Consider the following 72089-nt stretch of genomic DNA (forward strand, 5'->3'; position numbering starts at 1 on the left):
GTCAAAATAGCACGAGATAAATCACCAATCGGCAGAAGAAGTATCGGCCGACCGCGCAAAAGATGGAGTGATAACCTTCCATAGAGGTATCAATCCGCCAATGAACAAGCAGAATTGCTAATAAAGAGGAAGAAGAAGAATAAGACATTTTATTACACAAAAAATAAGTGAAGGGTTTCTCAGAGGCTTCTTTCAGTGCGTCATAGTTTTTCGATTTCTTTCTAACCCATTAAGTTGGATATGACGGAAAAAGCGGTAGTTCTTGATTAAATATGAAACTTTTGCAGCATAACATAGATAAGCGGTCTATTTCTAACCTACGTTTGATTCGTTGATATTTAGTTGTCGTTCAGGTCAGTATTTGTGTACGACTTGTAGTATTTCGAGTTCAACTTCCGACATAATAATATTTGATATTTCATAGCGTTGTGCAGTTGTGTATTATTTTGCAGCTAACAAGTCAAAGAAAAAAAGTGATATTGTGACGACGTGTGCTTTTGTCCTGGGGGCGACTTTCACCCCCTCTCGGGGGTCAAAAAATATATTCCAAAATAAGTCCGGAAATCGATAAACTGACTAATTCTAAGCAACTTTTGTTTTATAGAGTTTTTTCACCAAGTCAATACTTTTCGAGTTATTTGCGCGTAAACATGTTCATTTCTCAACATAATAACCAATAATAAGCAATACTTGTATGACCAAATGTACCTGGGTAGTTATCCCGGGCCTCTGAAATACGCAGCCGCGAAGCTGCCATTCTCGTCTCTCTTTTAACTATCATCTCAATAAGAGGCAGATTAAGCATCGCCTCCATGGCTGCAATAGGAGTGGTGGGCATTGCCCTCAAAGAATACAGACAGGCCAATATCTGTACCGAGCTGGGTTTTCACCCGTGCTTGAAAGGTTTTTGTTCACCATACAGGCGCTATGAAGGTAGTGTTGGGTCTTATCACTTATCATCTTAAGATGTATCCAGTGCAGTGAGGGTTTGAGTTACCAATTTTTTCCTACTATCCGTTCTCAATATGTGAGTTCCAGGTGAGTTTACTAGCAAGGGTCACCCCTAGGTACTTCACCTGCTCTTCAAACTTTAGGACAAGCTGGGGCATTTTAGCCTTCGCCAATTTTTGCTGTTTCGTAAAATGAATGAGGATAGTCATTTTTGGGATTTACTTTTATGTTCTGGTTACGGTACCAATCCTCTGTCAGCGCGACAGGGTTTTTCATTACCTCAAGCACTGTTCAAGAAACCTGCCTGAGATAAGGACAACTATGCCATCCGCATCTCCCAGACAGCAATACCTGCTCATGTTCAAGAGAGTGTCTGTCCCTTTTTTAACAAAAATAATCTGATATTAAGAATCGTAAATAGAACAGATTATATATATTCCCATCGTTTTGAAGTCTGTACCATAGCAATTCAATTAAAGTAAAAAAGTGCTGCCATCTATTGGCAACCTTTTGAGATGAACAAATAGGACCCGTTCCCATTATTTTTATCTAATGTTATAGTTTTGCGCAATAATAGGTCTGGATTCCGCGTATTAAAAAAAAGTTGATTAATTGCAAGCTGAAAATTTGTTAATAGCTTAAGGGTGTCTAGTCGGACAAACTTTGATATATGGAAACACTGTAACAGAAGTTTTAATTGTGGAATAGGTTAAAAATTTGGAACGTCAGACCACGAAAACGTCACATGTATTTTGTCCGACAGAACTTCCAATTGATTTGTTACCCTTTCATTAAACTCTCATGCAAAAATCAGACTGCTATTTATCACCTGTCATAATTCCTGTAAATGGACATGTTCTACGTGTTCCACTCATTAAAATGCTTATTTGGTGATCAATAGCAGTCTGATTTTTGCATGAGAGTTTAATGAAAGGGTAACAAATCAATTGGAAGTTCTGTCGGACAAAATACATGTGACGTTTTCGTGGTCTGACGTTCCAAATTTTTAACCTGTTCCACAATTAAAACTTCCCCTGTTCCAGTGTTCCCATATATCAAAGTTTGTCCGACTAGACACCCTTAAACTATTAACAAATTTTCAGCTTGCTATTAATTAACTTTTTTATACGCGGAATCCAGACATATAATATGTTGTTTGATTGCTATTTTTATGATCCTGCAGCATTATTGCTAAAAACTTAAACAATAATATATTATGTCTGATGGCTGTTTCAAGATAGCGGAAAGATTACAAAAATTGATCATTTTTATATATTTTCGTGATTTTGCTGCAATATTGCTACAACCTTGTGCAACAATATATTATATTTGAATGCTGCAAGGTTGCAGCAAAACTAAAAAACGAATGATTTTTATTTATTTTTATGATATTGCAGCAATATTGCTAAAATCTTGCAGGATAACATATTATGGTATTTGAGTGTTGTAAGATTGCAGCCAGACTTAATAAATTGGTGATTTTTATATATTTACATAATCTTGCCGCAATATTGCTACAAGTCTGCGCAAGAATATATTAGATACGGTATTTGAGTACCGCAAGATTGTTGCAAGATAAAAAAATCGAGGATTTTCATGATCTTGCTACAATCTTGGGCAATAATATATTATGGTATTTGACAGCTGCAAAATTAATTCAAACAATTATTTCTTTGCTTTGCTGCAATATTGCGACAATCTCGCGCAATAAAATTAATGGTATTTTACTGCCGTAAGATAAAAAATCTATAAATTTCATATATTTTCATGATGTTGATGCAATGTTGTTAGAATCTTGTGCAATAATATATTATATTTTTGGATTGCTGCAATGTTATTGCAATCTGGTTAAGATTGTTAAAAGTTTGCATATATATTAAGTGCTATTTAAATAGCAATTTTCAATACAAAGGGCCGTGATAGAAAAAAATATTTGTTGGATAAAATCATCCTTGCTCTTTTATTGAGACGGAAGAACAACTTGATTTTTGTAGTAAAGTGATCTTTAGTGTTTACAATAAAACACCAGATATGATAAAACTAAATGTATATCCAAATATACAAAAAAATACTGTTAAAAAAATAGTCCTCATAGTTGACACTTTACAAAAACAAATGTACTCAAACTTTACAGTATATGACCATTTCTTTAAAATACTGTATTTTTCAAAAATTTGTATTTTTTTGTGATGACAATATAAATGTATACGAATGTATACAACAAAATTTCGATTTGTACAATGTCCCCAAACTTTACGTTTTACAAACATATATATATATATATATAATATATATATATATATATATATATATATATATATATATATATATATATATATATATATATATATATATATATTTGTACAAATATTTTCGACCGTACTGTGTTAAATAGTGATTTTTTGAATAACGGCAATTCGGTCAGATGAAATAAAACTATTTGTTCTAGGTCTCAATATTTCGTCACTATTTGGTGACTTCTTCAGGAGAAAACTGTAAATTTCTTAAGATTAGATATGGACAAAAGACTATATATTATTATATAAAGACTATATATAATATATTAGAAATATTGAGACCTAGAACAAATAGAGTTTTATTTCATCTGACCGAATTGCCGTTATTCAAAAAATCACTATATATATATATATATATATATATATATATATATATATATATATATATATATATATATATAAAAACAAAAGATGTAGATCTTTGAAACACACTCAGTGATCAAAAGATCCACAGGTACTGGTTTAACGACCACTCGTACGAAATATATATATATATATATATATATATATATATATTTATATATATTTATATATATATATTGATACATGTATCCATGTGACTTCCAAAGTAGATTCTCGTAATACGTTGTTACTTCATATATACCGTTATGACTTCCGATTTCGGAAGTCACAACGTTTTGCCTATACTTTTACGAATTTGGCTACTAGATGGTATCAGAAGGCTTATATTAAAAATTTCGCTGGAAGTCATATCGTATCTAACATACTCATAAGATCAGATTTTAGTTCGACGGTATATCACCAGCGCTAGTGTCGCTCCCGTGCTACTATACAGGTTATGTACACAACGCGTAGCGTCTTCCGTATACCACACCGCTCGGTGTGACTTCCGTTTTTTGGCAACCCTGTGTAACGGTTTCCAGACATTTATCTGTTGTAGATTCGCGGTCCTAATCGTACTTAGTATTTTGTGTATGAAACATGAATAATTTCATACTTTTGTGTTAACATTAATAATAGCTTTCTTTTAAATCTGCTTTACTTTTAAAGTTAGCCTTAAATGAAGCTAATTATATCTCTATAAATATATATTATCTGTACTTATTTTAGTCTATAATATTTACTTACCTATTTATTTATAGAAATTCATTTTTCTCGTGTTTTTGTTTACTTCCTTTTTTACAATGAACTTCTAATTCAATCTACACTCACCAGCACGAAAAACGGGCAACCAAAAAATTGGTAATTTTTGATGTCTCGTATCTCCTAAACCTGTTGTCCGATTTAAGTAATTTTTTAATATGTTATAGCCTTATTCTTTAACAATATCGCTATAATAATATTGTTGATAGGCATGTAAATTTTATTGTATACCAAGTGTACCCCATCAAACTGGGTTTTTTTCTCAATTTTCACAACACCCTGTGGAATATTCTAGCCTTTATAAAATATTGAAATTAAAACCCAACTATAGCCCCAGGTTTTCTTAACATTCTGTTTTTTTTTTTATTTATTCGCTTACGTTGGATAATAAAAAAGTTATTGACTTGAACAACTGGCCATGTTCTTTATCAATACAGGGTGTTTCTAAATAAGTGCGACTGACTTTAAGGGGCAATTCTGCATGAAAAAATAATGATTGTTTGGCAAAAGACTTTTATTTTTGCAATCATTATTTTTTCATGCAGAATTACCCCTTAAAGTTTGTCGCATTTATTTAGAAACACCATGTATCGATAAAGAACATGGCTAGTTGTTAAAGTAACTAACTTTTTTATTATCCAACATAAGCGAATGAATAAAAAAACAGAATGTTAAGAAAACCTGGGGCTATAGCTGGGTTTTAATTTCAATATTGTATAAAGGCTAAAATATTCCACAGTGTGCGATCTTTGATGTTAGGATCTCAAATAGGGGCTGATTCTTTGTTTTCCAAAGGAGCTCTGACACCGGTTCAATAAAAAACTCAAACATGAGCAAAAAGGGAATAGAATAATTAAATGAGGCGCAAAGAGGTCCACTTACCAATTCAATCCCTGCATTTGGTCTTCAAGAGAGCCCTCAGCTGCATTTAACACTGCACCAAGTCCATACACGAAAAAAGCCTTACCAGCTAGGCTTTTACACCGGCAGACGAGCGAGCCGTTGGTTGAGTGGCAACTTACGAGCTGTTGATTGTAGAACAACTTGCGAGCCATTGATTGTAGAGGCACTAGCTTCTCTTACTTTTGACGAACACTACTAGGCTCCAGTTTTTGCACTCATTAAAGCAAACCTCTTTTCTATCGCGATAAAAGGCAAAATAACTAGAGTTGGGACTATTTGCCTTCCTCGTGTAAACAAGTTAATTCAAATTTAAATGAAAATACAACATTCTCCCCCACCAAAATGCAGCTTTGAATGGTGCATTTTAAAACTATTACAAGCTAATAAACAAAAAAAAATAACTTAAATCATGGCACTTTGGAATAAATCCCAAAAAAAAAATTAAACAATATCATACTAATAACAAGATCAACAAAAAAACTAAGGAATTATTTAGATAGGCAGAGGACACAGCTTGACCAGGGGGCGTCGAAGAATTCCCTTTGTGGTCTTAACATCCGCAACTCTTATAATTCCATCCTGTCCCGGAAATACTTGGGATATTCGTCCCAAACGCCATTGCGACGGAGGGATATTATCATCCTTTATAAGGACCATCGTTCCTAGTTAGATATGTTTTAAATTATCGGATGAAGTCCATTTACTGCGCTGATGCAAAGTATGCAAATATTCTTTGCTCCAGCGTTCCCAAAAAGTTTTATGCATTTGATTTATTAACTTCCATCTCATCAAATGAGATGCAGGAATATACGCTCCATCAAGAGGTTCAAACACAGCCGAAAGAGGTTCTAGATTTCAAAAATGACCCGGCGTTAGAACTGACAAATCATTAGGATCAGAACTTATAGGGGTCAAGGGCCTAGAATTAAGATACGATTCAATCTGAATTACGACCGTGTTTAGTTCCTCATATGACAAGATCTGATCGCCTATAACGCGAGCTAGGTGCGTCTTTACTGACTTTATTCCCGCCTCCCATAAACCGCCAAAGTGGGCAGCAGATGCAGCATTAAAATGGAAGGAAATATTTTCATTTGAAGCAGCATTTTTCATGAGGTTAAGGTATTTAGCAGCGCCAACAAAATTACTGCCACGATCAGAATATAAATTATCAACCCTACCACGACGAGCTATGAAACGCTGCAAAGCAGAGAGAAAAGTCTCACTCGATAAATCACTAGCTAACTCTAAATGAAGAGCTTTGGTGGCCATGCAAACAAAGAGGCAAAGATACACCTTACAAGATTTAGCTCCTCGATAGCGATTCATCACAACATAAAACGGTCCACCAAAATCCATACCTGAATTCAGGAAGGGTTTAACCTGGGAAATTCTAACTAGGGGTAAGTTACCCATTGGAGGTTGGTAATTTCTAGGATTGGGCCTCCAACACTGTATACATTTTGACAAAACCGAGAGTATAGCACGCTTAGGAGACAAAATCCAAAATGACTGGGCAAGCAAAAAACTAACTGTACGCAGCCCAGCATGACAGTATCGTTTATGGTAATAATCAATCAGCAAATAAGTTAATGGACTTTCGCGAGGTAGGATGCAAGGAAATTTCTTATCAATCGAAACAGACAAATATCTAAGACGACTGCCAACCCGTAATACTCCTTGATCATCGATAAAGCAGGACAACTTTCGCAAAGGTTTGGAAAAAACATTTCCCTCGAACTCCCTTTCAAAATATCGATGTTGAGTATATTTAACTAGCATAATCAACGACTCATAAAGTTCCTTTGAACTTAAGGGACCTTCTCTCTTATCATTGGGGAATTTTGAATTCCAAGCAAACCTCAAGATCCAAGCTATAAGTCGTCGTATAAACGAGAAATCGGAAATGTCATTCAATAGATTCTCAAGAAAATTATCATCATTAACACAAGCCAAAGTTACCGCACGCTCCTCATCAAGCATTTCAGCACACTCAGAAAAGCAACAGGAAGCGTCTGGAATGGGATCGGTGTTATACAAAAACTCAGGACCTGCAAACCAATGAGATTGCTCCAACATTAGAGCAGGTAAAACACCTCTGGAAGCCAAATCAGCGGGATTCTGAGCAGAAGGAACATAAAACCAACTATTAGGAGAAAGGCGTTCCTGTATATATGAAACCCGGTTAGAAACAAAAGTTTTCCAACGATGAGGAGAGGATTTTATCCAACTTAGAGCTACCTGAGAATCGGACCAAGCTACAAATTTTGCGATTTTAAGTTTAGGATCTAATACTCTGACTACAAACTGCATGAGTTTAGATAGTAGAACTGCAGCGGACAGCTCCAAACGTGGAATGCTTACAGTTCTTATGGGAGCCACTTTTGATTTGGCGCAAACAAAAAAGACACAAACCTGACCATCTGGTAGAACAAAACGCAAATAAATAACAGCGGCATAACCCTTTTCACTACTGTCACAAAACCCATGTACCTCACAACAAATATACCTGGACACGAACATGCACCTAGGTATTTCAAGCTCTGCAAGGGATAACAGTTGTTCCTTATACTGGTACCAAACTTTACAAATTGAGTCTGGAGGAGAGTCATCCCAGTCGATTCCGGACAACCATAAACGTTGGATAAGGTGCTTCGTGAACAAAGTCATGGGAGCTAGAAACCCTACAGGATCAAACACTCGGGCCAATTCAGACATCATACTTCTCTTAGTACAAGATTTGTCCAGAGCTGTCACTTCAAAAGAAAAACAATCCAACTGTGCATTCCATACAAGTCCAAGGATTTTTAGAGGTGACGAACAACTAGTATCATCAAAAGAAATAGGTTTCTTACCAATATGCGACTCCGGTAAACCTTCTAATAATCGCATATCATTGCTCGACCACTTACGCAATTCAAACTGACCTCGAGATAACAAGGATATCAACTCATTCCGAAAATTTAGCGCAATTTCTAAGGTATCACCACCACAAACTATATCGTCAACATAAGTACTCGTACGCAAAACTTCAGCGGCAAGGGGAAACTCTCTACCTTCATCTTCACTCAGCTGCAACAGAGTCCTTAAAGCAAGAAAAGGAGCTGATGATACACCATAAGTAACTGTTAATAACCGAAATTCCTGTAACTCTTCATCAGGAGAGAATCTAAAAACAATCCTCTGATAATCACAATGACTTTTCTCAACTCGTATCTGCCTATACATCTGCTTAATATCCGTGGATAAGACATATTTATGAAGTCGAAAACCCAATAAAATAGTTAAAATATCTTGTTGTAGTTTCTTTCCAGTAAACAAGCACTGATTAAGAGAATTCTGATTTCCAATTCGAGCAGAAGCATTAAATACAACTCGCAACTTGGTAGTCAAACTATCAGGTTTTAATACAGCATGGTGAGGAATATAGTAACAAGATAATGGACGAGAAGTTTCTGACACAAGCTCCATATGATGCAAATCCAAATAATCTTTCATAAAGGTACAATATTCCTGATAAACACTAGGATTTTTCAAAAGCCTTTTTTCTAAGGAAAGAAAACGATTTACAGCTAACTCAAACATTCCTGGAAAAACAGGAGATAATTCCCTGAAAGGTAGAGCAACGGTATAACGACCAGAGCCGTCTCGACAAACATTCTCAACAAAATTTTTCTCACAAAGAATATCTTCAGGAGCTGAACATTCTACTTCAGGAACAGTTTCTAAACTCCAAAACTGCTTTACAGACTCCTCCAACGAAACCATTTGATCCACGTGACAAAACAACGAGGTGGCAGATGTCATAGGAACCGAACTACAGGGACCCATAAGGACATAGCCAAAAACGGTATTAAGAGCATCAGGCATACCTCTAGGAGTTTGAACTTTACCTTCTAATAATAACTGAGAAAAGATATCAGCTCCAAGCAATAAGTCCACCTTACCAGATAGATGAAACCGAGGATCTGCCAACTTTAAATTAGCAATATAAGACCAATGCCCAACATCCAAACTAACAACGGGTAGGTCCTCACAAATTTTTGGCAACACAAACGCCTCACAATTAAAAATAGGATCCACTCTATCCACAGGTTTTATCTGAAGATCAACTCGACCAACCACTGTACTTTTTATAGCACCAATACCTTGTACCGATAAGGTAGCAGAAGAATGTCTAATACCTAACTGACGAATACAAGACTGAGATACAAAAGAGGTCATGCTACCCCCATCAATTAAAGCTCGAACAGGTTGATACAATCCACAACCATCCATAATTTCTACCACAGCAGTAGCTAACAAAACGCTCGAGTTTTTTGAGGTAACACTACCTAATGATGCAGCATGTGAGCTCAATGTTCCAGTATTAACCTGAGCATCAGAAGAAGCAGTAGTTGGAACGGCAGCAACAGAAGTAGCGCCTTGAGTGGCACTTTCAGAACTTTTAAAATGTAAAAGACTATGGTGGGATGAATTACAATGACAACAACGAGAGGTGACACTACAACTACGAGAATCGTGTTTTTCTAAACATTTAAAACAAAGACGCATTCTCTTACAAGCGTTGTACCGTTCATAAGGAGATTTATTTAAAAATAAAGAACAATCTTTTAAATGGTGATCGGCAGAACATAACAAACAAGTCGTCGCAATAGGCTTCGAAAAAAAACTATAGCGATTATTGACTTTAGAACCATTTTTATTTGCATTGTGTTTAGAAGGCGATTAATTTTTTCTATTAGAATCCTTGGGAGAACAAGGCGACAACAAAGATGAGTCAAACGAAATGCATTGACTTTCTAGGAAATCAGATAATTGAATAAACGTAGGCATTTCACTAGACCCATGTAATAATTCAAAACGTTGGTGAGTCTCCTCGTCAAGCTTGGTGAGAATTTTGTAAGCTAACACAAAATCCGAAATTTTATAACCCAAATTTTCTAAAGCTGATAAATTTTCCGAAAAGGTATCAATTAAATTACTATAACTATCAGAATTCTTAAATATAGTTGCGGGAGCTTCCTCAATTTTGCACCAATGTGCCATTGCACGCAAACGTTTATTTAAATACCTATTTTTTAATTTATCATAAATCCTAACATAATTTTCTCTAGCTAAAGGCAAGGATTTAGCTAACCTTAAAGGAGGCCCTTCTAAACTTTGAATCAAATACGTTAATTTTTCCGTATCATCAACGCTAGGTCTACGGTGCACAAGCGCATCGAACAAGTCAAAAAAAGTAATTGCTGACGTAAACTCACCGGAAAATTTAACTAATTCTAACTGCGGCAAGCGAACATTACTAGGAGGTTGTACTGCATTCGAAGCGGCGATATTTTGCTCATTTTTTTGACTATTATCATCATTTTCAAAGAGATCCGCGAAATTAGCCTTGATCTGATAATAATCATTTAAAAATTGGGAACGAATAATGTCCTCAGAATCTAATTGAGCATCCGTAGGTTCAGAGTTCAAAAGATTTGTAACGATGTTTTGATGATTTTTATTAAAACTCTCCAAAACATCGTCTAACTCTGAGTACCGAACACGAAAAAGCGACTGCTTATGAACCTCTGTAAGAGAAGAATTGGATAAACGCAATAACGTTTCTAAATCGTTCATTGCCATTCTCCTTTGAAACGTATATTTTTTCAATTTATCAGCCATTATGGAGAAAAAAGAATAAAAATTTGTTTAACGTAATCAACGATAAAATTAAAAATACAAATAATCAACGATCCCCTGGTCAAGCTGCCACTGGCATAAAGAGAACGCAATTTTAACTATAATTAAATTCAAATAGCTAATATTTTACAAGTTTAATGATCTAAACAATTGAATTTAATAATTTATCAAAAAACAAGAATCCTTATCAAGCTGCCGTAAAGGCGAGGACTTTAAAAATTTGAAAACTCACAAAATTCTGTGTATTGAATACCTGAAAACCATTCAAGGTCAACCAATTAACATTACCTGCTACACGAAATAAAGAGGCAAAAAACTGTAGGCAATGTTTTTTTTTGGGCGTTATTCCAAAATGCAAATTTTTTTATAATACTCAAAAATTAATTGTTAACAAGCAATTGTATACAAACGAGGAAAAACAAGTCACCCCAACAATTAATGAACAATTAATTATAAAAACAATAAAGTTTAAATTCTTTAAAAAACCGACTATCAAAACACCTCAAAAAAACAATATCCACGTTCGAAGTGACCAAAATGTGCGATCTTTGATGTTAGGATCTCAAATAGGGGCTGATTCTTTGTTTTCTAAAGGAGCTCTGACACCGGTTCAATAAAAAACTTAAACATGAGCAAAAAAGGAATAGAATAATTAAATGAGGCGCAAAGAGGTCCACTTACCAATTCAATCCCTGCATTTGGTCTTCAAGAGGGCCCTCAGCTGCATTTAACACTGCACCAAGTCCATACACGAAAAAAGCCTTACCAGCTAGGCTTTTACACCGGCAAACGAGCGAGCCGTTGGTTGAGTGGCAACTTACGAGCTGTTGATTGTAGAACAACTTGCGAGCTGTTGATTGTAGAACAACTTGCGAGCCATTGATTGTAGAGGCACTAGCTTCTCTTACTTTTGACGAACACTACTAGGCTCCAGTTTTTGCACTCATTAAAGCAAACCTCTTTTCTATCGCGATAAAAGGCAAAATAACTAGAGTTGGGACTATTTGCCTTCCTCGTGTAAACAAGTTAATTCAAATTTAAATGAAAATACAACACACAGGCTGTTGTGGAAATTGAGAAAAAACCCCAGTTTGATTGGTACGCCTGGTCTTCGGTATATAATGATAACTTACATGTCTAGAAATAATATTATTACAGCGATATTGTTAAAGAATAAGGCTATAATATATTAAAAAAATACTTAAATCGGACAATAGGTTTAGAAGATACGAGCCATCAAAATGACCCATTTTTTGGGGTGCCCGTTTTTCGTGCCGGTGAGTATATCTATTAAATAATCTAAATTAATTTTAAAAATCTTATTAAAAGCTTAAGGTGATACAGTAGCGATCAACAGGTAGCCAAAACGCGTTCCAAGATTGCGGCTGTAATTTTGAATATTTTTTCGACGTATTTGGCACACGTATTCGTAATATAATAAAGAATGGCGGTACAGAGCCCAATTTGGGAAATATGTTAGTATCTGGAAATTACTCTATAATTACATACAATATTAAAAAAACGAGCCCGTACCGCCATTAAGAAGAAAAAAAATACACTTTTTTAAATAAACTTTTTTATCCGATGCCTAGATCTTGTGTCATTTTGGAACTACTAATGGAATAAAAAATTTTAGTAGTTCCAAAATGACACAAAATCTAGGCATCGGATAAAAAAAGTTTATTTTCTTGTTCTTCTTAATTGCGGTACAGGCTCTTTTTTTTAATATTGTATTTAATTACAGAGTAATTTCCACATATTAATATATTTTTCAAATTGGGGTCTGTACCGCCATTCTTTATTATATTACGAATACGTGTGTCAAATATCTCGAAAAAATATTCAAGATTACAGCCGCAATCTTGGAACGCGTTTTCGCTACCTGTTAATCGCTACTGTTTCCTCATAAATACAAGAAATGTAGGTAAATGTTCTCATTTAACGAAATTTCCGAAAATTGTGTATTTTTTTGGACCCAAGTAGGCTGAAAAATAGATTTTATAGGTATTGTTATTTCGAAAGTAATAAAACGTGTAAAAATATACAAAAAAATTGAATGTACAATTACAATTGAATGTAATTAAATACACGATAAAATGAATCAAGAGCGATAAAAAGTTTAAAGTAATAAATTCTAGTAATAATATAAAATACAGTAAACTCTCTCTTAAGGGGGTAAGCGCAAAATCTCTGTCCAATGCTATTTAAATACATTTATTTTTTTCGAATCCTGAGAAAGCTAATAAATATTTTTTAAAACATACACCCAGAATGAAAGATAACATTATTACGGGGGACCGAAAGTCCCTTAGAATTAAAAAAAGTTTCTTTTGAATGAAATATTCGAAATTAAAAATCACACTAACTTTTCTCTTGTTTTTTCATCCCATTATCTTTATTAAAATAAACATATATTAAGCATATAAGTTATTAAAATAAACATTATATAAGTTTTCAGGGACTTTCTGCCCTCGGTAATAATGTAAGCTTCCATTCTGCGTTTAAATTTTTCAAAAATACTTATTAGTTTTCTCAGAATTCGAAAAAAATTAATGCATTTAATTAGCACTGGACCAAGATTTTGCGCCTATCCCCAACGAGCACCTCCTCTATACGGACGGTATTTAAAACAAAATTCATTTGCCGATATATTGAGCCTGTACTCTTCCGGACAATCCCTTAAAATGATGTGTACCTAAATGAAAAAAAAAAAATACATAGGTATTTTTTCCAAATATTTTAGAATACAAAACTACAATATTTATATTTTATTATTTCAAATTAACACAGAGATGACAACGAATGATATTTGATAACTCTTTACCTTATCAGCAGTAGGTAATAAAAATCTGGTTCTTAGTGTGGGATCGGTCATTAAAATATTTTGTGTGTCGGTCATTAAAAGAAATGTGACACCATAACGCGTTGCTCTAATAATACTTTAACATTGATATTATGTTGTGACTAAAAATGTTAACGGAATGTCTGCTTGATTGAACATATCCAATAAAAATTGTATTTTCTTTTAAAAATGTTTGGGATTGAAGGGAGACTTTGACTGTATGATAAAACAATAATTATACAAACAAAACAGTCAAAACAAACATAATTATCAAGATTTTTGCTGTAAACTCGTGGAGAAATACATTAAATTAATAGATATCGGGAAACATGCACTTAAAAAACCTTAAATTATGCAAAAAACAGTTGAATTGAAATATGCACTAAAATATTATGCTTTTATGCATTTATAAAAAACGCAATAATAATTATTTTTGGTGTATTGAAAGTAGGTATTCCAGGTTGTATCTTAGTCGATAGGAAAAATATTCTGATTTGTTTTTTACGATCTTACGGAGATAGTATAGTTCATTAACGGTTTTTGCTCCAAATTTTAAAGAACGGATTGACGTGAAATTTAGCTTACACATAGGACCCATGTAAAAGAAAAAAGTGAAAAGAAAACTTTGCCCGGGGGGTTGAGTTTCTCCTCTAATCTGAGGGGAAAAATATACGTTCAAAATAAGTTCGGAAATGGATAAACACACTAATTCTAAGCAACTTCTGTTATATAGAATTTTTCACTAAGTTAATACTTTTTGAGTTATTGGCTAGACGATATGTAAATTTTTCAACAAAAAACACTTTTATACGGTTTTTTGCCAATAACTCAAAAAGTAAGTAGGTATGTTATCGGGAAAAACATTAAAAATATAGCTTATAAAGTAACAAAATTGATGTACGTATAACTTTTTAGAATCAGTAGAAGCAAAGTTGTAGCTTTGTAGCTAATGTAAAACAGGAAACAGGTTCATATTCGTCAAATTTAAAAATGAATAATTTCACGTGAAATAACCAAAAAATGATAGCAACTAAAAAATGATACACTGTTCTGAGAAAACTTATTACAACTTTTTAAAGTTTAAAAAAAATCTTTATGTTTTCTTAAAAATTTCTAGCGTTAAAATTAAGAAAGATACTTTCAAAATAAAGTAGGTCCTATTTTTCTTAAAAAACTCCGAAAATCACCCCTTAATTCGGGCTAAGTAAAGGGCTAATTTTTGAAAAAATTGGGTTTTAAAGTAAAATTGTTTAAATTTTGAAAGAGATGCTTTTTTTTTTTCAAAATGACATAAAATTTATTAGTGCTACCAAAAATTACAAAGTGTAAAAAATGTAGGTTTTGCTTTTCTGAATATTTAGGATTATGTTTTTTTTCTTTGAGACAAATATTGGTTAAGATATGGCTGTTCAAAATTGGCATACACAGTTGGTTAGTGACTAGTTCAATCCCTTTCAATTACATCCCCTTCAAAAATAAGCACTTTGAACCAATGAAGCTTACAGATCATATTTATAAACAATACATACACGAGTAAATCAACTTGTGAAGTGGTGACGATAAATTTTATTTGCTAACTTCCTTAATTTAATGCTAAAAACTTTTTAACCTTTTTTTAAACATTACAAAAAAGTTGTAATGAGTGTTCCCCAAAAAGTGCTTTAGTTTTTGACACTTCACGTTGGAATATTCAATTTGAAATTTGACGTGTATGAACCTATTTGTCATTAGTTACAACTCTTCTTTTACTGGGTCTAGGGATCTCATACATAAGTACACCATTTTTTTATGGGCTGTATTTTTCTTAAGAATGTTTTTTTCGATAAAATACTTACTTTTTGAGTTAATTGCAAAAAAACCGTTAAAATGTGTTTTTTTTTGTTGAAAAATGAACAAAAAAGAACAATAGTTCCTTAGAATTAGTCAGTTAATCCATTTCCGGACTTATTTTAAACGTATATTTTTTCATCCCTAGACGAGGTGAAAGTCACCCCCATGGCAAAAGAAAACATCGGCACAATATCAATTTTCTTCTTTGATATGTTACCTATGTGTATGCCAAATTTCATGTCAATCTTAAGTGGTTTTTTAAAATTTATGGGTTTTGCAATATTTTACCGTCAGCGAACGGACTAATAGAAGAGGATCCGATATAAGGCCGATCTGCATCGATCTATTTAATGGATAACAATAATTATTGGATATGTAATTTAGTATGTTAACAATTATAAAAAACAAGGGTTGCATGATCTAATTTTCTTCTGACTATAATCAATTAATAATTAATAAATGACTTTTATCTACTCTATGTCATATTATATATAAATTTTTAGTTTGTGAAAACTGTCATTATAGATAGCAGTGCTTTAAAGTAAGCATGAAGTAACAATGTATTTTAAATGGGATTTACTTTTTCTCACTGTTTTTAACACACTTTCATATAATCAAATATTCTTTCTTAACTTTCGCGTTTCATGGTGATGACATCTTCTTCTTCTTCAAGTGCCATCTCCACGACGGAGGTCGGCAATCATCATAGCTATTCGGACCTTGGAGACGGCTGCTCTGAAAAGTTCGTTTGATGTACATCCGTACCATTCTCTCAGGTTGCGCAACCACGATATTCTGCGTCTCCCTATGCTTCTTTTTCCTTGAATCTTTCCCTGCATAATGAGTTGGAGTAAGTTGTATCTCTCTCCACGTGTAATATGTCCGAGATATTCCAATTTTCTGGTTTTAATTGTATTTAAGACTTCCATTTCTTTATTCACCTTTCTCAGAACCTCTTTGTTTGTGACGTGTTCTGTCCATGATATTTTTAGAATTCTTCTATATTCCCACATCTCGAATGATTCCAGTTTTTTCATTGATGCCGCATTCAAGGTCCAAGCTTCCATTCCGTAAAACAGAGTCGAGAAAACGTAGCACCTAGCCAACGTTATTCTTAGCTCTAACCTTAGATCTCTTGTGCAGAGCACAAGAGAGGTGATGACATAATGAGCAATAAATTACAAAAAAAATTTGACAGTTTTGTGGTTTGAAAGAAATTAGAATTTTTATATGTCAAAGTTCTAAAAATTGTAGAATAGAAATGAATTCCAGTGACGAAGAGTTACAGTATTTTTATTTGTTTATCGTAGATAAAATATTGTATGAAATTGTGCGTGAAGTACTTTTTGCGAACTTACGCGATGTATAGCACTCGCTCCGTTTCATAAATAACTATTTTCATATATTAAAAAAAAATGTTTCGACCCGGGTAGATATTATTCCAGATTTTCAGATTTGGGCACAGAGTTGGATTGTTGGGGCATATATGGAGAGCAGGTAGCGCAACAAATATAAACTCAATTTTACAATAGAGACCCGGAGTTAGAAGGAGACGCGGAGGAACTAGAATAAATGGTTACAGGAATTAAAGGAAGATTTATATAGGGCAGGAATTAGAGACTAGCAGAAAAAGAAAGAGGATAGAAAGAAATGGAGAAGCATAGTCAATAGTATCGAGTAGCAGATTGGGAAAAATCTGCTCGAAAAAGATGGATCTAGATAGCTTTTTAGCGGCTAATCCCCACCTGGAGTGTTTAGCCATTTAATTTTTTATTACATATTATTATTGGTACATCAAAAATTAAAAGGACGGTGCCTGTAATAAAATCTAAAATATTAAAATTTTCTATAAGTTCAAATTTATTTATTAACATTTTTGATATAATTTTCATAAATAAATGACTTACTATTAACACTTTTTTAATTAATTCCAATAAATCCATTTTACAACAATAATAATATATTAGTATTTTTGTAAAATAAATATCAATCATATTATCATAAATAACACAGGTTTACAAAAAAAACTAAATTTCGGACAATTTGACGAAACCATATGACAAGGGGGTTTTTATAGTGGCTGATCACAAATCCGGGGTCTGCTCACCTCTATCGCGTCAGGTAAAGGTCATTTCAAGGTCAAATCAAGATAAATCGACAGTCGCTCTGAAAAAGTATATTAGGGGGTTCTTGGGGTCGCTGAAGACGAATCCGGAGTCCGCTGACCTCTATCTCGTCTAGTTCAACGTCATTTTAATGTCAAATCAACATAAATTGACACAATCGCTCTGAAAGTATAGGGAGTTTTGGGGTCGCTGATCATGAAAACTGCGGTCCGTTGAGCTCTACCACGTCATGTAAAGGTCATTTCAAGTGCAAATCAGGAGGAGTTAACAAAATTGATTTGACCTTGAAATGGCCTTTACCTGACGTGGTTGAGCTCAACGGGCCCCAGTTTTGTGATCAGGGACCCCAAAAACACCCTAATATACTTTTTCACAGCGATTGTGTTGATTTATCTTGATTTTACCTCGAATTGACCTTCAGCTAGACGTGATAGAGGTCAGCGGATCCTGGATTCGTTATACGCGACCCCAAAAACCTCCTAATATACTTTTTCAGAGCGACTGTCGATTTATCTTGATTTGTCCTTGAAATAACCTTTACCTGACGTGATAGAGGTTAGCAAACCCCGGATTCGTAACCAGCGACCCCAAAAACCCCCTAGTCATATGGTTTCGTCAAATAGTCCGAAATGTATTTTTTTGTAAACCTGTATAATCAAAAGAATATCAATATTTTAATTTAAATAGACAACTTTAAAACACAGACAACTGTCCTCACAGTAAAAGTTTCAAAAGATCACACATTACGCTCAAAATAAGAGGTAAATCTAGCAGACGAGTCGTTGTGACTTCCAAAATATGACAACACCGCTGGAAGTGACAACGCGCCTTGAACTACCCTATATATGGAAGCCATAACGTATGCTGTACGCTTCGGTATATACGTATATATATACAAAATTTATTTTGGTAAATCCTTTCCCCTCAATAGGTAGACCCATTTTATAAGCCCCCCTTTTACCAAATACACAATTTTAAAAAAATAATTCCTAGTAGAAAAGGTGGAAGTCGGACAGCCTCTTCTGTATACCGGAAGTCACAACTTAACGTGCATCAATATATATATATATATATATATATATATATATATATATATATATATATATATAATTATTTTATTTAATATATATATATATATATATATATATATATATATATATATATATATATATATACAGGGTGTCCCGAAAAGATTGGTCATAAACTATACCACAGATTCTATGGTCAAAAATAAGTTGATTGAACCTCACTTACCTATATACAATAGTGCACACAAAAAAGTTACAGCCCTTTGAAGTGACAAAATGAAAATCGATTTTTTTTCATATATCGAAAACTCTTAGAGATTTTTTATTCAAAATGGACATGTGGCATTTTTATGGCAGCAACATCTTTCAAAAAAAAAATGAAGTAAAATTTGTGCACCCCATAAAAATTTTATGGGGGTTTTGTTCCCTTAAGCCCCCACAAACTTTTGTGTACGTTCCAATTAAATTATTATTGTAGCACCATTAGCTAAACACATTGTTTTTAAAACTTTTTTACCTCTTAGTACTTTTTCGACATGCCAGTGTTTATCGAGATATTTTGAATATTTGTCGAATCCACCACATATTTGTATATGGTTAAGTACGATTATAGAGACCTGTTAATAATCTGAAAATTTATTTATAATTTACATTTTTAGGTATATTTTGAAAAAGAAGCTACATCTCGATAAAAGGTGACTTATGAAAACAAGACTAAGAGGCAAAAGTTTTAAAAACACTGTGTTTAACTAATGGTACCACAATAATAGTTTAATTGGAACGTACACAAATATTTGGGGGGTTTAAAGGAACAAAACCCCCATAAAATTTTTACGTAAATATATTGAAAAAGAAGCCGCATCTCAATAAAAACTGGTTTATCGAAAAAATACTAAGAGGCAAAAAAGTTTTAAAAACGTTGTGTTTAACTAATGGTACTACAATAATGAATTAATTGGAACGTACACAAAAGTTTGGGGGGGTTTAAGGGAACAAAATCCCCATAATTTTTTATGGGGTGGACAAATTTCACTATAATTTTGTTTTAAGATGTTCCTGCCGTAAGAATGATACATGTCCATTTTCAGTAAAAAATCTCTAATAGTTTTCGATATATTGAAAAAAATCGATTTTCATTTTGTAACTTCAAAGGCCTGTAACTTTTTTTATGAGCACATTTGTACTAAGGTAAGTTAGGTTCAATCGAACTATTTTTGACCCCAGAATGTGTGGTATAATTTATGACCAATCTTTTCGGGACACCCTGTATATATATGAATTAAACGAAAAGATTTCTCTGATATACAGAAGAAATCTTTTCCGTAGCGGACGCGAAAATGTAAATTTCAAAGTCTTCATAAAAGACGATGAACGACAAAAGACACCTCTTTGTGTCACAGATTTGTCTACAAAGCCACGTTATTCGCTACACATTCGTCAATAACGGAGAAAAACCGTGATATGAAAGGAAACGGCGATTGCATTTTATTTCACTTCGACCACCACCGATATTCTACACGACGTGTTTCGAGCTCATGTCAAGCTCTCGTCAGGAACATCTAGGTGGATGGTCGAAGTGAAATAAAATGCAATCGCCGTTTCCTTTCATATCACGGTTTTTCTCCGTTATTGACGAATGTGTAGCGAATAACGTGGCTTTGTAGACAAATCTGTGACACAAAGAGGTGTCTTTTGTCGTTCATCGTCTTTTATGAAGACTTTGAAATTTACATTTTCGCGTCCGCTACGGAAAAGATTTCTTCTGTATATCAGAGAAATCTTTTCGTTTAATTCATATAGATGTCGTACCAAGTGTACTGAAGTCTGGTTATTTTATTATTACCAGAAAGGCCAAAAGCATTTTCTTACACCTCGACCATCCACCTAGATGTTCCTGACGAGAGCTTGACATGAGCTCGAAACACGTCGTGTAGAATATCGGTGGTGGTCGAAGTGAAATAAAATGCAATCGCCGTTTCCTTTCATATATATATATATATATATATATATATATATATATATATATATATATATATATATATATATATATATATATATATATATATATATATTGATGCACGTTAAGTTGTGACTTCCGGTATACAGAAGAGGCTGTCTGGCTTCCACCTTTTCTACTTGGGATTATTTTTTAAAAATTGTATATTTGATAAGAGGGGGGGTGCTACGATAGATCTACGTATTGAGGGGAAAGGATTTACCATAATAAATGTTGTATATATATAGGTATATACGGAAGCGGACATAATACGTTGTGGCTTCTGTAAATAGGGTAGTTCAAGTCGCGTTGTCACTTCCAGCGATGTTGTCATGTTTTTGGAAGTCACAACGTCTCTTCTGCCAAATTTACCTCGTAGTTTGAGCGTGATCTGTTATCTTAGAGTCTCACACTTGGCAGTGGAATTCATTGGTATCTAGCGTTCCAATAAAAATGTCTTCTTTTTAAAGTGCCTACCCGTTCCGGATGTTGGCGATCATCATGGCTATCTTGACTTTGTTTACCGCAGCGCGGGACAGTTCAGTGGTAGTCATGTTATACCACGTTCGTAAAGTTTACCACTTTTACCACGTCCTCTTTTACCACTTACCTTCCCTTGAAAAATCCGTTGGAGAAGGCGGTAACGTTCTTGATTTCTCATTACATGTCATTTTCGCATTGGAAATCGAAATTGGTTAATTGGCTTAATTGGTAAATTGGTTAAACGGCTTAATTCTATATATAAAATATCATTAATATTATATAGTTTAACTGTAATAATAATTGTTACAATAATTAAAACTATGCATTAGTCAATTACAGCTATTAATGAACATAATTCTGTAAATGAATATGAGTTTGTAATTCGGACCCCCGGAGAATTACAGAGGAATTAATTTATTAAACACAACACTAAGTGATAACAAACACACTGAATACAATTATAAGATTAGCAGAAGAACAACAAGGTTTAAGGTCGGGAAGATCATGTACCGACGCTATATTTATAATGAGGCAGATTCAAGAGAAATCAGTAGAATACAACAAACCGGCATACTTATTTTTCGTCGATTTTAAAAAGGAATTTGACAGAGTCAAATTAAAAGACGTTATCCATTTATTTTACGCAAGAGAGGTACCTCTAGGAATAATTAAAACGATCGAAAATATCTATCAGAACAACACGATCAGAGTAAAAGTAGATAAAGAACTAACTGACCCAATTGAAGCTGGCAATGGGATAAGACAGGGAGACTCCCTGTCTTGTTCTCTATTGTTCAACCTGATCATGGATGAAATAATAAAAAAAAAAGTAAGAACAAAAGAAAGATACCAAATGGGAGAAAACAACTTAAAATAATCTGCTATGCAGACGACGCAATACTAATCTCTCAAAGTGAAGATGATTTACAACGTATGCTGCACCAATTTAATATAACCGCTAGAAAATTTAACATGTTGATTTCCCCAAAAAAGACTAAATGCATGGTTATAACAACAAATCTAGTTGTAAATTAGAGCTGGACGGTCAGATAATAGCACAAGTCATAGAGTTTAAATATCTAGGCATCACACTATCTAGCTCTATCTACGGAAAGCTCGAAACCGAAGTACAAGCTCAGGTGAATAAAGTAAACAGAGCCGCAGGCTGCCTGAATGACACAATATGGAGAAATAAAAATATCGGAAAAGAAATGGAAGGCAGAATTTACAAAAGAGTCCTCAGACTAATAATGACATACGCGACAGAAACACAATCTGATACAGAAAGGACAAAAAGAATGCTAGAAACAGCAGAGATGAAAACACTTCGAAAAATCGATGGTAAGACACTATGTGATAGAGCCAGAAATGCAGATATACGTATACGACAGAGATGCAAGGTGGACAACATTAATAACTGGGTGAAAAACAGAAGAGTAGAATGGTGGAATGACCACAAAAGCCGAATGACAATAAACAGAGTAGTAAGGACGGCGAGAGACGGTTCCCCAATAGGAAGGCGATCAGTGGGAAGACCACGAAAACGATGGAATGACAACTTACTGGAGTCACATTGAAAAACAGACAGAGTTATGTCTACACAAAAAGATGAAGAAGAAGAATAAATGAATATAATGAATAAAATGATGCTAGGTAATAGTAATTTTAACAAATATTTTTAGTGATTTTATTTTAGCTCCAGGTTGTTGTTGGAGTTGGAGTTTACCAGAGTGCGTCCAGGGAGAGTGTAGACAAGCCCGGAAACCAGAGCAAAATATGGCCGCCCTCAGTGATCACTGGTTGCCCTAGTCGCACACAAAAATATAAATTTTACATAACTGTCAGTTGTAAAAAGAAGATTGAGGTTATATAGAATCATTGCAAAAAATGAAAAAATGCAAAATTATATTTTGATTAAATTAATGTTATGTTCTTTTATTAGAACTGCTTGTTTTGAGAAAGTCTGAAGTGCCTATAGATAGTGCAATATTGATTCGGAGAAAAAAGACGTTAATTCATAACAGAAACTAAATGAATCTGAACCAAATCATTGTAAACAAAATTCTGGTCTCATTATGGATGGGCTGCAGTGGAGCTTGCAATAATTGGTTTCACACTGATTGTGTAAAAATATCATTTGCTTCTTAAAAAGCTAAAACGGTATTGTGATAATTCTATAGAAAAGGTGAGAGTATGAGTTGAAGTCATTTAGGTTGGGATGTGTGGAAGATACTGGGAATAAGATAAGAAGCTGGTCAAAATAGTAAAGCAGAATACATAGCGTGGAAGGAGTTAGTATGGTTATTGTTAATGAAAAGTATAAGCATTTATCAGTTATTCTGCAGGTGGATTCTCCCAGGCATAAACTGTTGCTAGAAAAGGGGTAAGATCAGATGAGGATGTTGGAGCTAAACTGGTCTGTTACTTACAAGATTAGTTTTTGTGATAATTTGCAAAATGTGTTTAGGTGCCTCTTTTAATACTAGTGACATAACCAGTGTTTAAACATGGATTAAAAAATAGTGTGTGTACTTTTATGTATTTAAGTTATACTTACAGTAGACACCCTCTTAACCGACCTCCCTTTAACCGACCGACCCTACACCTTTTTGGATGATACTATTTTTAGATTAGAGGTCATACAAGTTTCATAATTTGTCTTGTGAGTGATATTGTTAATTACGTATGTATATACACATCGACATTTGTTTCACTTTATATTTTGACTTAATTTGTTTGAAAATGAATCGTGACCCATGGGAAAAGTTATAGCGGACGGACTATATGTACATACTACTTTTTTTGTTTATAGATCATAAAATATATATATATATTTTTAATAGAGTTACATATGTAATGTCTTTCTGAGGGTGGTTTTAAAGATTTTCGGTTTAACCAACTTTTTGATTATCCGACCTATGGGCAGCTCCCGTCATGGTCGGTTAAGAGAGCGTCTACTGTATATATGATTTCAACTATTTCAAGGAAATAAATAGATTCAAAACAAACAGTTTATTTGTAATTTATTTAAATATTAAATTAAATTTTAATACTTACTACTTTCCAAAAAATTTCATTAAAAGAATAGCACAAATTAAAAAATTATAAAACATATATTTACTAAAAACACCAATATATTTTGTTCACACTTTATTTCCACCGATACGTAACTTGAAAGATTTAGCAACTAACTTTATACTGTCTGTGTGCACAATAGTGCATACTGTTAGTTTTATAAAAAACTCACAACATTTTTCCCAATCGCACCTAATAACTTCAAAAATAGAAACAAGCTAGAAACATAAAGCATAAATGAACTTATAGGTGTTTAATTCAAAATGACAAAAAACATATAAACGTTTTTTTGGACAGAAAAGTAATAGACCACTTGTGCGTTTAGATTTGTCAATTTTAATCAAAAGCTAAGTAATGACTGCTAGGTCTGTATGAATTTTTAAGTCTGTATTACTCATTATTCATCACGAATAGCTGGTAATGTATCCACTGGAAATGTATCGGAAATTTCAACACCTCTTCTTGGTTAATGTGGAAGAGACAGATAAAATTAATGGAACATTGCTGGAATAAAGCTTATGTTAAGCGATAGTCCATATTCTCCACTTACTGCGGTCACTTTATTAAGTAAGCAGTATCTGTAGGTTTTCATGTGATTCGGCTAAAAGAACTGTATCATCAGCGTATCTCAGGTTATTTATGATCATGCCATTAATTCTAATGCCTATGTTTATTTCATCCATTGTCTTACTTAATATGTCTTCCGAGTACCTATATATTAAATAATATTGGTGAAAGTATACACCCTTGTCGAACACCTTTTTTTTCATTTCTATTTCTTCTGATGTTATATCTTCTATTCTCACTACCGCTTTTTGGCCATAGTATAAGTATATAGCGAGCCTATAAGGGTCCGTTTTTCCTTTAGAAGTATGGAAACCTAAAAACTGTTAATTGTAATAAAATGAATTATTCTATACCTATACAATATTGTGACAATCAATTGATATCGGCCCTGGACAGATGACGAAGTACAGGCATATTTGTGCTCTTCACAATTTGTTAATTCTTGAGTGGTGAATCAATATCTATGAAAGATTTTTTAATTTTTGCATACTGGTAAACAAAAGTATGTTACATCTCCTACTGTAAGTAAAACTGTAAACAATTTAAAATGATTGATTTAACATGTAGTGTTACCACTTTAAATTCTTAACCTGTCCAAATCAACCGGAAACAAAAAGCTGACAAGTTTCTTTGCTAGTGACATGTGAGCGACTTTACTAATTTGATTTTTAGGCATTAATATTTATTTTGAATTGACTTTATTTATTTTTAAATAAGAACACATATTAATTTAAATACACAGACTTACTTCATATTATTTATTTACCACACTAACTTACAAGAACAATAAACACTTAATAGTATTTAATTTATTAGGAAATACTACACATTATCAAATCTAATTTATATTGTACTTTACAAAATGTATCTAATCAAAAATACCTCCAAATCGTACGCTCTAATACAGTATCTCGTCGTGGCTTTATTAGACTTCTCACTCATTCAAAATCGTTACTATTTACAGTTTTTCTAGAACAAAAAGAATGATAGCGTCATTTACCTGTTAAAAGAGTCTCCCTTTGATTCTAGAATGAAAATAATATTTACATAAAATAAAGTAACGTTTACATGTATCCAGAAACTGGTGCCAGTCTCACTGGAATGCCAGTGGCATGAAAAATAGACCACCTTTCTATTCAAGACAGCGCTGGCAGACAGCTCTGGACTGGCGCAAAAAAGTGTTTACACTTGAACAAAACCCTATACAAGATGACTCTGCCACATCCTTGGTAGAGGAATAAATTAGAATAATCACAAGAAACTTCCTTGATGGACAACGGATCATCCAAGTAACGAATCAAGACTGCTAAATACCCCTCCTGGATTTGAAAGGTGACTGAAGAAACCATGGCCAACAGACTTAATAAATTAACTATTTATGTGAACTAATATAAAATATATTATACAGGAGAGTTGCCACATGGCAGCTTCTCCCTCATGTGTTCAACATTCACACCATTTACTTATAGCTTCATGATCAGATGGTAAATTAAATTGTGTATTAAATAAAAAAAAAATGTCAAAATATTTTTTATACCTAAAGGTGGAGCAGAATCTATTTCCTGAATTTCAGTTATACAATTTTGATCGCTTATGGAAGATGTTTGTTGTCCTTTATATACTTTCTTATTTTGTACACCAATCCTTTTTCTCGGCGATTCCAAATTCAATTCTTGTTCTGCATTACTTCCAATCATTGCAAGAAGTATTTGTATTGTACGATGACCTGATACTAAAGATATAGGAAAAGTCAAACAATGAGGAATGCACATAACTTTCCCCTTGTTGCCATATTCTAAATTTGAAAAAATATATAGAGAATAGTCAGATTTTTTTGATATGCCATTCCTATTACAGCAAGCATTTCATTGGCTAGAATTAGTGATGAGTATAATATATGATGTCATGGTAACTGACGTCTGTCATAATATTGGAGGTTACATTTATAATGTCAAATTATTGTTTTCAATTTATATTTTATTTATTTAGTTTATATTTTAACAACAGTTTATTTTTTAAATAACTTTACTTTCCCTTCCGTATCCTTGATTGGTCGTTTAGGTTCATAATGGTTTTCTTGTATGGTAGGTTTAGTTAGGCATTAATTTTAAGAAATGTTGCTGGCTAAATGGGCACAGCTTCCAAAGGCCACAGAAGAAGAAGAAAAAATAAACAAACAAAAATCTTACATAACCTTCTATCTAAGCCTTTTATACTACAGGAAAACATGACTGACACTGGGTGCGTTCGGATGACCACAGCGGCTGGACAGCTGAGCCAGCAGTAGCTGTCAGACGTCACCGTTGGAAGTCAGCCGCTGAGAGATTTACTAAGCTTTCCCTGTCACAGCTGGATACAACCACTCAGCCGATTTCTGCTGACAGTCAGCCACTATGGTTGTCCAAACGCACCCACTTATACGCTCTGAGCTTCGCTGGTGTCGCTCCTAGCGGATTACTAATTCAACTTTCACCAGTAATTTTTAAATTTATGATTTAATTGTTATCGCTTAATATTTACAATGCAAAAAAGTAATTAAATTGTAATCGATTTTTTAAAAATTTTGCTAACTGTTTTAACGTTCTCTTAATGAAATATTAATTTCTTACTTCAGATACATTCACAATTATCGTGTAGATGGCGCTTAGATGATTTATATCTAATTATAATTAGATAGGTATTACAAAATATTAAAAAAACTTAATTCAGTATTTAAACCGTAAGTATACTTAAGATAAAAATATATACCACAGCTTTGACCAACTAATATTTTTTCTAATTAATGTTTTTAATTTCAATTTTAAATTATTCACTTTGACATTTATGTCAAATTTCCAGTAAAGGTTTACAGACTTGTCACTACTGGCTCTCGCGATTTTTTAATTATCCCCTCTACCTACGAGCTCAGCGTATATTACAGATACAGTTGGAAAAATGAAAGAATAGGGCTTTTCATTCACAGTCATTTGTTTCGAGCTTCTGTCATGTGTCACATAATATTAATATATCTACGTCATACGTTATTGGTATATACCCATGATACAAACCAAAGACGTATGACGTAGATATATTAATATTATGTGACACATGACAGAAGCTCGAAACAAATGACAATCGATGAAAAGCCCTATACCCATGAACGATCACATCAATCACTTAATTTATGTTTGTTGTCTTTTTCTATAAATAATAAATGTTTGTTATAGAAAAAGATAGGAAACACAAAATAAGTGATCGATGTGATCGTTCATGGGTATTCTTTATTTTTCCCACTGTAGTTATCTTTGTTTCACACTCTTAAAGACAAAGAGAAACAGTGTCACCTGTAGTTGCTGTGGTAAATACATACTGTCGAAAAAATGAAAGAATACCCATGAACGATCACATCAATCACATATTATTCAGATTATTAATAATCTATCTCTCTCATTTATTATTTATGAAAAAAAAAACAGCAAATACAAAATATGTGATTGATGTGATCGTTCATGGGTATTCTTTCATTTTTCTGACTGTATATGTTTTTATTTGGCAACAGCGCTTGTTTCCAAACTTAACGGTAGTGAAAAACTAATAAATGAGGAAAAATTTGTTGAATTTGCTTGCCGTCAAGTTTGTACGAGTACCAGTGGGTTATATTTCATTAAATATAATATGAAGTGCATGCCTAATTGTTTAACTTTTAGTTTATCATACTTTAACAATGAATTGGGTGGCTCTCTGATCCAATATAAGTACTGTTATTATTTCCACTAAAAATGGTTACAGGAACAATTTTTGAAATTTTTTGATTTGATTGATATGACTCATTTTTAAAATTCTGATCAGTCTGACGTAGAGGACATTTTGTTTGAATAATAGGTTTGTTCTAGCAAACAGTCGAACTAGTCAGCAAACAGTTGGTCAGTGAGAGAACATAATACAGTTACGAGTGCTATCCCCTCTACTCGCGCTGGTCCACTATTCGCTAATGGTTTCAGACCGTTTGAAACTCGTGCTAGAACAAACCGATTGTCTGTAAGAAACAAATCACAATAACTGAATAAAACAGATTTTCCCACCTACCTCTATCCAAAGTATACATTTCCTGGCCTTATTGTAGGGAGCATAGTCATATTTTTTTCTCCCTAGGGAAACAAAGTACTTTTAATCCCTAGGGAGTAAAAGTAAAAGTGATGTTGACGTCATACTATGTCATAGCATAGATGAAATAACTTATTGACACCCTATACTATTACTCTATTTTCTATTAGGTAAGTATCCATACATTTTAAATTTTATTTATAGATGTTGCAAAATGGTAAAAACAGTAAATTGTTATTTTGATTTAAAAATTTTTCATTAATAATTTGATAGTTATACTGTACCTACTTGTTAGTTTTAGTTCTCTAATAAATTTTGTTAATTCTATTGTTGATTGAATACACAAATTCCTGTATTCAATTATGATTCATGTATTCAATCAACAGTTATATAAATATTTTAAAAATGAAAAAATGACTTATTTGAGGGAGGTGGAAAAATGTATAACATGGGAGAAGTGCCTTTTCCTCCCTTGAATGATTACTGTAGTAAACTAGTAAACTTTATTCTTGGGAGGAAAAGGTGCACTTCGCTCTCTTGTTATACAAATATCTATAGGTGTTAAATTGGTGAATAAACAAAAAACCAATATAAATAATTAAATACTTTCGCTTTCTTCTCTAAATATTGTTGTACAGCATTGCATTTTAATTTTCTGCTGCCATCTTGTCTAACTTTTTTCCACATGTCAGAAGTAGTGTTCCTAAACATTCAAAAATTGAATACAATATTTTTTAATGATATAAATATTATAAAGAGAATGCATCAAATGCAAATACTCAATTAATTTTACTTGAAGAACTTACTTCACAAACAACAGCATATTTGTTTGGATCTTGTTTTAACCCTATATTTTTAATCCACACTTTCCGTCGTTCAGATTCTTTTGGGAAAGAATTCATTTTCACATTATTTTTCCCCAATCGACTTCGCAACCTTTTACCTTACAGGAAGGCATTTTTCAACCTGAATAATAGTAATAGTAATTTAATATTTCTCGATCTATCTAGTTAAGTGAGGTTAAACCACAGTAAACGAAAAATAAACAACAGGGCCCGGATTACGTACACTCGATACGCATCGTATCCGCCATGTTTTCCCATAGCGCCTTACGGGAAAACATGGCGGATACGATGCGTATCGAGTGTACGTAATCCCTATGCTGATCATCTGTTTACCCCTTCCATATTAATCCGGAAATCTGAGCAAAAGATGGCGGAGCCAATCAGCTTTTAGCGTATACGATGGCAACACTCTTCCAAGACGCACACTGGAGTTTACTAACGACATTTTAAATTTAATAATATAATATTGAATAATAAAATATTATGAACAATATAAAGGTAGATACACTCCGGCCAAGAAAATCGAGCTTAGTAACAAATAAAAAACAAAATGTTGCAAATCCTATAATTGCAAAAAACGCTCAGGGAGTTTGTCAGTTATCCAAAGTTAGTGTCAGTGTAAGTGTCAGTTTTTTTAACAGTAACAGTGATCCAAAAAATTTTTTACGGCACAAAAATAGCAACTGTAACAATTTGTTTAAAACATTTTTAGAATTTTTAAGTGCTTATTTTCCGAGCTCTGTTAATATGATGTATTTCTGCACACGTTTAAAGCAAAAAACTTTTAATAATTAGATACAATTATTCTATTATAGAGTGAACTCTCCCTTGGATGGACAGTAGTTGATCCGCATAAACTGTCCGTTTAAGGCAGGTGTCCGTTTAAGGGAAAAATAAATATGATATAATTAATTATTTTTAATGAGAAATAAGCCACAATTTTACTAAAAAAAATTATTTCATTAACGTTTCGACGACCAAGTCGGGTGTCATCAAAATAAATATTACTAGAGTAACAATGTATTACTAGAGTAATATTTTGTATTTTGTTAATTTAAAATTTTTAATAACTTTAATAACTAAAATTATTTCAGTTACTTTAATTATATGTACATATAGGTTGATGGCTCAGATCATGCACAAAATTTATTGTGAAATTTAATCCGAAAATAATTTATGAAATTTTAACCAAAACGCTAAGGCCTACAAATTAATACAATGACGTCTATTGAACCCAAATATCTTCATTCGACAATTAAGTTAAGATTCATATTTCAGTCAAAACACAAAAATTTATCGAGGTATTTATTATCAGAGTAATAATGGGGTCAGCAATTCTTTCATGGATCGACATACACATTAAAATTTTGCTTGCGTTGCTAATTCATACCTAATATCACTTGTGTAAAGATCTGTTAGCCCGATCAAGGAATACAAAACTTATCGAAAACCTCCAAAAAATAAATTAAGGATGAAAATTTGGGAATAGGTAGTTGAAATTGTCTATTATTATTATATAAGAAAATGTTTACAATTCTACATCTCCTCCATTTTACAAAAATGGAGGGGAATACACCCTTCTTGGGGTTGAAAATATACATTCAAAATAAGTCCGGAATTGGATAAAATAACTAATTTTAAGCAACTTTTGTTCTATAGAGTTTTTTCACTAAGTCAATACTTTTCGAGTTATTTGCAAGTGAATATGTTCATTTTTATGCTTATGAACGGTTTTTCGCAAGTAACTCAAAAAGTAAGTATTTTATCGAAAAATGTATTCTTAGCAAAAATATAGCTTATAAAAAAGTGAAACAAATGGTGTACATATGAAGTCTGTTGAACCAGTAGAAGCAGAGTTGTAGCTAATGAGGTGTAGGTCCTTCTTCGTCAAATTTCATCAAATCTTCTTTTTTCATTAAATTCCATCTTCGTCAAATCCAATGTTTCGACGTGAAATAACCAAAAAACGGAGCACTTTTCAGGGAAAATTAATTACAACTTTTTTAAAGTGTTTAAAAAAAGGTTTATTTTTGTTTTTTAAAAGAACCTTTAACGTTAAAAGTAAGTGAGTTACGCTCAAAATATTGTTACGCAAATAAAAGGGCTCAACCCTTTTTATTTTTTGGTATAAAAATCTCGAAAATCACCCCCTAATTAGCATCTCAAATAAATTTAATCGTTACCGCTTCACACTTTACTTTTCTTATGTATTCTTTATATGATCTGTAAGTTTCATCGGTTCAAAGTGCTTCTTTTTGAAATGGCTTTAGTTAAAATGGCTTGAACAAGTCACTAATCACGAGTGTATGCAAATTTTGAACAGTCTTAGCATAACCAATTTTTGTCTACCAGGAAAACAAAAAATCCAAAATAATCAGAACTCAAAACGTACATTTTATTACTGTTTGAGGTTCTTGGTATTACTAATAATTTTTCAGTTATTTTGAAAAAAAAAGGAATTTTTTTCAAAATCAGAAAATTTTTTTTATTTTAAAACCAATTTTTTTCAAAATTGAACAGTTTGAACCAATAAAACTTATAGATCATTATAAAGAATACATAAACAAAATACCTTGTGAAGCAGTAACGATTCATTTTATTTGGGACGCTAATTAGGGGGTGATTTTCGCGATTGTTTTTACCAAAATATAAAAGGGAGCAAAAATATTTTGAGCGTAACTCACTTACTTTTAATGTTAGAAGTTAAAAAAAACAAAAATAAACCTGTTTTTAAACACTTTAAAAAAATTTTTAAAAAGTTTTCCCCGGAAAGTTCTCCGTTTTTTGGTTATTTCACTTTAAAATATTCGATTTGGAATTGGACGAATAAGGACTTACTTTTCATTAGTTACAACTCCGCTTCTACTGGGTATACAGATTTCATGCGTACTCCATTCTTTTCACTATTTATAAGCTAGATTTTTACTAAGAATATCTTCTTCGATAAAATACTTACTTTTTGAGTTATTTGCGAAAAACCGTCTAAAACATGTTTTTTGTTGTTAAAAATGAATATATTCACTCGCAAATAACTCTATATTTTTCACCTCCGAGAAGGGGTATTCCCCTCAATTTTTGTAAAATGGAGGGTGCGTAGAGTAGTTACCTTTTTCTTATATAATAATAGACAATTTCAACTACCTATTCACAAATTTTCATCCTTCCTTTATTTTTTTGGGTCAGATTGTTCTTTGATCGGGCTATGTATCAATTTGAAACGATAAAAAATGACCTACAGTATCATACGCAGAGCATGCGAAACATGGGTGCTGAAAAGTCAGAAACAGACCTTTTAGAAAGATTGCAGAGAAAAATGCTAAGAGCAATATAATATGGAGGTGCGAAAATAGATCAGTGGAGAAGGAGAACCAATAAAGAACTGGAAGAACTGTATAAAGAGCCAACGATAACGATGACGATCAAAGCACAGAGAATAACATTTGGGGCAAATCGAAAGAATGAGAAGTAAAAGAATGCCAAAATGGTACTCTTACGTAGACCATAACAAAAGAGAAGGAAAGGCAGGCCAAGAGAAAGATGGGAGGACAGTGTGTACGAAGACCTGAAGAAAAGTAACATTGCGAGATGGAAACAACTAGCATTGAACTGAAGGAGAGGGAAGTAGGTGGTGAAAGATTGTATAAATGGACTTAATTGTAATTAAATAAAATTTATAAGACTAAAATAAAATGTAATCAGAAATGTAAACGTTTTATTCTTAGGCCAACAAGGAATATTGAGCTTAATAAATAATAAAAAATGTAGTTTTATATCGTAAAATATTTGGAAAAAGTTCTTCATTTTATATTTACTATCCACATTTGCGGATACGTGCTGTCGTGCACGGATGGGTGCTGTCGCCACAATTATTCAATGTGTACTCCCAACTAATATTTCAGGAGGCACTATGGGAAAGAATTGAAGGTGTAAGGATTGGAGGTAGCATCATTAATAACATAAGATTTTTAGACGATACCGCAATCATGGCAGAGAATATAGACAATTTACAAATTCTCCTATATATCATTAACAGAGAAAGCAAAAAGATGGGAATAACAATGAATATAAATAAAACCACATTAATGGTGATCTCAAAAAACCCTGTTGACAACATACATCTGACATTGGAGGTAAACCGATAGAAAGAATCGAGAGGTATAAATACCTAGGAGCAATTATAAACTCACAATTAGATCAAGATGAGGAAATAAAGGTGAGAATAGAAATAGCTCAAAAAGGATTTATAAAATTCAAGTTAATGTTTACAAATAAGAAATTGAGTATGGACATTAGATTGAGGTTCGTCGAATGTTATGTTTGGTCGCAACTATTATATGGGGTAGAAGCTTGGACTCTAAAAGCACAATCCGTAAAAAAATTGGAGGCATTCGAGATGTGGCTGTATAGGCGTATTCTGAAAATTCCTTGGACTGCAAAAGTCTCAAACGAAGAAGTGTTAAGAAGAATTGGACATGTCAGGAAGTTTATGAACACAATTAAAATAAGAAAAACATCGTATCTGGGCCACATACTTCGTAACTATAAATACTCTCTGCTACACGTCATCATGCAAGGAAGAGTAGCGGGGAAAAAGGTTTGGGAAGAAAGAAAAAATCTTGGCTGAGGAATATCAGAGATTGGACTAACCTCAGTGTTGAACAGATATTTCACTTTGCAAAAGACAGAGAAGCGTTTAAAAAGGTGATCGCCAACCTTGGTTAGAAGACGGCATAAGAAGAAGAAGAAGATCCGCATTTACACATCATTTTTACTGTCAACGTCCGGTGTTGAGTGTCAGTTGTCAGTTGAAGGGTACAGGTTCATATATCGCCGAATTATTTTTGTTTGAAAAACCGTCCATATAGAGGAGGTGCCCGGCAAAGGGAGGTGTCTGTTAAGAGAGAGTTTACTGTATTTCATATTATTACTAGAATTTATTACTTTATTAGAGCTATTTATCACTTTTAATTCATTGTTTCAATTTTTTTGTGTGTTTTTATACTTTTACTTACTTCCGAAGTAACAATCACTAAAATTGACTTTTCAGCCTAGGTCCAAAATACCTATACGCGATTTTCGGCAATTTCGTGAAATGAAAATATTTACCTAAATTTATTTTTTAATAAGGTTATTAAAAAATAATTTATATTATTTAATGGACACTTTGAATTTTGTACATGCATAATATACTAATTATAAAGATAATATATTTAATTTAACGCTAACTATGAAAGTAAAGCAGATCTGCTATTACTCATATTTAAATAACAGCTGCACAAAATACTACGACCGCAAATCTATAACAATGAAATGTCTGGCGTCTGGGAACGTTTATACAGCGTTGCCAAATAACGGAAGTCACAACGAGCGGTGTGGTATACGGAAGTCCCTACGCGTTGTGTATATCACGTGTATTCTCGTACGGGAGCGACACTAGCGCTGATGATATACCGTCGTACTAAAATCTGATCTTATGAGTATATTAGATACGATGTGACTTCTAGTGAAATTTTTGATATAAGCCTTCTAATACCATCTAGTAGCCAAATTCGTAAAAATTTAGGCAAAACGTTGTGACTTCCGAAATCGGAAGTCATAACGGTATATATGAAGTGACAACGTATTACGAGTATCTACTTCGGAAGTTACATGGATACATGTATCAATATATATATATATATATATATATATATGAAAGGAAACGGCAATTGCATTTTATTTCACCTCGACCACCACCGATATTCTACACGACGTGTTTCGAGCTCATGTCAAGCTCTCGTCAGGAACATCTAGGTGGATGGTCGAGGTGTAAGAAAATGCTTTTGGCCTTTCTGGTAATAATAAAATAACCAGACTTCAGTACACTTGGTACGACATCTATATTAATTAAACGAAAAGATTTCTCTGGTATACAGAAGAAATCTTTTCCGTAGCGGACGTGAAAATGTAAATTTCAAAGTCTTCATAAAAGACGATGAACGACAAAAGACACCTCTTTGTGTCACAGATTTGTCTACAAAGCCACGTTATTCGCTACACATTCGTCAATAACGGAGAAGAACCGTGATATGAAAGGAAACGGCAATTGCATTTTATTTCACCTCGACCACCACCGATATTCTACACGACGTGTTTCGAGCTCATGTCAAGCTCTCGTCAGGAACATCTAGGTGGATGGTCGAGGTGTAAGAAAATGCTTTTGGCCTTTCTGGTAATAATAAAATAACCAGACTTCAGTACACTTGGTACGACATCTATATTAATTAAACGAAAAGATTTCTCTGGTATACAGAAGAAATCTTTTCCGTAGCGGACGTGAAAATGTAAATTTCAAAGTCTTCATAAAAGACGATGAACGACAAAAGACACCTCTTTGTGTCACAGATTTGTCTACAAAGCCACGTTATTCGCTACACATTCGTCAATAACGGAGAAGAACCGTGATATGAAAGGAAACGGCAATTGCATTTTATTTCACCTCGACCACCACCGATATTCTACACGACGTGTTTCGAGCTCATGTCAAGCTCTCGTCAGGAACATCTAGGTGGATGGTCGAGGTGTAAGAAAATGCTTTTGGCCTTTCTGGTAATAATAAAATAACCAGACTTCAGTACACTTGGTACGACATCTATATTAATTAAACGAAAAGATTTCTCTGGTATACAGAAGAAATCTTTTCCGTAGCGGACGTGAAAATGTAAATTTCAAAGTCTTCATAAAAGACGATGAACGACAAAAGACACCTCTTTGTGTCACAGATTTGTCTACAAAGCCACGTTATTCGCTACACATTCGTCAATAACGGAGAAGAACCGTGATATGAAAGGAAACGGCAATTGCATTTTATTTCACCTCGACCACCACCGATATTCTACACGACGTGTTTCGAGCTCATGTCAAGCTCTCGTCAGGAACATCTAGGTGGATGGTCGAGGTGTAAGAAAATGCTTTTGGCCTTTCTGGTAATAATAAAATAACCAGACTTCAGTACACTTGGTACGACATCTATATTAATTAAACGAAAAGATTTCTCTGGTATACAGAAGAAATCTTTTCCGTAGCGGACGTGAAAATGTAAATTTCAAAGTCTTCATAAATTTCTTCTGTATACCAGAGAAATCTTTTCGTTTAATTAATATAGATGTCGTACCAAGTGTACTGAAGTCTGGTTATTTTATTATTACCAGAAAGGCCAAAAGCATTTTCTTACACCTCGACCATCCACCTAGATGTTCCTGACGAGAGCTTGACATGAGCTCGAAACACGTCGTGTAGAATATCGGTGGTGGTCGAGGTGAAATAAAATGCAATTGCCGTTTCCTTTCATATCACGGTTCTTCTCCGTTATTGACGAATGTGTAGCGAATAACGTGGCTTTGTAGACAAATCTGTGACACAAAGAGGTGTCTTTTGTCGTTCATCGTCTTTTATGAAGACTTTGAAATTTACATTTTCACGTCCGCTACGGAAAAGATTTCTTCTGTATACCAGAGAAATCTTTTCGTTTAATTAATATAGATGTCGTACCAAGTGTACTGAAGTCTGGTTATTTTATTATTACCAGAAAGGCCAAAAGCATTTTCTTACACCTCGACCATCCACCTAGATGTTCCTGACGAGAGCTTGACATGAGCTCGAAACACGTCGTGTAGAATATCGGTGGTGGTCGAGGTGAAATAAAATGCAATTGCCGTTTCCTTTCATATCACGGTTCTTCTCCGTTATTGACGAATGTGTAGCGAATAACGTGGCTTTGTAGACAAATCTGTGACACAAAGAGGTGTCTTTTGTCGTTCATCGTCTTTTATGAAGACTTTGAAATTTACATTTTCACGTCCGCTACGGAAAAGATTTCTTCTGTATACCAGAGAAATCTTTTCGTTTAATTAATATAGATGTCGTACCAAGTGTACTGAAGTCTGGTTATTTTATTATTACCAGAAAGGCCAAAAGCATTTTCTTACACCTCGACCATCCACCTAGATGTTCCTGACGAGAGCTTGACATGAGCTCGAAACACGTCGTGTAGAATATCGGTGGTGGTCGAGGTGAAATAAAATGCAATTGCCGTTTCCTTTCATATCACGGTTCTTCTCCGTTATTGACGAATGTGTAGCGAATAACGTGGCTTTGTAGACAAATCTGTGACACAAAGAGGTGTCTTTTGTCGTTCATCGTCTTTTATGAAGACTTTGAAATTTACATTTTCACGTCCGCTACGGAAAAGATTTCTTCTGTATACCAGAGAAATCTTTTCGTTTAATTAATATATATATATATATATATATATATATATATATATATATATATATATATATATACATATATATATATATATATATATATATATATATATATATATTGATACATGTATCCATGTGACTTCCAAAGTAGATTCTCGTAATACGTTGTTACTTCATATATACCGTTATGACTTCCGATTTCGGAAGTCACAACGTTTTGCCTATATTTTTACGAATTTGGCTACTAGATGGTATCAGAAGGCTTATATTAAAAATTTCGCTGGAAGTCATATCGTATCTAACATACTCATAAGATCAGATTTTAGTTCGACGGTATATCACCAGCGCTAGTGTCGCTCCCGTGCTACTATACAGGTTATGTACACAACGCGTAGCGTCTTCCGTATACCACACCGCTCGGTGTGACTTCCGTTTTTTGGCAACCCTGTGTAACGGTTTCCAGACATTTATCTGTTGTAGATTCGCGGTCCTAATCGTACTTAGTGTTTTGTGTGCCTTTTGTTTTTAAACATGAATAATAGCAGATCTGCTTTACTTTTAAAGTTAGCCTTAAATGAAGGTACAATAAGTGTATATATATCTCTATAATTATATATTTTCTGTACTTATTTTAATCTATAATATTTACTTACCTATTTACTTATATAAATTCATTTTTCTCGTGTTTTTGTTTACTTCCTTTTTTACAATGAACTTCTAATTTAATCTACACTCACCGGCACGAAAAACGGGCACCCCAAAAAAATGGGTAATTTTTGATGTCTCGTATCTCCCAAACCTTTGGTCCGATTTAAGTAATTTTTTTAATATGTTTTAGCCTTATTATTTAACAATATAGCTATGATAACATTGTTGATAGACAAGTAAATTTTCATTGTATACCGGGTGTACCAATCAAACTGGGTTTTTTTCTCAATTTTCACAACACCCTGTGGAATATTCTAGCCTTTATAAAATATTTAAATTAAAGCCTAACTATAGCTCCAGGTTTTATTAACATTCTGTTTTTTTATTCATTCGCTTACGTTGGATAATAAAAAAGTTAAGGACTTTAACAACTAGCCATGTTCTTTATCGATACAGGTGTTTCTAAATATAAGTGCGACAAACTTTAAGGGTAATTTCTGCATGAAAAAATAATGATCGTTTGGCAAAATAATTTTATATTTGCAAGCATTTGCGGACATAGCTTTATCAAGTAAACGATCATTATTTTTTCATGCAGAATTACCCCTTAAAATTTGTCGCACTTATTTAGAAACACCATGTATTGATAAAGAACATGTTTAGTTGTTAAAGTCCCTAACTTTTTTATTATCCAACATAAGCGAATGAATAACAAACAGAACATTAAGAAAACCTGGGGCTATAGTTGGGTTTTAATTTCAATATTGTATAAAGGCTAGAATATTCCACAGAGTGTTGTGAAAATTGAAAAAAAAAACAGTTTGATTGGTACGCCCAGTATACAATGATAATTTACCTGTCTAGAAACAATATTATTACAGCGATATAGTTAAAGAATAAGGCTATAACATATTAAAGAAATACTTAAATCGGAGAATAGGTTTAGGAGATACGAGCCATCAAAAATGACCCATTTTTTGGGGTGCCCGTTTTTCGTGCCGGTGAATGTATCTATTAAATAATCTAAATTATTTTTAAAAATCTTATTAAAAGCTTAAATACAAGAAATGTAGGTAAATGTTCTCATTTAACGAAATTTCCGAAAATTGTGTATTTTTTTGACCCAAGTAGGCTGAAAAATCGATTTTATAGTTATTGTTATTTCGAAAGTAATAAAACGTGTAAAAATTACAAAAAAATTGAATGTACAATTACAATTGAATGGAATTAAATACACGATAAAATGAATCAAGAGCGATAAAAAGTTTAAAGTAATAAATTCTAGTAATATAATATAAAATACAGTAAACTCTCTCTTAAGGGGGTAGGCGCAAAATCTCTGTCCAATGCTATTTAAATACATTTATTTTTTTTCGAATCCTGAGAAAACTAATAAATATTTTTTAAAACATACACCCAGAATGAAAGATAACATTATTACGGGGGACCGAAAGTCCCTTAGAATAAAAAAAAGTTTCTTTTGAATGAAATATTCGAAATTAAAAATCACACTAACTTTTCTCTTGTTTTTTCATCCCATTATCTTTATTAAAATAAACATATATTAGGTATATAAGTTATTAAAATAAACATTATATAAGTTTTCAGTGACTTTCTGCCCTCGGTAATAATGTAAGCTTCCATTCTGCGTTTAAATTTTTCAAAAATACTTATTAGTTTTCTCAGAATTCGAAAAAAATTAATGCATTTAATTAGCACTGGACTAAGATTTTGCGCCTATCCCCAACGAGCACCTCCTCTATACGGACGGTATTTAAAACAAAATTCATTTGCCGATATATTGAGCCTGTACTCTTCCGGACAATCCCTTAAAATGATGTGTACCTAAATGAAAAAAAATACATAGGTATTTTTTCCAAATATTTTAGAATACAAAACTACAATATTTATATTTTATTATTTCAAATTAACACAGAGATGACAACGAGTGATATTTGATAACTCTTTACCTTATCCGCAGTAGGTAATAAAAATCTGGTTCTAGTGTGGGATCCGTCATTAAAATATTTTGTGTGTCGGTCATTAAAAGAAATGTGACACCATAACGCGTTGCTCTAATAATACTTTAACATTGATATTATGTTGTGACTAAAAATGTTAACGGAATGTCTGCTTGATTGAACATATCCAATAAACATTGTATTTTCTTTTAAAAATGTTTGGGATTGAAGGGAGACTTTGTATGATAAAACAATAATTATACAAACAAAACAGTCAAAACAAACATAATTATCAAGATTTTTGCTGTAAACTCGTGGAGAAATACATTAAATTAATAGAGATCGGGAAATATGCACTTAAAAAACCTTAAATTATGCAAAAAACAGTTGAATTGAAATATGCACCAAAATATTATGCTTTTATGCATTTATAAAAAACGCAATAATAATTATTATTGGTGTATTGAAAGTAGGTATTCCAGGTTGTATCTTAGTCGATAGGAAAAATATTCTGATTCGTTTTTTACGATCTTACGGAGATAGTATAGTTCATTAACGGTTTTTGTTCCAAATTTTAAAGAACGGATTGACGTGAAATTTAGCTTACACATAGGACCCATGTAAAAGAAAAGAAGTGAAAAGAAAACTTTGCCCTGGGGGTTGAGTTTCTCCTCTAATCGGAGGGGAAAAATATACGTTCAAAATAAGTTCGGAAATGGATAAACATACTAATTCTAAGCAACTTCTGTTATATAGAATTTTTCACTAAGTTAATACTTTTTGAGTTATTGGCTAGTCGATATGTCAATTTTTCAACAAAAAACACTTTTATACGGTTTTTTGCCAATAACTCAAAAAGTAAGTAGGTATGTTATCGGGAAAAACATTAAAATATAGCTTATAAAGTAACAAAATTGATGTACGTATAACTTTTTAGAATCAGTAGAAGCAAAGTTGTAGCTAATGTAAAACAGGAAAGAGGTTCATATTCGTCAAATTTAAAAATGAATAATTTCACGTGAAATAACCAAAAAATGATAGCAACTAAAAAATGATACACTGTCCTGAGAAAACTTATTACAACTTTTTAAAGTTTTAAAAAAATCTTTTTTATGTTTTCTAAAAAAGTTTCTAGCGTTAAAATTAAGAAAGATACTTTCAAAATAAAGTAGGTCCTATTTTTCTTAAAAAACTCCGAAAATCACCCCTTAATTCGGGCTAAGTAAAGGGCTAATTTTTGAAAAAATTGGGTTTTAAAGTAAAATTGTTTAAATTTTGAAAGAGATGCTTTTTTTTCAAAATGACATAAAATTTATTAGTGCTACCAAAAATTACAAAGTGTAAAAAATGTAGGTTTTGCTTTTCTAAATATTTAGGATTACGTTTTTTTCTTTGAGACAAATATTGGTTAAAATATGGCTGTTCAAAATTGGCATACTCAGTTGGTTAGTGACTAGTTCAATCCCTTTCAATTACATACCCTTCAAAAATAAGCACTTTGAACCAATGAAGCTTACAGATCATATTTATAAACAATACATACACGAGTAAATCAACTTGTGAAGTGGTGACGATAAATTTTATTTGCTAACTTCCTTAATTTAATGCTAAAAAGTTTTTAACCTTTTTTTAAACACTACAAAAAAGTTGTAATGAGTGTTCCCCAAAAAGTGCTTTAGTTTTTGACACTTCACGTTGGAATATTCAATTTGAAATTTGACGTGTATGAACCTATTTGTCATTAGTTACAACTCTTCTTTTACTGGGTCTAGGGATCTCATACATAAGTACACCATTTTTTTATGGGCTGTATTTTTCTTAAGAATGTTTTTTTCGATAAAATACTTACTTTTTGAGTTAATTGCAAAAAAACCGTTAAAATGTGTTTTTTTTTTGTTGAAAAAAGAACAAAAAAGAACAATAGTTCCTTAGAATTAGTCAGTTAATCCATTTCCGGACTTATTTTAAACGTATATTTTTTCATCCCTAGACGAGGTGAAAGTCACCCCCATGGCAAAAGAAAACATCGGCACAATATCAATTTTCTTCTTTCATATGTTACCTATGTGTATGCCAAATTTCATGTCAATCTTAAGTGGTTTTTTTAAAATTTATGGGTTTTGCAATATTTTACCGTCAGCGAACGGACTAATAGAAGAGGATCCGATATAAGGCCGATCTGCATCGATCTATTTAATGGATAACAATAATTATTGGATATGTAATTTAGTATGTTAACAATTATAAAAAACAAGGGGTGCATAATCTAATTTTCTTCTGACTATAATCAATTAATAATTAATAAATGACTGTTATCTACTCTATGGCATATTATTATAAATTTTTAGTTTGTGAAAACTGTCATTATAGATAGCAGTGCTTTAAAGTAAGCATGAAGTAACAATGTATTTTAAATGGGATTTACTTTTTCTCACTGTTTTTGACACACTTTCATATAATCAAATATTCTTTCTTAACTTTCGCGTTTCATGGTGATGACATCTTCTTTTTCTTCAAGTGCCATCTCCGCGAAGGAGGTCGGCAATCATCATAGCTATTCGGACCTTGGAGACGGCTGCTCTGAAAAGTTCGTTTGATGTACATCCGTACCATTCTCTCAGGTTGCGCAACCACGATATTCTGCGTCTCCCTATGCTTCTTTTTCCTTGAATCTTTCCCTGCATAATGAGTTGGAGCAAGTTGTATCTCTCTCCACGTGTAATATGTCCGAGATATTCCAATTTTCTGGTTTTAATTGTATTTAAGACTTCCATTTCTTTATTCACCTTTCTCAGAACCTCTTTGTTTGTGACGTGTTCTGTCCATGATATTTTTAGAATTCTTCTATATACCCACATCTCGAATGATTCCAGTTTTTTCATTGATGCCGCATTCAAGGTCCAAGCTTACATTCCGTAAAACAGAGTCGAGAAAACGTAGCACCTAGCCAACCTTATTCTTAGCTCTAACCTTAGATCTCTTGTGCAGAGCACAAGAGAGGTGATGACATAATGAGCAATAAATTACAAAAATAATTTGACAGTTTTGTGGTTTGAAAGAAATTAGAATTTTTATATGTCAAAGTTCTAAGAATTGTAGAATAGAAATGAATTCCAGTGACGAAGAGTTACAGTATTTTTATTTGTTTATCGTAGATAAAATATTGTATGAAATTGTGCGTGAAGTACTTTTTGCGAACTTACGCGATGTATAGCACTCGCTCCGTTTCATAAATAACTATTTTCATATATTAAAAAAAATGTTTCGACCCGGGTAGATATTATTCCAGATTTTCAGATTTGGGCACAGAGTTGGATTGTTGGGGCATATATGGAGAGCAGGTAGCGCAACAACTATAAACTCAATTTTACAATGGAGACCCGGAGTTAGAAGGAGACGCGGAGGAACTAGAATAAATGGTTACAGGAATTAAAGGAAGATTTATATAGGGCAGGAATTAGAGACTAGCAGAAAAACAAAAGAGGATAGAAAGAAATGGAGAAGCATAGTCAATAGTATCGAGTAAAAGATTGGGAAAAATCTGCTCGAAAAAGGTGGATCTAGATAGCTTTTTAGCGGCTAATCCCCACCTGGAGGGTTTAGCCATTTAATTTTTTATTACATATTATTATTGGTACATCAAAAATTAAAAGGACGGTGCCTGTAATAAAATCTAAAATATTAAAATTTTCTATAAGTTCAAATTTATTTATTAACATTTTTGATATAATTTTCATAAATAAATGACTTAAGGAGGGGGTATGGTTTGAAATATTTAAATTTTTTTATTATTTCAAATAAAAGTGCATACTTTCAAGAATACTCTCTGAAAATTTCAAAATAATCGGAGTAAAATTACCAGAGATACAGGGTGTTGAATATCCCTACCTTCGACTCGCTTTGCCGCGGCTTCGCGCCAGCACGCCGGAGCGTAGTGAGAAACGTTAAACAACTGTTCGCCTTCTATTTTGTAGATTACTCCCCAATTTAAAAAACATATTCCAATGTTCATCACTTTACGATTTGGCAGACAAATAAGAAGATGAAGATGCAATTGTCAAAACTTTAAACGCATTTTTCTCAAAACTGCTTTTTCAAATGCGGTGGACATTGTAACTGAAAAACTACTCGGCCGATCTACCTCATATTTTGCACAGATTTTCTTTAGACATTTCATGAGGTAACAACGTCGAGATATTTTTCGTTTTGTGCATATTTTTTGTTCAACAATATTAAATCTGTTGGTTTTCACAAAATTTTTATCAAAAATTTCGTATTTTTGACTTTTGAGTGATACCAAAGATTCAAAAATCATTAAAAATAAAAAACTCGACGTTGTTACCTCGTGAAACTCATAACCTAATAAAATCTTTTTGAATTTTTTGTTTCGTATAATCCAGTGATGAGTTCTGATGTCCACCGCAAAATCCATTTTTTTTTTGAGCTGCCTGCCAAAATTTGTCGCCAATGGCTTATTTTTTAATATTTTGGATTGAATTTTTTCTTAAATATTCTTTGAATTTTACTTAATGTGTTTATTTAATTTAAAAATAAAATAATTCTACCATAGTTTCGAAAAAAAATCACAAAAATGTGCTTGATATGTTGATTTCAAACCATACCCCCTCCTTAATATTAACACTTTTTTAATTAATTCCAATAAATCCATTTTACAGCAATAATAATATATTAGTATTTTTGTAAAATAAATATCAATCATATTATCATAAATAACACAGGTTTACAAAAAAAAACTAAATTTCGGACAATTTGACGAAACCATATGACAAGGGGGTTTTTGGAGTGGCTGATCACAAATCCGGGGTCTGCTCACCTCTATCGCGTCAGGTAAAGGTCATTTCAAGGTCAAATCAAGATAAATCGACAGTCGCTCTGAAAAAGTATATTAGGGGGTTCTTGGGGTCGCTGAAGATGAATCCGGAGTCCGCTGACCTCTATCTCGTCTAGTTCAACGTCATTTTAAGGTCAAATCAACATAAATTGACACAATTGCTCTGAAAGTATAGGGAGTTTTGGGGTCGCTGATCATGAAAACTGCGGTCCGTTGAGCTCTACTACGTCATGTAAAGGTCATCAAGTTCAAATCAGGAGGAGTTAACAAAATTGATTTGACCTTGAAATGGCCTTTACCTGACGTGGTTGAGCTCAACAGGCCCCAGTTTTGTGATCAGGGACCCCAAAAACACCGTAATATACTTTTTCACAGCGATTGTGTTGATTTATCTTGATTTGACCTCGAAATGACCTTCAGCTAGACGTGATAGAGGTCAGCGGATCCTGGATTCGTTATAAGCGACCCCAAAACCCTTCTAATATACTTTTTCAGAGCGACTGTCGATTTATCTTGATTTGTCCTTGAAATAACCTTTACCTGACGTGATAGAGGTTAGCGAACCCCGGATTCGTAACCAGCGACCCCAAAAACCCCCCTAGTCATATGGTTTCGTCAAATAGTCCGAAATGTATTTTTTTGTAAACCTGTATAATCAAAAGAATATCAATATTTTAATTTAAATAGACAACTTTAAAACACAGACAACTGTATTCACAGTAAAAGTTTCAAAAGATCACAACACCGCTGGAAGTGACAACGCGCCTTGAACTGCCCTATATATGGAAGCCATAACGTATGCTGTACGCTTCGGTATATACGTATATATATACACAATTTATTTTGGTAAATCCTTTCCCCTCAATAGGTAGACCCATTTTATAAGCCCCCCTTTTACCAAATACACAATTTTTAAAAAATAATTCCTAGTAGAAAAGGTGGAAGTCGGACAGCCTGTCGGTATACAGAAGAGGCTGTCCGACTTCCACATTTTCTACTAGGAATTATTTTTTAAAAATTGTGTATTTGGTAAAAGGGGGGCTTATAAAATGGGTCTACCTATTGAGGGGAAAGGATTTACCAAAATAAATTTTGTATATATATACGTATATACCGAAGCGTACAGCATACGTTATGGCTTCCATATATAGGGTAGTTCAAGGTGCGTTGTCACTTCCAGCGGTGTTGTCATATTTTGGAAGTCACAACGACTCGTCTGCTGATTTACCTCTTACTTTAAGCGTAATGTGTGATCTTTTGAAACTTTTACTGTGAATACAGTTGTGAATGCAGTTCTGTTTTACAGTTGTCTATTTAAATTAAAAGATTGATATTCTTTTGATTAAACATGTTTTCAAAAAAATACATTTCGGAATATTTGACGAAACCATATGACTAGGGGGTTTTTGGGGTCGCTGGTCACGAATCCGGGGTCCGCTGACCTCTATCACGTCAGGTAATGGTCATCTCAAGGTCAAATCAAGATAAACCGACAGTCGCTCTGAAAAAGTATATTAGGGGGTTTTTGTGGTCGCTGATGACGAATTTTGTGTCCGCTGACCTCTATCACGTCTATCTCAAGGTCATTTCGAGGTCAAATCAAGATAAATCGACACGATCGCTCTGAAAAAGTATATTAGGGGGTTTTTGGGGTCGCTGATCACAAAACTGGGGTCCGTTGAGCTCAACCGCTACAGGTAAAGGTCATTTCAAGGTCAAATCAGTTTTGTGGACTTGTCCTGATTTGGCCTTGAAATGACCTTTACCTTACGTGGTAGAGCTCAACGGACCGCAGTTTTCATGATCAGTGACTCCCAAACCCCTATATTTTCAGAGCGATTGTGTCGATTTATGTTGATTTGACCTTGAACTAGACGTGATAGAGGTCAGCGGACTCCTGATTCGTCATCAGCGACACCAAAAACGCCCTAATATACTTTCTCAGAGCGACTGTCGATTTATCTTGATTTGACCTTGAAATGACCTTTACCTGGCGTGAAAGAGGTGAGCGGACCCCGGATTCGTGATCAGCCACCCCAAAAACCCCCTTGTAATATGGTTTCTTCAAATAGTCCGAAATTTAGTTTTTTTTTGTAAACCTGTGTTATTTATGATATGATTGATATTTATTTTACAAATACTAATATTTTATTATTGCTGCAAAATGGATTTTTTGGAATTAATTAAAAAAGTGTTATTAGTAAGTAATTTATTTATGAAAATTATATCAAAAATTTTAATAAATAAATTTGAACTTATAGGAAATTTTAATATTTATTATTTTTCTTGATTCAATTTTGAATTTTATATTTTATTACAGGCACCGTCCTTTTAATTTTTGATAGACCAATAATATTGTGTAATAAGAAAATTAAATGGCTAAATACACCAGGTGGGGTTGAGCCGCTAAAAAGCTATCTAGATCCATCTTTTTAGAGCAGATTAGTCCCAGTCTGCTACTCGATACTATTGACTGTGCTTCTCCATTTCTTTCTATCCTCTGTCTTTTTCTGCTAGTCTCTAATTCCTGCCCTATATAAATTTTCCTTTACTTCCTGTAACCATTTATTCTAGTTCCTCCGCGTCTCCTTCTAACTCCGGGTTTCCATTGTAAAATTGAGTTTATAGTTGTTACGCTACCTGCTCTCCATATATGCCCCAACCATCTAACACTGTGCTGAAATCTGAAAATCTGGAATAATATCTACCCGGGTCGAAACATTTTTTTTTAATATATGAAAATAGTTATTTATGAAACAGTTCGTGAAGTATGCTTTTTACGAATGCACGTGATGTTTAGAGCACGAGCGACAACGGAGCGAGTGCTATACATCGCGTAAGTTCGCAAAAAGTACTTCACGCACAGTTTCATACAATATTTTATCTACGATAAACAAATAAAATAACTGTAAATGATGAAAGGGTTGCCAATGCGAGTCCATTATACAATTGGATATGGTAATTGAGTCAATACTCGCAATCTTTAGTTTGTATTTTTATTAGTTGTTACATAATCGTGGGGCAACCGGTTTCGAGTCTTACAATATATGACTCATCATCAGGCCCAGTACAAAAAAGTCTTCTCAATACAAACTACAAGATAACAGCCATTGAAACTGTTCCACAGCTAAAGATGTACATGCAGTCACCAGCTCCCATAAGGATAGTTGATCGATCAAACAACCATATCTTAATCCACATCTTAAGAGACTAAAGGTTGTTTGATCGATCAACTATCCTTATGAGAGCTGGTGACTGCATGTACATCTTTAGCTGTGGAACAGTTTCAATGGCTGTTATCTTGTAGTTTGTATTGAGAAGACTTTTTTGTACTGGGCCTGATGATGAGTCATATATTGTAAGACTCGAAACCGGTTGCCCCACGATTATGTAACAACTAATAAAAATACAAACTAAAGATTGCGAGTATTGACCCAATTACCATATCCAAAATAACTGTAACTCTTCATCACTGGAATTCATTCCTATTCTACAATTTTTAGAACTTATTTAAACATTCTAATTTCTTTCAAACCACAAAACTGTCAAAATTTTTTTTTGTAATTTATTGCTCATTATGTCATCACCATGACAACGCGAAAGTTAAGGATATTTGATTATACGAAAGTGTGTCAAAAACAGTGCGAAAAAGTAAATCCCGTTTAAAATACATTGTTACTTCACGCACACGTTATCCATTAAATAGATCGATGCAGATCGGCCTTATATCGGATCCTCTACTATTAGTCCGTTCGCTGACGGTAAAATATTGCAAAGAAGCACATTGATATTGTGCCGATGTGTGCTTTTGCCATGGGTGACTTTTACCTCGTCTCGGGATGAAAAAATATACGTTCAAAATAAGTCCGGAAATGGATTAACTGACTAATTCTAGGCAACTTTTGTTCTATAGCATTTTTTCACTTAGTTACTTTTCGAGGTATTTGCGAGTAAATATGTTTATTTTTCAACAAAAAAAAACATTTTTTAACGGTTTTTTTGGCAATTAACTCAAAAAGTAAGTATTTTATCGAAAAAACCATTCTTAGGAAAAATATAGCCCATAAAAAAGTAAAAAAAATGGTGTGCTTATGAATGAGATCCCTAGACCCAGTAAGAGAAGAGTTGTAACTAATGAAAAATAGGTTCATACACGCCAAATTCCAAATTGAATATTTCAACGTGAACTGTCAAAAACTAAAGCACTTTTTGGGGAACACTCATTACAACTTTTTTGTAGTGTTTAAAAAAAAGGTTAAAACAGTTTTAGCATTAAATTAAGGAAGTTACGCTCAAAATGAAGATTTTTTTTTGTAAAAAATTATAAAATTCACCCCCTAATTAGCATCCGAAATGAAATTAATAGTCACCACTTCAGAAGTTGATTTACTCGTGTATGTATTGTTTATAAATATGATCTGTAAGCTTCATCGGTTCAAAATGCTTATTTTAAGGGGATGTAATTTAAAGGGATTGAACTAGTCACTAACCAACTGTGTAAGCCAATTTTGAACAGCCATATCTTAACCAATATTTGTCTCAAAGAAAAACACATAATCCTAAATATTCAGAAAAGCAAAACCTACATTTTTTACTATTCGTAATTTTTAGTATCACTAATAAATTTTATGTCATTTTGAAACAGCATTTTTTTCTGCAAAAAATTTTACTTTAAAACCAATTTTTTTCAAAAATTAGCCCTTTGAGCCGATCATATAAGACAGCGGTTCTCAATCTCTGGTACATGTACCACTGGTGGTACATTTCATTATTTGAGGTGGTACGCAAAACTCAAAACAGCCAAAATCAGCACCACCACTGGCACAATTATAGTTAATTAGATCACCTAGCTAGACAGGTACAGTCAAACCCGCTTATTAGAGTACCGCTTATAGGAATATCCCGGATTATGGAATAAAAATTCGAGGTCCCGAAACGTTTCCATTTACTCCTTAATATATTTATCCGTTTATTGGAATAGGATTTAGTAAGATGGTACCGCTTTATAGAATATTCTTCATATCAACGAATAAATTTTTACCTACAATTTCCTAAAAAATTTAAATTATGTCTGGTATTACGGATTGTCGACAAAGACCTCGAAGGCCTTTAGTGCTGTTTAATATATTTTTGGGGTTTGTCAAGTAATACCTACACTTTATTACTTTATTACTTTGTTATGAGTACGAATTCAATCGTTCGCCGACACAGGTCATAAAATAATTTCATTTGTCTGCAAATTTCTTTACATATTGCCGCCCATTTGCCTGATATAAAAACATTTTTAGAAACAGCTAATCTGCTATCCTGACCGCTCGTAGGTAAGAAGTTTTCTGAAGGGGTACAATCCAATGGAAATTTTTGTAATTTTTATAATTTAGAGCAACAACTAATTAGTGGTTTATGTAACAAAAAAAAACAGTACAATCACCTATTATTTTTCTTTCAAGGCAAAATAAGTAACTCTTTTATATGTATTTTAATAAGAAAATATTTACACATTTATATTTATATTGTATACATTTCATATTAATTCCTCTATGTATCCACATTATATAATGCAATTTGGTTTTTAATAAATAAGTATCTAATCGTTACACTACTGTATCTATTATTGACATAAAAAGACCTAAAACCATATACATATGCATGATAACATAGTTATGTACTATCATTACGTACATTCGATACATTTATTTCGGCTAGCTACCAACGATCGGCTATTAGAATATCCCGGTTATAAGAATATTTTTACTTGGCACGAAGGCTATTCCAATAAGCGGGTTCGACTGTATTTTAGTTAGGTGGTACCAAAAATAATAAAAAGTATTTGGTGGTACCTGACTCAAAAAGATTGAGAACCTCTGATATAAGATATACAGATCATATAAATATTACATAAGTTAAGTAACTTGTGAAGCGGTAAGTATTAATTTCATATGAGATTCCAATTAAGGGGTTCTTTTTCGAATTTTTTTAACAAAAATAGGACCTACTTTATTTTGAGCGTATCTTGCTTAATTTTGATGCTAGAAAGTTTTTTAGAAAACATAAAAAATATTTTTTTAAAACTTTAAAAAAGTTGTAATAAGTTGTCTCAGAACAGTCCATCATTTTTTGGTTGCTATCATTTTTTGGTTATTTCACGAGAAATTATTCGTTTTTAAATTTGACGAATATGAACCTGTTTCCTGTTTTACATTAGCTACAACTTTGCTTCTACTGATTCTAAAAAGTTCATACTTACATCAATTTTGTTACTTTATAAGCTATATTTTTAATGTTTTTCCCGATAACATACTTACTTTTTGAGTTATTGGCAAAAAAAACCGTATAAAAGTTTTTTATTGATGATAAATTGCCATATTGACTCGCAAATAACTCAAAAAGTATTAACTTAGTGAAAAAATTCTATATAACAAAAGTTGCTTAGAATTAGCCAGTTTATCCATTTCCGAACTTATTTTGAACGTATATTTTTCACCTCCGAGAAGAGGAGAAACTCGCCCCCAGGGCAAAGTTTTCTTTTCACTTTTTTCTTTGACATGTGACCTATGTGTATGATAAATTTCACGTCAATCCGTTCTTTAAAATTTGGAGCAAAAACCGTTAATGAACTGTACTGCAGTCAAACCCGCTTATTAGAATACCTCTTAAAGGAATATCCCGGTTTAAGGAATAGAAATTTGCGGTCCGGAAACGTTTCTACTAGCGACCAATGATCGGTTATTAGAATATCCCGGTTATAGGAATACTTTTGATTGGCACGAAGGCTATTCCAATAAGCGGGTTCGAATGTATTTCGGTAAGATCGTAAAAAACGAATCAGAATATTTTTCCTATCGACTAAGATACAACCTGGACTAGGTAAAATAAAATACCTACTTTCAATACACCAATAATCATTGCGTTTTTTATAAATGTATAAAAGCATAATATTTTAGTGCATATTTCAATTATTCAACTGTTTTTTGCATAATTTAAGGTTTTAAGAAAATAAAATTTTTATTGGATATGTTCAAGCAGACATTTCCGTTCAAGCAGAATTTTTAGTCACAACATATCAATGTTAAATATTATTAGAACAACGTTACGGTGTTACGTTTCTTTTAATGACCGACACACATATTATATTTTAATTACGGATCCCACATTTTGCTAAACAGTTAAGAATGTAGTAGAAACATCAAACTTAAGAAACATATTTTTATTGCCTACTGCTGATAAATTCAACAGCATCAGATATCACTCGTTGACATCTCTGTATTAATTTTAAATAATAAAATATATGTAATTTTGTATTCTAAAATATTTGGAAAAAATACCTATGTATTTTTTTTTTCATTTACACATCATTTTAAGGGAGTGTCCGTTGAAGAGTACAGGTTCAATATTATCGGCAAATGAGTTTTGTTTTAAATACCGTCCGTATAGAGGAGGTGTTCGTTAAGGAGATAGGCGCAAAATCTTGGTAAAATGCTAATTAAATGCACTGATTTTTTTCGAATTCTGAGAAAACTAATAAGTATTTTTTAAAAATTTAAACGCAGAATGGAATATTACATTATTACCGAGGGCCGAAAGTCCCTGAAAACTTATATAATGTTTATTTTAATAAGATAACGGGATAAAAAAACAAGAGAAAAGTTAGTGTGATTTTTAATTTCGAATATTTCATTATCAAGAAACTTTTTGTTTATTCTAAGGGACTTTCGGTCCTCCGCAATAATAATCTTTCATTCTGGGTGTAAGTTTTAAAAAGTATTTATTAGTTTTCTCAGCATTCGTAAAAAATGAATGCATTTAAATAGCATTGGACCGAGATTTTGCGCCTACCCCCTTAAGAAAGAGTTTACTGTATTTCATATTATTACTAGAATTTATTACTTTAAACTTTTTATCGCTCTTGATTCATTTTTTCGTGTATTTAATTCCATTTAATTGTAATTGTACATTCAATTTTTTTGTATATTTTTACACGTTTTATTACTTTCGAAATAACAATAACTATAAAATCGATTTTTCAGCCTACTTGGGTCGAAAAAATACGCAATTTTCGGAAATTTCGTTAAATGAGAACATTTACCTACATTTCTTGTATTTAAGCTTTTAATAAGATTTTTAAAAATAATTTAGATTATTTAATAGATACATTCACCGGCACGAAAAACGGGCACCCCAAAAAATGGGTCATTTTTGATGGCTCGTATCTCCTAAACCTATTCTCCGATTTAAGTATTTCTTTAATATGTTATAGCCTTATTCTTTAACTATATCGCTGTAATAACATTGTTTCTAGACAGGTAAATTATCATTGTATACTGGGCGTACCAATCAAACTGTTTTTTTTTTCAATTTTCACAACACCCTGTGGAATATTCTAGCCTTTATACAATATTGAAATTAAAACCCAACTATAGCCCCAGGTTTTCTTAACGTTCTGTTTGTTATTCATTCGCTTATGTTGGATAATAAAAAAGTTAGGGACTTTAACAACTAAACATGTTCTTTAACAATACATGGTGTTAATAAGTGCGACAAACTTTAAGGGGTAATTCTGCATGAAAAAGTAATGATCGTTTACTTGATAAAGCTATGTCCGCAAATGCTTGCAAATATAAAATTCTTTTGCCAAACGATCATTATTTTTTCATGCAGAAATTAACCCTTAAAGTTTGTCGCACTTATATTTAGAAACACCTGTATCGATAAAGAACATGGCTAGTTGTTAAAGTCCTTAACTTTTTTATTATCCAACGTAAGCGAATGAATAAAAAAAAAGAATGTTAATAAAACCTGGAGCTATAGTTAGGCTTTAATTTAAATATTTTATAAAGGCTAGAATATTCCACAGGGTGTTGTGAAAATTGAGAAAAAAAACCCAGTTTGATTGGTACACCCGGTATCATAGGCGCCCATACATACGGGCAGGGGGGGGGCCGTGGCCCCCCCCTAGTTTTTCAGGAAAGAAAAAAATTAAATTTATATTACATAAACGTATTTTTGTCAAAACAATATTGGATAATTTTGAGAGATAAATTGGAAACAACATATTTATTAATAAAAAAAATTCACATTTTGGGTAGTTATTAATAGTTTAACAGAAAATCTTTGTGTCTGCGACAGTGGTCTGTATGGAATGTGCATAATACACATTTCCCACAATCACGGTAAGCTACTAACGAAAACATTGAAAGAGATTAGAGGCGTGGGAAACGTATACACTGTAATTGACACCCAAAATTACAAATTAAATGAATCATTTATAATATTGCAAAAAAACCATATCAGCAAGAAATCCGATCTCTGATCGATAATCACTAATGAGCCATTTGTCTTTAACAACTGGTATAAAATAGTAATTATATTTTATATTTTGAAAAAATTCATACTGAAAAATAATTTTTAAAATTTATTGAGCATAGTCAAATTTTAGTTTGCAAAAGTATTTTTTTAGTAAGTAGATTATTTTTAAAGTGTTCATTATGATGAACAGAACAATTTTATTTAAATGAAAAATAGGCGATCTTTCATGATGAATGAGTGTTATATACAGGGTGTCCCAAAAGTAGTGGAAAGGCCGAATAATTCGCGAAATGAACATCGGATCGAAAAACTGAAAAATACATGTTCAACAATTTTCAAAAATCTATGCGATGACACTAAACAAGTCCACCACTTCAACCCCTGGGTGTGGAGCGGGGGGTAACTTTAAAATCTTAAATGGAACCCCTAATTTTTGTTGCAGATTTGGATTTTCCTTGTAAAAATAAGCAAATTTTATTCGAGCCATTTTGCGAATTGTGGATAGATAGCGCTATAATCGGAAAAAACGGTATATCGTGATACCACAGCAAAATTATAGAAACGGTCTAATATCTCGAGAAATGTACTTCCAAATAAAAACTAAAAAACACGTGTTTAATATTTTTCAAAAATCTATAGAATGACACCAAACAGGATTTTTCATTCCACACTCAGGAGGTAGGGTGAAAGTTAACTTTAAAATCTTAAATAGGAACCCCCGTTTTTTCTTGCAGATTGAGTTTCCTCCTCAAAAAATAAGTAACATTTATTCGAACTCTTTTAGAATTGTTGACTTGACGGATGGCGCTATATTCGGAAAATGCGATTTATTTGCGCCATCTATCAACAATTCTAAAAATGTTTGGAATATGTGTGCCTTATTTTTCATAAGGATTCTATATCTGCAAAAATAAAGGGGGCTCCTTTTTAAGCTTTTAAAGTAAAAACTTGGTTCGACACATACTCATGGTTAGTCTGCTCGCCAAAGTTGAAGGGAAGGCTTTGCAAGCATTGTATTCTTTTCAAACGGGTTTTAAAGAGAGGCCCAACTTTTGTGGTACCCATGACATTTCCATTTAAAAACTTGGTCTAGTGTTTAAATGTATGAATAATTCCTCACAACAGGGTTCAAACTAGGTTTTTAGGTGGTTTAAACTACAGTAGACTCCCTCTATAACGAGAACTGAAATGGTGAATTAATTATCTCGTTATAAGCGGATCTCGTTATATCAAACAATAATAATAATGAAATTTTTTGATGCCTCTTACGTAGTTTATTATGTGTCGATGGTCAACCTGAACAGTGAACAATGAGACTTCGCCGCCATAGATTGTAAATTTCCTATAGTATTCAATATCGGTCGATAAACAGGCAGATGTTTATTACAGGTGGCCGAGTTTATTATAGCACTGGCCTCGATAATAAGACAGACGTTGGGCATTTCTATGTACAGGTAGTTAAGGCATTTATTTATTTATGACCATTACAACGCTAAAAACAGGTAAAGACAAGTATTCTTCGATTTAAATTTTCCTCGTTATAACCAAATATGCCTCGTTATAGAGCGCTATAGTTCAATAGGGATTTCATGGGACACCTAATGTACCTCGTTATAAGCGAAACCTCGTTATATCCGTGTTCGTTATAGAGAGAGTCTACTGTATATATTGTCATCCGAAATATACAAAATGTAATGTGCAACATCTTCACGTTTGGCCCCCCCTAAAAATTTTTATATGGGCGCCCTTGCCCGGTTTACAATGAAAATTTACTTGTCTATCAACAATATTGCTATATTGTTAAAGAATAAGGCTATAACATATTAAAAAAATTACTTAAATCGGACAACAGGTTTGGGAGATACGAGACATCAAAAATTACACATTTTTTTGGGGTGCCCGTTTTTCGTGCCGGTGAGTGTAGATTAAATTAGAAGTTCATTGTAAAAAAGGAAGTAAACAAAAACACGAGAAAAATGAATTTATATAAGTAACTAGGTAGGTAAGTAAATATTATAGATTAAAATAAGTACAGAAAATATATAATTATAGAGACATATAATCACTTATTGTACCTTCATTTAAGGCTAACTTTAAAAGTAAAGCAGATCTGCTATTATTCATGTTTAAAAACAAAAGGCACACAAAACACTAAGTACGATTAGGACCGCGAATCTACAACAGATAAATGTCTGGAAACCGTTACACAGGGTTGCCAAAAAACGGAAGTCACACCGAGCGGTGTGGTGTACGGAAGACGCTACGCGTTGTGTACATAACCTGTATAGTAGCACGGGAGCGACACTAGCGCTGGTGATATACCGTCGAACTAAAATCTGATCTTATGAGTATGTTAGATACGATATGACTTCCAGCGAAATTTTTAATATAAGCCTTCTGATACCATCTAGTAGCCAAATTCGTAAAAATATAGGCAAAACGTTGTGACTTCCGAAATCGGAAGTCATAACGGTATATATGAAGTAACAACGTATTACGAGAATCTACTTTGGAAGTCACATGGATACATGTATCAATATATATATATATATATATATATATATATATATATATATATATATATATATATATATATATATATATATATATTGATACATGTATCCATGTGACTTCCAAAGTAGATTCTCGTAATACGTTGTTACTTCATATATCAATATCAATGTTAAAGTATTATTAGAGCAACGCGTTATGGTGTCACATTTCTTTTAATGACCGACACACAAAATATTTTAATGACGGATCTCACACTAGAACCAGATTTTTATTACCTACTGCTGATAAGGTAAAGAGTTATTAAATATCACTCGTTGTCATCTCTGTGTTAATTTGAAATAATAAAATATAAATATTGTAGTTTTGTATTCTAAAATATTTGGAAAAAATATCTATGTATTTTTTTTTCATTTAGGTACACATCATTTTAAGGGATTGTCCGGAAGAGTACAGGCTCAGTATATCGGCAAATGAATTTTGTTTTAAATACCGTCCGTATAGAGGAGGTGCTCGTTGGGGATAGGCGCAAAATCTTAGTCCAGTGCTAATTAAATGCATTAATTTTTTTCGAATTCTGAGAAAACTAATAAGTATTTTTGAAAAATTTAAACGCAGAATGGAAGCTTACATTATTACCGAGGGCAGAAAGTCCCTGAAAACTTATATAATGTTTATTTTAATAACTTATATACCTAATATATGTTTATTTTAATAAAGATAATGGGATGAAAAAACAAGAGAAAAGTTAGTGTGATTTTTAATTTCGAATATTTCATTCAAAAGAAACTTTTTTTTATTCTAAGGGACTTTCGGTCCCCCGTAATAATGTTATCTTTCATTCTGGGTGTATGTTTTAAAAAATATTTATTAGTTTTCCCAGGAGTCGAAAAAAATAAATGTATTTAAATAGCATTGGACAGAGATTTTGCGCCTACCCCCTTAAGAGAGAGTTTACTGTATTTTATATTATTACTAGAATTTATTACTTTAAACTTTTTATCGCTCTTGATTCATTTTATCGTGTATTTAATTCCATTCAATTGTAATTGTACATTCAATTTTTTTGTAATTTTTACACGTTTTATTACTTTCGAAATAACAATAACTATAAAATCGATTTTTCAGCCTACTTAGGTCAAAAAAATACACAATTTTCGGAAATTTCGTTAAATGAGAACATTTACCTACATTTCTTGTATTTAAGCTTTTAATAAGATTTTTAAAAATAATTTAGATTATTTAATAGATACATTCACCGGCACGAAAAACGGGCACCCCAAAAAATGGGTAATTTTTGATGGCTCGTATCTCCTAAACCTATTCTCCGATTTAAGTATTTCTTTAATATGTTATAGCCTTATTCTTTAACTATATCGCTGTAATAATATTGTTCTAGACAGGTAAATTATCATTGTATACTGGGCGTACCAATCAAACTGGTTTTTTTTTCAATTTTCACAACACTCTGTGGAATATTCTAGCCTTTATACAATATTGAAATTAAAACCCAACTATAGCCCCAGGTTTTCTTAATGTTCTGTTTGTTATTCATTCGCTTATGTTGGATAATAAAAAAGTTAGGGACTTTAACAATTAAACATGTTCTTTATCAATACATGGTGTTTCTAAATAAGTGCGACAAACTTTAAGGGGTAATTCTGCATGAAAAAATAATGATCGTTTACTTGATAAAGCTATGTCCGCAAATGCTTGCAAATATAAAATTATTTTGCCTAACGATCATTATTTTTTCATGCAGAAATTACCCCTTAAAATTTGTCGCACTTATATTTAGAAACACCTGTATCGATAAAGAACATGGCTAGTTGTTAAAGTCCTTAACTTTTTTATTATCCAACGTAAGCGAATGAATAAAAAAATAGAATGTTAATAAAACCTGGAGCTATAGTTAGGCTTTAATTTAAATATTTTATAAAGGCTAGAATATTCCACAGGGTGTTGTGAAAATTGAGAAAAAAACCCAGTTTGATTGGTACACCCGGTATACAATGAAAATTTACCTGTCTATCAACAATGTTATCATAGCTATATTGTTAAATAATAAGGCTATAACATATTAAAAACATTACTTAAATCGGACCAAAGGTTTGGGAGATACGAGACATCAAAAATTACCCATTTTTTAGGGTGCCCGTTTTTCGTGCCGGTGAGTGTAGATTAAATTAGAAGTTCATTGTAAAAAAGGAAGGAAACAAAAACACGAGAAAAATGAATTTAAGTAAGTGTTATAAGTAAGTGTTATAAGTAAATAGTGTTATAAGTAAATAGGTAAGTAAATATTATAGATTGAAATAAGTACAGAAAATATATAATTATAGAGATATATAATCACTTATTGTACCTTCATTTAAGGCTAACTTTAAAAGTAAAGCAGATCTGCTATTATTCATGTTTAAAAACAAAAGGCACACAAAACACTAAGTACGATTAGGACCGCGAATCTACAACAGATAAATGTCTGGAAACCGTTACACAGGGTTGCCAAAAAACGGAAGTCACACCGAGCGGTGTGGTATACGGAAGACGCTACGCGTTGTGTACATAACCTGTATAGTAGCACGGGAGCGACACCAGCGCTGGTGATATACCGTCGAACTAAAATCTGATCTTATGAGTATGTTAGATACGATATGACTTCCAGCGAAATTTTTAATATAAGCCTTCTGATACCATCTAGTAGCCAAATTCGTAAAAATATAGGCAAAACGTTGTGACTTCCGAAATCGGAAGTCATAACGGTATATATGAAGTAACAACAAGTCACATGGATACATGTATCAATATATATATATATATATATATATATATATATATATATATATATATATATATATATATATATATATGCCTATATTTTTACGAATTTGGCTACTAGATGGTATCAGAAGGCTTATATTAAAAATTTCGCTGGAAGTCATATCGTATCTAACATACTCATAAGATCAGATTTTAGTTCGACGGTATATCACCAGCGCTAGTGTCGCTCCCGTGCTACTATACAGGTTATGTACACAACGCGTAGCGTCTTCCGTATACCACACCGCTCGGTGTGACTTCCGTTTTTTGGCAACCCTGTGTAACGGTTTCCAGACATTTATCTGTTGTAGATTCGCGGTCCTAATCGTACTTAGTGTTTTGTGTGCCTTTTGTTTTTAAACATGAATAATAGCAGATCTGCTTTACTTTTAAAGTTAGCCTTAAATGAAGGTACATTAAGTGATTATATATCTCTATAATTATATATTTTCTGTACTTATTTCAATCTATAATATTTACTTACCTATTTACTTATATAAATGTATTTTTCTCGTGTTTTTGTTTACTTCCTTTTTTACAATGAACTTCTAATTTAATCTACACTCACCGGCACGAAAAACGGGCACCCTAAAAAAATGGGTAATTTTTGATGTCTCGTATCTCCCAAACCTTTGGTCCGATTTAAGTAATGTTTTTAATATGTTATAGCCTTATTATTTAACAATATAGCTATGATAACATTGTTGATAGACAGGTAAATTTTCATTGTATACCGGGTGTACCAATCAAACTGGGTTTTTTTCTCAATTTTCACAACACCCTGTGGAATATTCTAGCCTTTATAAAATATTTAAATTAAAGCCTAAGGCTACGGCTCCACGGGCTGGAAATTGACGCTAGCAGTAGCCGCAAAACGAACTTAAGGTTCCACGGAACGGAATAGGAGTAGCCGAACTGAACCGACTACGCACAAGTCCTGTAGTCGGTACAGTTCGGCTATTCCTATTCCGTTCTGCGGAACCTTAAGTTCGTTTTGCGGCTACTGCTAGCGTCAATTTCCAGCCCGTGGAGCCCTAGCCTAACTATAGCTCCAGGTTTTATTAACATTCTGTTTTTTTATTCATTCGCTTACGTTGGATAATAAAAAAGTTAAGGACTTTAACAACTAGCCATGTTCTTTATCGATACAGGTGTTTCTAAATATAAGTGCGACAAATTTTAAGGGGTAATTTCTGCATGAAAAAATAATGATCGTTTGGCAAAATAATTTTATATTTGCAAGCATTTGCGGACATAGCTTTATCAAGTAAACGATCATTATTTTTTCATGCAGAATTACCCCTTAAAGTTTGTCGCACTTATTTAGAAACACCATGTATTGATAAAGAACATGTTTAATTGTTAAAGTCCCTAACTTTTTTATTATCCAACATAAGCGAATGAATAACAAACAGAACATTAAGAAAACCTGGGGCTATAGTTGGGTTTTAATTTCAATATTGTATAAAGGCTAGAATATTCCACAGAGTGTTGTGAAAATTGAAAAAAAAAACCAGTTTGATTGGTACGCCCAGTATACAATGATAATTTACCTGTCTAGAAACAATATTATTACAGCGATATAGTTAAAGAATAAGGCTATAACATATTAAAGAAATACTTAAATCGGAGAATAGGTTTAGGAGATACGAGCCATCAAAAATGACCCATTTTTTGGGGTGCCCGTTTTTCGTGCCGGTGAATGTATCTATTAAATAATCTAAATTATTTTTAAAAATCTTATTAAAAGCTTAAATACAAGAAATGTAGGTAAATGTTCTCATTTAACGAAATTTCCGAAAATTGTGTATTTTTTTGACCCAAGTAGGCTGAAAAATCGATTTTATAGTTATTGTTATTTCGAAAGTAATAAAACGTGTAAAAATTACAAAAAAATTGAATGTACAATTACAATTGAATGGAATTAAATACACGATAAAATGAATCAAGAGCGATAAAAAGTTTAAAGTAATAAATTCTAGTAATAATATAAAATACAGTAAACTCTCTCTTAAGGGGGTAGGCGCAAAATCTCTGTCCAATGCTATTTAAATACATTTATTTTTTTCGAATCCTGAGAAAACTAATAAATATTTTTTAAAACATACACCCAGAATGAAAAAAACATACACCCAGAATGAAAGATAACATTATTACGGGGGACCGAAAGTCCCTTAGAATAAAAAAAAGTTTCTTTTGAATGAAATATTCGAAATTAAAAATCACACTAACTTTTCTCTTGTTTTTTCATCCCATTATCTTTATTAAAATAAACATATATTAGGTATATAAGTTATTAAAATAAACATTATATAAGTTTTCAGGGACTTTCTGCCCTCGGTAATAATGTAAGCTTCCATTCTGCGTTTAAATTTTTCAAAAATACTTATTAGTTTTCTCAGAATTCGAAAAAAATTAATGCATTTAATTAGCACTGGACTAAGATTTTGCGCCTATCCCCAACGAGCACCTCCTCTATACGGACGGTATTTAAAACAAAATTCATTTGCCGATATACTGAGCCTGTACTCTTCCGGACAATCCCTTAAAATGATGTGTACCTAAATGAAAAAAAAATACATAGATATTTTTTCCAAATATTTTAGAATACAAAACTACAATATTTATATTTTATTATTTCAAATTAACACAGAGATGACAACGAGTGATATTTAATAACTCTTTACCTTATCAGCAGTAGGTAATAAAAATCTGGTTCTAGTGTGGGATCCGTCATTAAAATATTTTGTGTGTCGGTCATTAAAAGAAATGTGACACCATAACGCGTTGCTCTAATAATACTTTAACATTGATATTATGTTGTGACTAAAAATGTTAACGGAATGTCTGCTTGGCAAAAGAAAACATCGGCACAATATCAATTTTCTTCTTTGATATGTTACCTATGTGTATGCCAAATTTCATGTCAATCTTAAGTGGTTTTTTAAAATTTATGGGTTTTGCAATATTTTACCGTCAGCGAACGGACTAATAGAAGAGGATCCGATATAAGGCCGATCTGCATCGATATATTTAATGGATAACAATAATTATTGGATATGTAATTTAGTATGTTAACAATTATAAAAAACAAGGGGTGCATGATCTAATTTTCTTCTGACTATAATCAATTAATAATTAATAAATGACTTTTATCTACTCTATGTCATATTATAATATATAAATTTTTAGTTTGTGAAAACTGTCATTATAGATAGCAGTGCTTTAAAGTAAGCATGAAGTAACAATGTTTTTTAAATGGGATTTACTTTTTCTCACTGTTTTTGACACACTTTCATATAATTAAATATTCTTTCTTAACTTTCGCGTTTCATGGTGATGACATCTTCTTTTTCTTCAAGTGCCATCTCCGCGAAGGAGGTCGGCAATCATCATAGCTATTCGGACCTTGGAGACGGCTGCTCTGAAAAGTTCGTTTGATGTACATCCGTACCATTCTCTCAGGTTGCGCAACCACGATATTCTGCGTCTCCCTATGCTTCTTTTTCCTTGAATCTTTTCCTGCATAATGAGTTGGAGCAAGTTGTATCTCTCTCCACGTGTAATATGTCCGAGATATTCCAATTTTCTGGTTTAAATTGTATTTAAGACTTCCATTTCTTTATTCACCTTTCTCAGAACCTCTTTGTTTGTGACGTGTTCTATCCATGATATTTTTAGAATTCTTCTATATACCCATATCTCGAATGATTCCAGTTTTTTCATTGATGCCGCATTCAAGGTCCAAGCTTCCATTCCGTAAAACAGAGTCGAGAAAACGTAGCACCTAGCCAACCTTATTCTTAGCTCTAACCTTAGATCTCTTGTGCAGAGCACAAGAGAGGTGATGACATAATGAGCAATAAATTACAAAAAAAAAATTTGACAGTTTTGTGGTTTGAAAGAAATTAGAATTTTTATATGTCACAGTTCTAAGAATTGTAGAATAGAAATGAATTCCAGTGACGAAGAGTTACAGTATTTTTATTTGTTTATCGTAGATAAAATATTGTATGAAATTGTGCGTGAAGTACTTTTTGCGAACTTACGCGATGTATAGCACTCACTCCGTTTCATAAATAACTATTTTCATATATTAAAAAAAAAAAGTTTCGACCCGGGTAGATATTATTCCAGATTTTCAGATTTGGGCACAGAGTTGGATTGTTGGGGCATATATGGAGAGCAGGTAGCGCAACAACTATAAACTCAATTTTACAATGGAGACCCGGAGTTAGAAGGAGACGCGGAGGAACTAGAATAAATGGTTACAGGAATTAAAGGAAGATTTATATAGGGCAGGAATTAGAGACTAGCAGAAAAACAAAAGAGGATAGAAAGAAATGGAGAAGCATAGTCAATAGTATCGAGTAGCAGATTGGGAAAAATCTGCTCGAAAAAGATGGATCTAGATAGCTTTTTAGCGGGTAATCCCCACCTGGAGGGTTTAGCCATTTAATTTTTTATTACATATTATTATTGGTACATCAAAAATTAAAAGGACGGTGCCTGTAATAAAATCTAAAATATTAAAATTTTCTATAAGTTCAAATTTATTTATTAACATTTTTGATATAATTTTCATAAATAAATGACTTACTATTAACACTTTTTTAATTAATTCCAATAAATCCATTTTACAGCAATAATAATATATTAGTATTTTTGTTAATATAAATATCAATCATATTATCATAAATAACACAGGTTTACAAAAAAAACTAAATTTCGGGCAATTTGACGAAACCATATGACAAGGGGGTTTTTGGAGTGGCTGATCACAAATCCGGGGTCTGCTCACCTCTATCGCGTCAGGTAAAGGTCATTTCAAGGTCAAATCAAGATAAATCGACAGTCGCTCTGAAAAAGTATATTAGGGGGTTCTTGGGGTCGCTGAAGATGAATCCGGAGTCCGCTGACCTCTATCTCGTCTAGTTCAACGTCATTTTAAGGTCAAATCAACATAAATTGACACAATTGCTCTGAAAGTATAGGGAGTTTTGGGGTCGCTGATCATGAAAACTGCGGTCCGTTGAGCTCTACTACGTCATGTAAAGGTCATTTCAAGTTCAAATCAGGAGGAGTTAACAAAATTGATTTGACCTTGAAATGGCCTTTACCTGACGTGGTTGAGCTCAACGGGCCCCAGTTTTGTGATCAGGGACCCCAGAAACACCCTAATATACTTTTTCACAGCGATTGTGTTGATTTATCTTGATTTGACCTCGAAATGACCTTCAGCTACACGTGATAGAGGTCAGCGCATCCGGGATTCGTTATAAGCGACCCCAAAACCCTCCTAATATACTTTTTCAGAGCGACTGTCGATTTATCTTGATTTGTCCTTGAAATAACCTTTACCTGACGTGATAGAGGTTAGCGAACCCCGGATTCGTAACCAGCGACCCCAAAAACCCCCCTAGTCATATGGTTTCGTCAAATAGTCCGAAATGTATTTTTTTGTAAACCTGTATAATCAAAAGAATATCAATATTTTAATTTAAATAGACAACTTTAAAACACAGACAACTGTATTCACAGTAAAAGTTTCAAAAGATCACACATTACGCTCAAAATAGGAGGTAAATCTAGCAGACGAGTCGTTGTGACTTCCAAAATATGACAACACCGCTGGAAGTGACAACGCGCCTTGAACTACCCTATATATGGAAGCCATAACGTATGCTGTACGCTTCAGTATATACGTATATATATACAAAATTTATTTTGGTAAATCCTTTCCCCTCAATAGGTAGACCCATTTTATAAGCCCCCCTTTTACCAAATACACAATTTTTAAAAAATAATTCCTAGTAGAAAAGGTGGAAGTCGGACAGCCTCTTCTGTATACCGGAAGTCACAACTTAACGTGCATCAATATATATATATATATATATATATATATATATATATATATATATATATATATATATATATATATATATATATATATATATATATATATATTATTGTGTTTTCAATTTATCAATCAAAGGCAAAATGAAAATTAAATTAAAATTTTTTTAAATAACGAGGGCACATAAATGTAATACACCCTGTATATTGATCTGTAAATATTTATTAGAATTTAGTTTGGATGTAAGTGGATTTCTTTTTTGATGAACTTTCCGATGAACCATTAAAGACTTTTGTAAATAATTAAAGTGAAAAGGACGATGTATTTAGATTTAAAATGGAAAAAGATTGTTTATTACGGGAACTATAGAATCCACAGGTAGAGGTAATTATCATTTTCTAGAAAAATGGTTTAAAAGAAAGTTTGGAATTTTAATATCTTTGTTTCAACGCGAGTAAATATTGTAGGGTTCCCGAAAGTAATTAGGATGGTCGGAATAATTTTGAAAATGACTGTTTGTTTGTCGAATGGAAAAGAGAAATGTTTATGATTCTTGGCAAGTTGGAAGGGGAAAAGTGGTTTGAATGTTGAGTGAGTTTGAAAAAGAAGTTATTATGTTATTGGCATCGCTGAGGAGTAGTTCGACGTTTTCGTGGATAGATAGTTAGCAAGTACCAGTGGCTGTTTGATAGTGGAGAATAGTGTTGAAAAGTGGAACAAGAGACAGATCAAATTGAGACGAAATACCTCTTTGATTCTGTATTATTGTGAGAAGGAGAGCAGAGAATTTTTGGAGTTTTGTTTGAATCGAGTACGTGTCAAAAGAGGCCCGGCTTGTTGGAGAATTGGTGCTGGTATGCTGATAGTTTTGAAGCTGGAGAACGGAGAGGGCTTTGATGAGTAGCCTTTAACATAGTCAACGAGGGAGAGCTGTTTTGGGTCACGAGAAGACATCAGAGTGAGTGAAGCAAAAGGTCAGTCAACTTATGTGAAAGATATTTTTATGTTCGGAAACTAAAATTTTGAGTAAAAAGCGTAGGAATTAAAATTCCAATATTTCAGAAAGTGAATAGGGAGTATAGCTAATCTTGCGAATACATAATTTGGTTTTGTTTATTTTGTTGTACCAAAGTCATCGGGAACAAACCGATAAATTGTTTTTTTTACTAGAATAAATTTAAATGGTAGAAATTTCATTCGGACATTTGTGTCCACAGGTTTTAGATTTGATAGATTTTTAGAGTATCGATTTTGATAAATAAAAGACAATTCTGTATGTTATTTTATATTTTGCTTTATTTCTTTTCCCTATTTTATCCCGATTAGGATCAACTAAGAGATACTGAACCCACGAGAGAAGATAAGTATAACGTAAGATAATTTAGACATTTTCTTGATATTATAAAAAGGCACGCTGAGATTTTTTATTCATTTTTTATGTATGATTTGCGACAATTAAATAATTAATCAAATAAATAATAATTAATATAAAATTAATAAGAAGCAGATCATAACAATATATATATATATATATATATATATATATAAAAAACAAAAGATGTAGATCTTTGAAACACACTCAGTGATATATATATATATATATATATATATATATATATATATATATATATATATATATATATATATATATATATATATATATATATATATATATATAAAAACAAAAGATGTAGATCTTTGAAACACACTTAGTGATCAAAAGATCCACAGGTACTGGTTTAACGACCACTCGTACGAAATCATACAAATGAAATAGAGAATGTGGAAAAATCCCCTTATGAATAATTCACACATCCACCATTTCGGGCTGGGAAAAATTTTTTGAATAGAATCAAAGACCCAAACACCAGTTCTTAGAAATGTGTTTCGCCCTCTTCAACCTCCCTGGGTTTTTTCCACATTCTCTATTTCATTTGTATATATATATATATATATATATATAAAAGGAGCACTCGTAAGTGTAGGGTTTTATCGGTCAAGTGGGTGAAAAAAGAGACAAAGAATTCGGTTACTTCATCTATTTATTGAAGACGTTTCGTCTACTGCTCAGTAGACATCATCAGCTCATCTACAAAAAGAGTGTTATAAGAAACAACATCCAAAGGAGAGGTAAAAATGCACTAGCGTTACCTTAAAAAGACATGTAGCAATAGATAAGTTGTACATAGTAAAAAATCTTATCCATGAACCAATGCAATGTAAAAGTATATAACATTTAAATGTATAGTTAATATTTAAAAACTTTAATACAGCTAAAGACAAGACCATGTGGTAACAGTCACATATAAAAAACAAGTGAAAAAAGCCGGCTTGCTTTTTTTAATGCCAAGGATGAACCAAGAAAAAACCAGATTCACACTTCCAGAATTAGTAGTATTTAAGCATACTTCATTTTAACTTTAGGTAACATCATTACAGGATTTGAATGCTAATGTGCAAAATTGAAAATTTAAAGTTTAATAGTTACCAACAGGTCGATAATCTGAGCCCACCAGGCACACAAACGCAAATGGAGTTTGAAATATCAGGTCTAAACTGACATCTCGCCAAGAGGCAGGCAACCTTGAAAATTTTAACGAGTGACTGACAGCTGCATTGCAGCGCGCTATAATTCAAATTGATGTAATAAAACAGTTGGAAAAGTGTTTAAAAAGTGAAAATAATATCAAGAAGTAATCAAGGGATGTACCCTATACCTCGTGGACAAGAATCACAGTATATTTTAAACACGTGAGGGCAAATCACACAATTCTATGGAAAAGTGCCTACGTTAGTACTGGTTATCCAGTAACCAACAAATATATATATATATATATATATATATATATATATATATATATATATATATATATATATAAAACATAAGATGTAGATCTTTGAAACACACTCAGTGATCAAAAGATCCAAGGTTAATGGTTTAACGACCACTCGTACGAAATCAAACAGATGAAATAGAGAATGTGGAAAAATCCCCTTACGAACAATTCACACATCCACCATTTCGGGCTGGGAAAAATTTTTTGAATAGAATCAAAGATCCAAACACCAGTTCTTAGAAATGTGTTTCGCCCTCTTCAACCCCTCTGGGCTCATCGGTAAAGATGGAGGTTGAATATCTTTAGACACATTCCAATCAAAAAACAACAATTCGAAACCTAGACACAGAAGGTGCGTAAATCTACGGCAAATCCAACAATGACAGTCTCAAGTTTTAATTCCCTAATTACTTAAAGTAAGTAAAATATATGTTTAAAACATAAGATGTAGATCTTTGAAACACACTCAGTGATCAAAAGATCCAAGGTTAATGGTTTAACGACATTTAATGAGCCCAGAGGGGTTGAAGAGGGCGAAACACATTTCTAAGAACTGGTGTTTGGATCTTTGATTCTATTCAAAAAATTTTTCCCAGCCCGAAATGGTGGATGTGTGAATTGTTCGTAAGGGGATTTTTACACATTCTCTATTTCATCTGTTTGTTTTCGTACGAGTGGTCGTTAAACCATTAACCTTGGATCTTTTGATCACTGAGTGTGTTTCAAAGATCTACATCTTATGTTTTAAACATATATTTTACTTACTTTAAGTAATTAGGGAATTAAAACTTGAGACTGTCATTGTTGGATTTGCCGTAGATTTACGCACCTTCTGTGTCTAGGTTTCGAATTGTTGTTTTTTGATTGGAATGTGTCTAAAGATATTCAACCTCCATCTTTACCGATGAGCCCAGAGGGGTTGAAGAGGGCGAAACACATTTCTAAGAACTGGTGTTTGGATCTTTGATTCTATTCAAAAAAATTTTCCCAGCCCGAAATGGTGGATGTGTGAATTGTTCGTAAGGGGATTTTTCCACATTCTCTATTTCATCTGTTTTATATATATATATATATATATATATATATATATTAAAATTTTTTTTTTTTTTTTTTTTTTTTTTTTTTTTTTTTAATTTTTTATATATATATATATATATATATATATATATAGTGGAAGAGGAGATAATGCTGGGAGATACCCTTTTTTATACCTGAGGAAGCAAAATGGAACTCGGGTGCTTCGTTTGATGTGCCTTTTAATTAATAGTCTAAGCTTTCGTCAATGATTATTGACATCATCAGAGTAAACTACAAACAAACAAGAGAACAAACAATGAACAGGTGGAAATAAGTATAAAAATAAAGCACTTACCCAAATTATAGCAAAAAAAAAACTCAGTGACTTGGGTGGAAAACAAAGAAAGTGTTATTGGTGTACATACTTTGTATATCCTATTGTAAACAATGATGCAAATCACAATGCTACTCAAGTTGATACTCCTACGAGATATGGTAAACTACCTTTTATACTAAATCTGTCTAGATCACTCATTGGTTTATTTGGTGAATTCAATATAAAAATATCTACTTATAACCAAAAAACGCTTAACTTGTTTTATACCAGATTAAAAGATCCTACACCTACCTTTCAACGTTCGAATGTAATATATGGCATCCCATGTGAATGTGGCTCAGTTTATATTGGTCAGACTGGCCAAAGATTAAGTAAAAGGTTGGCCCTACATAAAAGTGATTGCAAACTCAAACCAGAATCCACTAGTCTTAGTATTCACGTTAACAGCAAAGACCACAGAGTCCTCTATAATGACACATTCATCTTAGATGCATCTAATAGAGATTTTCAGCGAAAAATCCTTGAGATGTGTTACATTAATAATGCGAAAAATGCCATCAATCACAAGAAGGATGTGGATAATTTAAGTTCCATTTACACCTTCCTACTTAAACAAAACATTTCAGGAACAAAAAAATTGTCGTCCAGATATATGAGTGATATAGGTTAGACTTTTTAACTATTTTAATTTAAAAATCACAAAAAATTAATATTTAAATACCATATCTCCATCATTTTTATGATCCCATCAACTCTTTTAATAACAATTTTAATTATTTTATTTACTTGTATTGTGTTTTGTCATTCTGTAAATCTAATGTTACTTAAGTATTCGTTTTTATCATTTTAGTTACTATTTGTCGTTTTTGCATTTCAAATTATCCCGCTATTTCAAACAAGTTTAGTGACACCGGCGTAAATTGTTAATTACTTTTAGATTGTTTTGAACAACGTACCTATATTCCAATTATTTGTGGTTAGGTTTTATGTAAATAGATTGATCTTATTTTGATAAAAATACATTGTGAACTATGGATACTTCTTACTATGTAGTTAAAAATATGTTAAGTATGTACACCAATAACACTTTCTTTGTTTTCCACCCAAGTCACTGAGTTTTATTTGCTATAATTTGGGTAAGTGCTTTATTTTTATACTTATTTCCACCTGTTCATTGTTTGTTCTCTTGTTTGTTTGTAGTTTACTCTGATGATGTCAATAATCATTGACGAAAGCTTAGACTATTAATTAAAAGGCACATCAAACGAAGCACCCGAGTTTCATTTTGCTTCCTCAGGTATAAAAAAGGGTATCTCCCAGCATTATCTCCTCTTCCACTAAATATTACCAGTACCCGTTATCCTCCTTTGATTATATATATATATATATATATATATATATATATATATATATATATATAATTTTTATAAAAAAATTTATATATATATATATATATATATATATATCCTCTAAGGTAACAGCTGATCTGGTAGGCAAGAAGGGGTTGAAGTTATTGGGTATGCAGCTGATTGAAAGCCAAGTGATACTCTGTTCAACAAATCATTATATTTCGACAATTTTCATTGTCATCATCAGATGAGATCTACAAATATTTAAACATGGTACATTTTTTTTATAATACAATTTCTTTGTTAATTATGTCTTACTTGATTGAGGTTAGTGGCAATGATCTTCAACATCAAGTACTTTGCAGTATGAGACCGCGTGGGTTACAGCTTTGGTTGGTACTATATCCATTGAATTATTATAAATATTGTATAATTTACTATCACAATAATAAAAGGACGAACACAATACACTTTAAAATCAAAACAAAAACGTTTGTTAATAAAAAATGTCTTGTATTATAAAAAAAATG

At 32.6% G+C, this 72089-nt stretch overlaps 2 protein-coding genes across 5 annotated transcripts; both read right to left on the reverse strand.

The window, feature by feature from the left end:
• Positions 1 to 9983: 9983 nt before the first annotated feature.
• On the reverse strand, positions 9984 to 10925 carry LOC126892194 (uncharacterized). The gene has a single exon (XM_050661675.1). It carries the CDS (start codon positions 10923 to 10925, stop codon positions 9984 to 9986), a length of 942 nt encoding a protein of 313 aa, XP_050517632.1.
• Positions 10926 to 24383: 13458 nt separating this feature from the next.
• LOC126881665 (uncharacterized) lies at positions 24384 to 30065 on the reverse strand. 4 transcript variants are annotated; one of them, XM_050646057.1, is made up of 2 exons: positions 26428 to 27282; positions 24384 to 25203 (listed from the first exon to the last, which is right to left on the reverse strand). In XM_050646057.1, the coding sequence occupies exons 1-2, from the start codon at positions 26660 to 26662 to the stop codon at positions 24887 to 24889; spliced, it is 552 nt and encodes a 183-aa protein (XP_050502014.1). In that variant the 5' UTR covers positions 26663 to 27282; the 3' UTR covers positions 24384 to 24886. The 4 variants fall into 4 exon arrangements, 2 of the variants coding, with proteins under 2 accessions (XP_050502014.1, XP_050502017.1); XR_007696958.1 differs by lacking the exons at positions 24384 to 25203; positions 26428 to 27282 and adding exons at positions 25634 to 25859; positions 29780 to 30065; XM_050646060.1 differs by lacking the exon at positions 24384 to 25203 and adding an exon at positions 25634 to 25859.
• Positions 30066 to 72089: the final 42024 nt, after the last annotated feature.

This window comes from Diabrotica virgifera, chromosome 1, assembly GCF_917563875.1.
Source record: "Diabrotica virgifera virgifera chromosome 1, PGI_DIABVI_V3a".
Classification (NCBI taxonomy): Eukaryota; Metazoa; Arthropoda; class Insecta; order Coleoptera; family Chrysomelidae; genus Diabrotica; species Diabrotica virgifera.

Excerpts from the sequence above, each read along its gene's own strand:
- LOC126892194 (XM_050661675.1), bottom strand. The coding sequence starts at position 10,925 with ATGGCTGATAAATTGAAAAAATATACGTTTCAAAGGAGAATGGCAATG.
- LOC126881665 (XM_050646057.1), bottom strand. The coding sequence starts at position 26,662 with ATGTGCATTCCTCATTGTTTGACTTTTCCTATATCTTTAGTATCAGGT. Across the intron at positions 25,204-26,427 it reads AGATTCTGCTCCACCTTTAG|GTTTCCATACTTCTAAAGGA; the intron begins GTATAAAAAATA and ends AACAGTTTTTAG.